The 72,089-nt window shown below is 45.6% G+C and overlaps 2 protein-coding genes across 2 annotated transcripts; one reads left to right on the top strand and one right to left on the bottom strand.

The window, feature by feature from the left end:
• Positions 1 to 40,592: 40,592 nt before the first annotated feature.
• On the top strand, positions 40,593 to 52,159 carry LOC123115264 (uncharacterized). Its single transcript, XM_044536466.1, has 13 exons — positions 40,593 to 40,649; positions 40,739 to 41,013; positions 44,460 to 45,588; positions 46,588 to 46,723; positions 47,595 to 47,813; positions 47,911 to 48,134; positions 49,224 to 49,295; positions 49,748 to 49,827; positions 49,949 to 50,024; positions 50,109 to 50,350; positions 50,525 to 51,326; positions 51,422 to 51,656; positions 51,746 to 52,159. The coding sequence occupies exons 1-10, from the start codon at positions 40,593 to 40,595 to the stop codon at positions 50,232 to 50,234; spliced, it is 2,394 nt and encodes a 797-aa protein (XP_044392401.1). The 3' UTR covers positions 50,235 to 50,350; positions 50,525 to 51,326; positions 51,422 to 51,656; positions 51,746 to 52,159.
• LOC123115263 (uncharacterized) lies at positions 51,880 to 57,794 on the bottom strand. Its single transcript, XM_044536465.1, has 3 exons — positions 56,085 to 57,794; positions 55,598 to 55,911; positions 51,880 to 51,966 (listed from the first exon to the last, which is right to left on the bottom strand). Exons 1-3 carry the CDS (start codon positions 56,980 to 56,982, stop codon positions 51,880 to 51,882), a joined length of 1,299 nt encoding a protein of 432 aa, XP_044392400.1. The 5' UTR covers positions 56,983 to 57,794.
• Between the last annotated feature and the right edge of the window lie 14,295 nt (positions 57,795 to 72,089).

The following is a 72,089-nucleotide window of genomic DNA, read 5'->3' as shown; positions in this document are numbered from 1 at the left end:
ATCCTAGAGGGCATACGACCTTCTTTGTTGCGTACGTACTGTCGGGCAATTCGTTATCCTTTGGAAGCTTCTTCTTCAATATGTTCAGTAGCTTCTCAAATCCTTTGTCAGGCACAGCATTCTCTGCCTTCCACTGCAGCAATTCCAGTACTCTACCGAGCTTTGTGTTGCCATCTTCGCAATTGGGGTACAACCCTTTTTTGTGATCCTCTAACATGCGATCGAACTTCAGCTTCTCCTTTTGACTTTTGCACTGTCTCTTTGCATCAACAATGACCCGGAAGAGATCATCATCGGGCACAATATCCTCTAGTTCCTCTTGATCTTCAGCAGCTTCCCCCGTTGCAGCATCACCGTATTCCGGGGGCACATAGTTGTTATCGTCCTCTTCTTCTTCGCTGTCTTCCATCATAACCCCTATTTCTCCGTGCCTGGTCCAAACATTATAGTGTGGCATGAAACCCTTATAAAGCAGGTGGGTGTGAAGGATTTTCCGGTCATAGTAAGACTTCGTATTCCCACATATAGGGCATGGACAGCACATAAAACCATTCTGCTTGTTTGCCTCAGCCACTTTGAGAAAATTATGCACGCCATTAACTGTCACCGTACATCGATTGTCGATTCATCTGCGTGCATTATATATAATTAAGTGTGTCAAAAACCATTACAACACATCATGGATAGATAAGTGACGAAATTAATAGAAGTTCATCATCACATTAAAACCAAAGTACATACATAGTTCTCATTGAACAACATATAGCTCTCCAGAGCATCTAATTAAACCATACATTGAAACTATGTAAAACATTTCGATGCAACAACAAATGTGATCATAATCACAACCAAGGTAACAATTGATCCAACGGCATAATGATACCAAGCCTCGGTATGAATGGCATATTTTCTAATCTTTCTAATCTTCAAACGCATTGCGTCCATCTTGATCTTGTGATCATCGACGACATCCGCAACATGCAACTCCAATATCATCTTCTCCTCCTCAATTTTTTCCTTCAAGTAATTGTTTTCTTCTTCAACTAAATTTAACCTCTCGACAATAGGGTTGGTTAGAATTTCTGGTTCACATACCTCCTAGATAAATAAAATCTATGTCACGTTGGTCGGCATAATTGTCATAAACAATAAATGAACCGAATAGTTATAAAAGATAATATATACCACATCCGAATCATAGACAGGACGAGAGTCGACGGGGGCGGATACCAAAACCATAGCACTATATAATAACAAGCAATAGTAAAAGTAAGGAAATTAGACAAGTATCTATCTAATCATACAAGAAAGAATTTTTTTCCTTTCAGAAAGAAGATAAGAACAAAAGGCTCACCACGGTGGTGCCAGCAACGAGATCTGCGCGGGCGATCGACGGCGGTGAAGACGGGGACGGGACGTGACGGATCGCTCAACCTAGACAAATCTTGAGGAAAATGAAGCTTGGAGGTCGAGTTTGGAGAGGAGAAAGCTTAACTAGTGTGGCTCGGGCATTTCATCGAACACCTCATGTGCATAGAAGGTGAGCTAAAGCACCAAAATGCCCTCCCCTCGCCGGCCAGAAAACAGAGCAGTGGAGTGCTCTGCTGGGCGAGGGGGTATATATAGGCACCTCATTGGTCCCGGTTCATGGCAGGAACCGGGACTAAAGGCCCCCCTTCTGTCCCGGTTCCAGCCACGAACCGGGACCAATGGTTGTGGGCCAGGAGAGAGGCCCATTGGTACCGGTTCGTGCCTGAAACCGGGACAAATGGGTCCATATGAACCGGGAACAATGCCCCATGAGGCCCGGCCGGCCCCCCGGGCTCATGAACCGGGACGTATGCCTCCTTCGGTGGCCGCTTCGGTGGTGTCGGAGGAGAGGAACAGGCGCTGGTATTTTGCATAGGATTATCCTATCTTTTCAGTCTTGTAATGTCGGTGCTTACGTGCCTTGTAACCGGATCTTTATTTTATATAAATGAGACACATATTACCATGAAAAATAATAATAATAATCCGCGTCGCCCACATCCAATTAATCCCCATCGGCCATCTTCCGCAAAGAAAGCCTAACCTCTGTCGTAGATCCACTAACCTAACCGCCATGTCGGGCAGTGGTTCCAGCTTGCCGCTCGGCTGCCTGTTGCACCGCCGCATGCGCACCGACTTCGACGACAATGACCAGACAGACCTAATCACCCTGTAGCCATTCAAGATCCTGAGATGCGTCAAGAAGGCGGCGTCCAGGTTTCCACCCCAGCTGCAGTCCCATGCCGACGAGGCGGTCCGGCGCATGGACATCGGGGTGCACCTCGCCGACGCACCGCCGGGGATCTCTTGCCTGGGCCTACGAGGCGGCAGCCCGCTGACCAACATCGAAGCCTGCTGTGGCGCCCCGCCTCCTCGTCCTTGCCACCATGGTCTGAGGTCAAGAAGGCTACATTCCCAAACAAGTCTTGCATCGACATGCGCGTGTTCCAACCCGACGTGGTGTTTTCATTCAACGACATCGGCTACTAGGTGGACCTCCTGCGTGGCGTCACGTACTGCCTCTTGGACACCCTATTCAACAACGACGGTGATGACGACCCTGTGCTGGAGTTTGGCTTCTTTCCATTGCCCCCAGAGTTGCCCGGAGCAGATCACCGACGCAGCAACTCCCGGGTGGCGCACCTGGAAGCCTACCGCACCATGCACGTCGTCCAGGACTCCATCATCAAGTTGGTCTCCATCGACGGCTTCCTCGAGCACGTCGAGCTCAAGGACCACACTGTGATGGTGTGGAGATTGTTGGACCCTGACATGGGGTGGGAGAAATAGTATGAGCTCCACCTCGAGACCCTCTGGGGACTCGATAGATTTCGCAACCTCCCAAAGGACTTAACCCCCATGTACCCTCTTTTGAGTATAGACAATCATGACATTGTCTACGTCGCGCTCGGCGAGTGCCGCGAGAGCCGGAGAATATGGAAGTTCATCCCGACATGTGTACACTATTTGCTCATGATCAACATGCGGAATAACACCATCCAGACCCTCACTTGCCTTGCGGACTATTTTTTTTGCAGCCTTGACATCAACCACCTCATCTCTTGTCATTTCAGCCGGTATATTTCCGTCGTGGGCCTTGATCTCTATATAATGATGACAGAGACGATGAGACAGATGTCCTTGACATCTTTGGACCCCTTTGACTATGACGAAGCGGAGGCTACAAAGATGATGAAGGAGGGGCCAAGGAGCTGGAAAGAGACCTTGAAGGATGAAGATAAAGTTGCCCTGCCACTTCCAGCTCGTTACTACGTGCAGCCATTTATGGTACGACTAGCCCAACAAGTTCTTCCTGACTTGGTTTGAACTTCTATGAATGATGATCATCATGATCAGGATTCAGGTCCATTTATTACCAGGAACAAGAATCATTTTATCCATTCCCCTCAATCTTCTGAGAAATGAATTGGATTTACTTATCCATTCAACTTAATGTTTGAGAAATTTGTATGCTTTAGTAGGTTTTTGCCCCAATTTGCTTTATGTTCTATATTCAATGCACAATCTTCGGTAATTTTACTCTCATTCTAGGAATCCAATGATACCTTCTTCCCTAGTTCATACCTCCATTTGAACCTCTAGTGCATGTAGTTTTTTGTTAGGATTGCTTGTGTGTGATTCAACAAGTATAATGATTTGCAACGGATGCTATGAAGGTATATGTTACATACATAGATGACATTCTCAATCAAGAATGGCTGCTTTTGTGTATTGACTTGCTCTGTACATGTTGAGCTCGCTACCGGAATCGACACATTTGCCGAGTACCCTAATTTTGTCGAGTATTTTTTGCCAGACAATAAGCGAAGGCTCTCCTAAACCGAGTGCAAGAAAAAAAAACACTCGGCAAACTACCGGCACTCTACAAAGCCATGTTTGCGCCAAATGGCAGTCAAAAAACACTTGGCAAATGAAGCACTACATGTTTCTAATCACCACGGTTGATGGCGTGTTCTCATTTGTCGAGTGTTTTTAGGCAATATTTGGAAAGCGTTAATCCGTTAGTACGGTTCACCTATGCCCAAGTGTCAACCAGATCGCACTAGCTAAATGTTTTTGGTTGTTTATTAATGAATTATAAACTTTGTCGAGTGCCCATTGGAAAATACTTGACAAAGATAAGACACTTGACAAACAATTTGAAAGGACATCGACCCCTAATTAGGGTTTTGGTGTTAATGGCAATAGTGAGTAGACGACTAACTATGTTTCGAGTATGCTTTGAGTATATACATCATTGGAAATGGAACATAAAGTTCGTCTGCGATCCCCTAAGCTAAAAGGATAAAAGAAGACGGCACGCCCATTTCCTACCGACGATTTCTCATTTGTGAGTCATAGGTACACCGTACTATTAAGAGGGATACGCCATGAATCGTGTGTGAAATAAATGAAAACGATAAGCCAAAAATACCACCCACATCCCATAAGAAAAGAGCCCCGGTTTCACTTGTTATTTGACTTTGGGACAAGTTGGACTATCTGTCTAATATCTGGCCATTATCTGACATGGTAACAGAATTGCCTGTAAAGTCAGATAATCGTTGGATATTGCCCAGTTAATCCGACTAGTGGGACTATCTGACTAATATCTGGCCATTATCTGACTTGATGATAGTAGCTTCTCTAAAGTCAGATAATCATTATGTATTGCCTAGATATTCCAACTTTTTCCAGATGCACATCTTGGCAGATGGGAGACATAAAGATGGGAGACATGAATAACCCCTTCTTTCCTACGGGGAAGGGATGACTCCATTACTCTGTTCTCCCTTGATTCAAAGATTCAACCTTCGATTCCTCACACTCTAGCGAATCAATCCACACCATATGAACATCTGATCAACCAATCCATCCAAGAAAACTTGAGTCCATTGATTCCTCGTGAGATCCTAGCAAATCTTGTTACTTTTGGGTTTGTGGGGAACCCTAGACGGTTGGTGTTACCTGGGAGCTTCTAAGTCGTGTGATTGTGACCCGGGCTCGTTTGTGAGGGTTTGGAGCTCGCCCGAAGAGCTACTCCTAGTGGAAGGAAGCCAAAGCATTTGTTGGTTGTGGTTCTCAGAAAAGAAGGTGAGACATTCGTTGTTGTGGGAGCATTCATTGTTTCCCCCTCTCCAACGAAGATTAGCACACCCCCAAGTGTGTGAACTTCATATTACATCATCATCTCCGCCATTTTTGGTTGTCTCTTTACTCTAGTTTTACTTGTTGTTTCTACTTGCTTGTGTGTTGCCTTGTGTAGCTTACTAGCTTGTTTGTAACACATCGTATAGGGTCGTATCATCTAGTTGTATTTATCTGAAATCAACTAAACAATAATTTAATTTGGTAGCCGCCTATTCACCCCCACTAGGCGTAATTATCGGTATCTTTGATCCATCAATTGGTGTTAGAGCTTGGTATCTCTTGTTTTTCACGCTCTGTTGAGTTTTGTTAGGGTTTGTGTCCTCCTCAGAGAGGCGAGGCGGCGGCCGCTCTCTGAAGATGGAATGTGGTTGTCCTCGTCCCGGTGGTGTTTCTAGCATAGTCGGAGGGCGTGTGGAGGTTTTTCTTCGGCGGATCTCGCGGGATTCGGTCGGTGTTTTTCTTCGGTGGATTCACGTGGATCAGAGCAGTACCCGTATGAAATTGAGGGCCTTCCCATGCGCTTCTACCTTAGAATTTGGCGCAATTTTTACTCTTAATTACAGCTCAGTTGGTTGTATGTTGTCCAGCCAAAAGCCTTCACACCACCACACATATCACGGAACACTATGCTAAAAAAACATGTCATGGCCTGGCCACTCGCCGGCTCTATATCACCCCCAATCCGCCACCGCCACCCCCAACTACCTCATGTAGTCGACCCTGTCGCTGCACGAGCATGACCCCATCTCCACCTGCAGAGTAGGATTCGCCCACTTCCGCTGGAGCACGCGCCCACTGCATGGAGGAAGAAAAATCATGGCCAGGTGCTGGCGGCGCCACCGCTGTCGACACCGTAGCCTGATGGCGGTTGCGCAAACTCAGGTGAAGCTAGACGCTCGCCATGTTTCACACCTCCGTCTCTATGGTTTGCTTGCCTCCTACTCTCTCCGTCTCTAAATATAAGTCTTTTTAAAGATTTCAATGTAGACTAGATATGGATGTATATAGATTGATTTTAGAGTGAGAATCACCCATGTTCCTCTATACGTAGTCATATGAAATATGGAAATCTTCTAAAAAGAGTTATATTTAGGAACGGAGGGAGTAGAGCATATAGGTACATGCATGCTAGATGTTTGATACTTTTCCTAACTCAGATGAGATACAGATGAGATATTTAGGAACGGAGGACTTTTCATGCTGCTACATTCTCTGTCATTAGTCTCAGATGAGATACTCGGGTGCACCTAACTAATATACTACATTTGTATTTGTACTAACACAACTAGGTGGGGGAGAAGATGGTGTGATGAGAAAGAATAAATTGGACTGACAAACGAGCATGAGTACCTTCTTCCTTGGCATCGACGATGACCATAAGAAAGAGATGAAGTGTACAAATATACTCATTCCTTAATTGATAGTGTTATTTTCCCATCATGCTACAACCAAAATTTTAATGCCTCCCCTTTTAATATTTCATCTGATTGGTCTGATATATTTCATAAAACTACTGTTTTTGGGTCTGTAGGTATCCCGATCTGCAAGAAGATTAATTTTGTGTGAACTGACAATATTGTCGCAAGAACTGTAATTAAAAGGGATGATTACCAATGAGAGGAGTTGAAGACGTTGGCACTTGGCACCTTCGCTCCACTTCACAGTATTTGTCTCATGTTCATTTTGTTTTTATTCAAATCATTTGTTTCTACAATTTTCCCTTAATAATTATTCCAGTTTTAATGAACCAGCCTCCAAAATAGGGAATTCTGAAGAAACTATATTTTTTATGCTTGTCATATTATGAGCTTGTTCTTCCTTGTCTTAGAGAAGTGCAACAGAAGCAGATGGAGAAGAAATTAGAGGGTTCGCTACTATACGAGTTATGGTAGTACACGGGAGAATTGGTTTCCTATAAATGTTCAGCTGGTTTTGTTTACAGGAGTTTCGATGGTCGAAAATGAAGTTGGAACAAATTAACCATGATCCTGATGAACGTGTCTACTGGTTAGGATATTATCATATTTACTTTATTCACATATGTAACTGTAGCAAGTAGCAAGTATCAGATCCTGTTTCATTCCTCTACTGCAAAAGCAACAAGTGTTAAACATCGATCTATACTTGATTTTCATCGAAGCTGTAAGCATTGTCTCTATGACTTGTGCTTTATGGGCCACCCGGAGGTTCGGGAAGTTGAGATCCCTAAAGGAGAAGAGGTGGAGAGTATGCAATATTACGATTTGGGCTCCTAATCCTAATATTGCATACTATCCACCTCTTCTCCAGGAATGTCAACTTCACTAAGGTACAGTCAGCAGATAAGGCACAAGTCATAGAAAAAAATGCTTACGGCTTCGGTGAAAATGAAATATAGAAATTCTACACTTGTTGCAGTAGAGGAATGAAACAGGATCAGATACTTGCTACAGTTACATATATGAATAAATTAATTATATGGAAATACGGTAACCAGCAGACAAGTTCATCGGGATCACAGTTAATCTGTTCCAACTGTGCGAGCGGTGAACGTCTTACCCTGATGGGGGCGACGTGTGCATGTTATATAGGAGGGAGCCAAAACCCTAGATGGCTTTACATGATGCGGTTACAAGAGGAGATAAGAGAGAATCAAGATACAACTTGAGAGAGAAGAAAAGGAGGAGATGGTTACAAGAATATCTCATACAAACTACCTCCTAGCCATATCTCTATATCTCAACCATATGCCGCATATGTGATGTTTAACACCCCCCCCCCCCTTAATCACAACTTCATCAAGTTGAGATTATGTTTAAACTCTTCAAAGCTTTTGATAGGCAGGGCTTTAGTAAACCCATCTGCAACTTGATCCTTGGAGTGAATGAACCGAATATCAAATTGTTTCCTTGCAACTCTTTCGCTGACAAAGTGAAAATCTATCTCTATGTGCTTTGTTCTGGCATGAAAAACTGGATTTGCAGATAAGTAGGTAGCACCAAGATTATCACACCATAAGCATGGAGCTTGAGAACTTTTTATACCAAGTTCTCTTAACATTGATTGAACCCATATGATTTCAGCTGTAGCATTTGCCAATGCCGTGTACTCTGCCTCTGTGCTGGACCGAGACAATGTGGCCTGTTTTCTTGCACACCATGAAATCAAGTTTGGTCCAAAAAATATTGCAAACCCACCAGTAGAGCGTCTGTCATCCAGACAGCCTGCCCAATCAGAATCAGAGAACGCACTAACAAGAGTTGAGGATGACTTGCTGAAACTAAGACCAATGCTCAAAGTATGTTTTACATATCTGACAATGCGTTTTGCAGCAGTCCAATGCACAGTGGTAGGAGCATGCAGAAACTGGCATACCTTGTTGACAGCAAAAGAGATATCAGGCCTTGTTAGAGTCAAGTATTGTAGTGCACCAACCAAACTCCTGTACTTTGTACTGTCTACTTGATTCAAAAGTTGCCCTTCTGTGAGGGATAGCTTTTCTGAGCTAGATAATGGAGTGAAGGAGGGTTTACAACCTTGCAAGCCTGCCTTTCTTACCAAATCGGTTGCATACTTCTCTTGAGAGGGATGAAGTCCATCTTTGTGTTTCTTCACCTCAATTCCAAGGAAAATATGCAAATCTCCAAGATCCTTGAGAGCAAATTCTGCACTTAAGTCCTTTAATAATGATGCAATGGCCTCACTAGATGAACTTGTAACAATAATATCATCAACATAAATGAGAACAAATATGCATGTATTGAGTCTATTGTAGATGAACAGTGAGGTCACTGACTTGGAAGGGACAAAACCAAGTGATTGCATCTTATGACTCAGACGGGAGTACCACGCCCGTGGAGCTTGCTTCAAGCCATAAAGTGCTTTATCAAGTTTGCAAACAAATGAAGGATTAGATTTGCTCTCAAACCCAGGAGGCCGTTTCATGTACACCTCTTCTTTCAGAACACCATGGAGAAACGCGTTCTGGACGTCTAGCTGTCTTAGACTCCATCCTCTAGACACAGCAATAGAGAGAACAAGTCTAATAGTGGCAGCTTTCACAACAGGGCTAAACGTATCCTCATAATCAATACCATATCTTTGTTTAAACCCTTTTGCAACAAGCCTAGCTTTGTATCTATCAACAGTTCCATCAGATTTTCTTTTAACTCTGAACACCCACTTGCAATCTATAAGACTTTTACCTTGCCGTGGGGGAACCAAATGCCATGTTTTATTCTTCTTAAGTGCCACATATTCTTCCATCATTGCTTTTCTCCATCTTTCATCTCCGAATGCCTCATCCAGAGTCCTTGGTTCAACTTGTTCATATGTAGAACAGACTAGGCCATATTTACTCATGTGTTTGTAATTAAGAGGTTGAGTTACACCTTTTTGCAGTCGTGTGAGTCGCCGAGATTGCGCCACAGATCAGCCAGTGCAGAGGATCCAGCGTCATGCACAGGAGTTGCTGAAGCACGCGATCCCGAGGTAGATCCGCTCGGTACCCGCGCCGGATCTTCTATGACTCCAGCATGCAACAGTGGGGCTGTTTCTGCCACAGAGGATCCCGGGTGGCAAGCCGACTCGCATGATTGCATGGGGCCACGCGGATCAGCACCGAAGCCCGCGCCCACCTGGCTGGATGGCTCAGCGCTGGGCCCCGCGTCGGTCGACTGCACGGGGGCGGCGCGCCGCTTGTAGCAGCGTGGTTCGGCGAGAAACCGCGGACCGCCCGAGCCACCAGGATGTCGCCGCGTGGAGCCGGGCGATTGGAGCGGGGCCGACGAGGGACTACCGCCATCCGGGAGTTGGCGTGTGGCGCGCGCGGAGCCACGGGAGTCCGCGTGGGCGGCAGGCTCTGCTGCTGTCGGGTCTGCACAGCTGCTGGCGCTGATCCCGGCGCAGATCTGCTGCCCTGCTGCTGATCAGGCGACGATCCCAAGGAGGATCTGCTCCCCGATTCTGGACACAGCAAATATGGCACTTGGGGGCCAATTTCTTCATCGTTCTGCGTGATTTCTTCATCATTTTTCCCACTGTTTGTTCTTGCAACATCACCAGAAGGCTCATGTGCACCATTAGGAGGGTTAGTCAGCATTGATTCATCACAAGTGTTTCCCCCGTGATCAAGACCAAGAAGATGGGATGGCAGGAGAAGGATTTCTTGGCGAAGCAATGCACCAGCATTGGGATGAAGATCAGCAAAGGGAAACTTTGTTTCGTCAAAGACAACATCACGTGATATATAAACGCGCCATGTGGACACGTCTAAGCATTTTACACCTTTGTGTTGAGCACTATACCCAATAAAAACACATTGTTTGGAACGAAACATAAGTTTGCGTTGATTATATGGACGAAGATTTGGCCAACATGCACACCCAAAAACACGAAGAGTCGTGTAGTCAGGTTTGGTGTGGAGTAGTGGTTCTACCGGAGTTTCGTTATTGATAACACGACTAGGAAGCATGTTAATGATGTGAATGGCTGTAAGAAAAGCTTTATACCAGAATTTGAGAGGCATGAATGCGCCAGCTAAAAGAGCTAAGCCAACCTCAACAATGTGCCGGTGCTTGCGTTCGGCAGAACGGTTTTGTTGGTGGGCGTGGGGGCATGACACATGGTGAGAGATGCCAAGAGTTTGAAAAAAGGAATTTAATTTCTCATACTCTCCGCCCAAGTCTGATTGGACAGCAAGTATCTTGCAGTCAAACTGGCGTTCAACGAGTGCTTGAAAGTTTTTAAAAACTTGAAACGCATTGGATCGTTTCTTGAGAAGATAAATCCAAGAGAATTTACTATAGTCATCAATGAAGCTCACATAGTACGTATGTCTACCAACTGAGTTGGGGGCAGGACCCCACACATCTGAAAAGATTAATTGCAATGGTTTGGTAGAAACACTCGTAGAAATAGGATAAGGTAGCTGATGAATTTTAGCTCATTGACAAGAATCACAAATAGTGCGCTCACCAACAAACGGGAGCTTATTCTTTCTAAGCAATTTTAAACTAAAGAAAAAGAAGCATGTCCTAGACGATCATGCCATCGTGTGGATGAAAGCTTGATAGCACCACAAGCTTGTTTATTCAGTCTCCTAAGCTCCAGAATCAACGGATAGAGTCCACGAACACATCTACCTCGATAGAGAATTCTCTTCGTCGCCTGATCCTTGATCAAATAGAAATAAGGGTGAAATTCAAGGAAAACATGATTATCAAGGGCAATTCTATGGACAGAATGGAGATTCTTGTCGGCGTTGGGAACATGCAAAATTTTCCTAAGATGGATTTTACGAGAAGGGGTACTAAAACTTGAATGACCAATGTGACGGATCTCCATACCTTCACCACTAGCTGTGTGGATTTGGTCCTTGCCGCGGTATTTCTCCTTCATGGTCACCTTCTCGAGCTTGTTGGTGATGTGGTTGGTGGCGCCGCTGTCGACATACCAGTTGGTGTCGATGCCGTGGGAGCCATCTGCAGCCGCCGCCACCTTGTCATCATCTTGAGAGGAGTCGTCGTCCTCTTCATAGCGGTACCAGCAGTCCTTTGTTGTGTGCCCCAGCTTGCCACATATCTGGCAGCGAGGAGCATCGGGGCGTGCGCGAGGATTGCCACCACCGCGGCGAGTTCGGTTGTTGGAGGGAGCACGCCCGCCGCCATTGCGGAAGTTGGAGCCGCCGCCATTGCCGCCTCCACTGGACCTCCCCCTGCCACGGGAGAAGCCGCCGCGCCGAGAGGATCCGCCACGACCGCGAGAGGCCGAGTTCGCGGAGGATTTGAAGCCGCCGCCGCTGCACCCGTGGTAGTGCACCATCCTCTGATCAAAGTTGGAGAGCATAGCGAACAGCTCGTCGATGGTGACAGGGGTCACGCGAGCGTCCAGAGCAGAGATCAGAGGCTGGTAGTCAGCATCGAGCCCGTGGATGATGTAGGAGATGAGCTCATCGTCGAGGATCGCCTTGCCCGCTGCGGCGAGTTCGTCGGCGTAGCCACGCATGGTGGCGAAGTAGGAGGTGACGGAGAGGTTGCCCTTCTGCACATTGATGAGAGAAGTGCGAATATTGTTGATGCGACTCACCGATTGCGACGAGTACATGCCGGTGAGCGTCGTCCAGAGCGCGCCCGCGGTGGTGACCGTGGTCACCGTGAGGAGCACCTCCTTTGTGAGGTTGCTCAGCAGGTAGCCAAGGACCTGCTGGTCCTCCCAGACCCAGATTGGGTGGAGAGGGTTGGGCGTTGAAGTCTGCTTGCCTTCCTTGTCGGTGGTGACGAGCAGCTTTGTCGGCTCCGGCTGGGTGCCGTCGACGTAGCCGAAGACCCCGGCGCCACGCAGTTGGGGGATCATCTGTGTGCGCCACATCACGTAGTTCATGCGGGATAGCTTCTCGGTGACCTGGCCATTGAGACTAGCCGGGAGGGAAGCGCCGGAGGAGGAAGACATGATGGCTTTGGCACAGATGGTTTTTGGTAGCTAGATGAGTTGAAGAAGAGGGGCTCTGATTACCATGTGCGAGCGGTGAACGTCTTACCCTGATGGGGGCGACGTGTGCATGTTATATAGGAGGGAGCTAAAACCCTAGATGGCTTTACATGATGCGGTTACAAGAGGAGATAAGAGAGAATAAAGATACAACTTGAGAGAGAAGAAAAGGAGGAGATGGTTACAAGAATCTCTCATACAAACTACCTCCTAGCCATATCTCTATATCTCAACCATATGCCGCATATGTGATGTTTAACACCAACTTCATTTTCGTCAAAACCAGATGAACATTTAATATAAACATCAATTCCTCCGAGGTCCTAGAACACCATATCTTGTATATTAGCCTCTAATTTCTTCTGCTCCATCTGCTCCTGTTGCAGTTCTCTAAGCCAAGGAAGCAAGAAGCTCACAATATGGCAAGCATAAAGAATTTGATTTCCTTCAGATATCTCTTTTTGGAGGCAGGTTCATGAAGAATGGAACAAATCATTAAGGGAACATGGGAGAAGAGAACTATTTGAACAGAAGCAAAATGAAAATTTGACCGCTCTGGCATTCATGTTGGAATGCTTGTAAACAAGGTTTTGCGAGCCTCCAGTTTATGTGCACGTGTTTATGTGCACGTGCAGGTGCCAACAACTGGTCCATGTTCTAGCAGCATTTTTAGGGGAAACCACACTAACCTTATTTGGTCCAAAAACGTTCAAATGTACACAGCCGCTGGGTGCAGGAACTAGAAATGACAAAAGTTCAAAGATAAGGAAATTTTAACAACACTCTGAGCATGGTGGTTTAAGGTCCCTTTTTCGTGGATGACATCAATATCTCCAAACTAGCATAACCGATCTGTATGAGCATCTGCTATTTGTGGTGATGTTTCTGAACTACAGTGTGCCAATCTGACAAGGCATTATATTCCAGTTGTAAATGACACATTACGACCAATCAGACATTCCCAAACCAATTAAGTAGGAATACAACAATCATTACATCTTTTTTGTTTCCCGAGGCCCAAGGAGAACACATTGAAACTGAGAGAGTATCCATATGTTTTTTATTTTTGCCAAATTCACAACAGGACCAACTTCTGAAACTAGAGTGGACAATGGCCATACCTGATTCAGCTTGCACACTGCTGCAAACTTTGCCGCAACCGTGTCGATGTTTATCTGGCTATTAATTCGAAAGAAATAGAGCTGAGGATTCTGAACTCTGCCTTTTCATAGAAGAAATAGTTCCTAATACAACACTTTTACAACCATATGCCTGCTTGAGATCTGTTTCCGACCTGTTACAGCTGCAACCATTAACTAATAAGCACTGCTCCTGACCATGCAGTTGTTATTTCCAAGTAAAAGCTTTACTGATGCCACACATAAATTCACTGAAAACTGATGGACTGTTTGTAGCTGCAAGAAAAAACACAGTTTAGCGACCGATGCAAACATGCAATTCAAATACTCTAGAAGATGTACTGCTATGGTAAAAACAACCAGTTCTTACCTAGATACAGCATTCAGTGGCCAATTATGGCGGAGTGCACAACCTGGAGATCTTAAGAGAACTATCAGCACTGAGCTCTGCTAAGAAGACAGCACTTAGATCTGGAAACTGAATAAGCTAAGCTCAGCAACGAGGTCTTCCTGGGTCTTCATTTTTAATATCACTCACAGAATAAAGGTGGTTCTGTTTCCAAGAACAGAATAAGGGCTGTTCCAGTGGCTCTCAACACACACAAACTTTCTTTAAAAAAATTAAAATAAATTATATTAGTCATTTAAATAAAGTTACAGCACTAGGAACAAAAATCACTTTGCCTAATCTGGCAGTATAATGGCACAGACTCCATTTACCAAGTCAAACTACTACCTAAAAGTCTTGTCAAATGGGATCATGGTGGTAACATAATCAAGTGTGTCATGAACGAATTGTCGGAATTGATTCACTGTGTAAAACTATGATGAAGCGTCTCAACCCTCCAGAGGAGAGCCCGCGGGATTATATTGATGATCGAGAGAGAGATCCTCTCGTACGTGCGTTACAGAGTCGGTTTACTGAAAGACAGACATAATTGATTTACAGAAGAAGAGATAGAAACTTAAAAGGACTCCAACTCTATCTATTGACTTGTAGATGAAGAGAAGAGAGGGGCGCACGTTACCATCTAACGTGCACAGTTATTACAATGTTTAACACCCTCCCTTAATCACAACTGCGTAAGTTGAGATTACGCCTAAATTCATCTAAGCTTCTGACGGACAATGCTTTTGTAAACCCATCCGCAAGCTGATCCTTGGAGGGAATAAATCTGATCTCTAACTGTTTACTCGCAACTCTTTCTCTGACAAAATGAAAATCTATCTCAATGTGTTTAGTCCTGGCATGAAACACTGGATTAGCAGATAGATATGTAGCACTAAGATTATCACACCAAAGGCATGGTCGTTGATCTTGCGAAACACCAAGCTCCTTCAACATAGATTGTACGCAAATGACCTCAGCTGTAGCATTGGCTAACACTTTATATTCCGCTTCAGTACTCGACCTAGAAACAGTTGCTTGCTTCTTTGCACACCATGAAATTAAAATTTGGACCATAGAAGATAGCAAACCCACCAGTTGATCTCCTATCATCAAGGCAGCCAACCCAATCCGCATCAGAGAAAGCACTGATGCGTGTAGAAGAAGACTTGCTAAAAATCAAACCAAGATTCATTTTATTCTTCACATACCTCAGAATACGTTTTGCTGATGTCCAATGAGCAGTGGTAGGTGCATGCAGAAACTGACAAACTTTATTCACTGCAAAGGAAATATCAGTTCGAGTCAAAGTTAAGTACTGAAGTGCACCAACTATGCTTCTGTAGCTAGTACTATCTTCCTGATTAAGAAGTTCTCCTCCGGTCAAGGTCAATGACTCAGAGCTGGATAAAGGTGTTGGTGATGGCTTGCAATCTTTCATACCAACTCTGCTTAACAAATCATTAACATACTTTCCTTGTGACAACTGAATACCATCCCTGATTTTCTTGACTTCAATTCCCAAGAAGAAATGTAGGTCTCCTAAATCCTTTAGAGCAAACTCTAAAATTAAATCTTTCAACAATCCTGTGATTGCCTCATTAGATGAACTTGTCATGATAATATCATCAACATATATGAGAACAAAGATGGCAGTTTTGAACTTATTGTAAATGAACAATAAAGTGTCAGACTTTGATGGTACAAACCCTAGTGCTTGCAACTTTGCACTTAACCGAGAGTACCATGCTCTAGGGGCTTGTTTCAGTCCATATAAAGCCTTATCAAACTTACAGACATGAAAGGGTGCATTTTTATCCTCAAAACCAGGAGGTTGTTTCATATATACTTCCTCTTCCAGAACACCATGAAGAAACGCATTCTGCACATCTAGCTGTCGAAGGCTCCATCCCCTGGAAACAGCAATGGATAACACAAGGCGAATGGATGCAGCTTTAACAACTGGACTGAAAGTATCCTCATAGTCAATGCCATAGTGTTGCTTGAATCCCTTTGCTACTAGTCGTGCTTTATAATGATCAACAATGCCATCTGATTTTCTTTTAATCCTATAGACCCATTTGCAGTCAATCAGATTTTTACCTCGCGGTCGAGGAACCAAATGCCAAGTCTTGTTTTTCTGCAATGCTAAATATTCCTCCTCTATTGCTTGTTTCCATCGAGGATGACCAAAAGCTTCAGGCAAAGTGCGAGGTTCACCTGATAGACATGCTAGACCAAACTTAGAAATATTCTTGTAATTTATATGGTTGATAACTCCCTGTTGAAGACGTGTACGAGGCAGTGTAGTCGCAGCAGGAGGAGGATTTGGCGCATCAAATCCAGGGGGAGCCATATGATATGTTGGTGTAGCAGAAGGTGCCGCGGAAGATCCATCACGAGCAGCTGAAGGCGATCCTGAGGTGGATTCGCAGGGCACCACACGAGCGTGAGGAGTCGAGACCGCACCAGCGCCAGCATGCGGCAAAATTTTGTGTTTTGACCCTTTTTGCAAAGAAATTCGAGATCTGACCCCTGTCTGAAACTATTTCGGGATCTGACCCTTTTGACTACCGCCAGGAGGGCCGGCGGTAGGTTTGCACGTTCTACCGCCATCAGCAGTGAAGGTAGGCCCTCTAACGGCGACTGACGGCCGTCGGCGCGTACTGACGGGGAAAAGGGCCTGCCGCCACAATCTGAGGCGGTAGGGTTCGGTGGCCTACCGCCCGAGGTGGTGGCGGTAGGTACCGAAGAGGCAAGTGATGCTGCGGGCGGGCCCTACCCCACCCACCAGCCCATTCTTCCTCCTCCCCTCCACTTGAACAGAGTCGAGCGCCGCCTCTCTCCTCTTCCCGATCCCCTCCCTCGATCTCCCCCTTCCCTCCACCATTTTCGTGGATCTTTGGGGCAAATCGAAGAGGACGGTAAGCTCCTCCATTCCCTCCAATCAGTTTTCGCAATGGTTTTTTATTTTTGAAGTTTTTTTTGGCACTAGGTGCAACCTAGGTTTTGGTGTTGATTTTTTTATGATGTTTTAGTTGTTTAGGAGTATATGATTTAGTAGTAGGCCTATGTGAGGGTGTGTGGGTGAAACAATTGCAAGATATGTGAGGATATGTTGGTGAATGCATATATGTTGGTCCATTTTGTTTTGTTATGTATATAGGAATTTTATAAGAAATCTTTCTGTATGTTGAATGCAAGATTTTGAGGATAAAGGCATAACAAAATTCGTAGATGGTTAATGTATTGCAAATTTGTGAAGATGGATGTTTTGCAAAATTGGTAGGTGGTTAATGCATAGTGTGAAAATGTGTGTATTTCTATTTCATATAGTTGCAAATGTATGAACCCTAGGTTTAGTCTTTCTTATAGCCATACGAGGAACCCTCTCTAGTTGATATGATGAACCCTAGAACCTAGATGAACCCTAGGTTTAGTCTTTCTTATAGCCATATGTGATGATTTCTTGTGTGAATATTGTAGATATTTGTTTTGCTATATATCTCCATATGTGATATTTGCTTAATTAACTTTATCCAATCAATGCTTATGTAAGGAACATGGAGCCACCACCACCACTTGATGAGGATGATGACTATGAAGACCCACTTGAGGAAACCATCTGTGCTCAAAGAGTGAGGCTGAGCGAATAGGAGGTGTGCAACCTATGGGACAACTTTCTGCCACGTGCTGAGTTGATCGGGGCGCCATTCGTGACCCGTCTGACAACTACCATGATCGATCGACATGACATGGTATGTTATTAGTGTAGAATCCAAGGAATTGTTAATAGTTTAGATAATCCATGCTTATTAATTGATATATTTTTCTTATTCAGAAATTGCCAAAGAGCCTATCTGAGAGTTGTGGCATCGAGGCTGATGAAGAAGGCTATGCTGGAATACGCCTTACCGCAAGGGGCCCCGTCACTACTTGTGCGTACGGCGTGGACACAGACGGTCGCACAAATTTAAGCACAGATGGGTGGAAGAGCTTCCTCGTTGACAAGAATCTTCATGTTGGACAGGCCATCCTTATTACTATCAGGAAGACCAATCGTCAAGGCTTGAAGATGATGATCGTCATCGATATCATCTAAACTATATATGCGTGTGGCTGCTGATGATCATCATGTTTGATTGCTACCTATGTTGGCTTCGTGAAACTATTTGGATGTGATCAAACTATGTTATGTTTATGTCTATGAAATTGTGATCAAACTATGTTATGTTTATGTCTATGAAATTGTGATCAAACTATGTTATTTGGTACTTGTTTCTTAATCCGTAATGCAAAACTAATTATGCTTATGTCTATGAAATTGTGCTTATTGGTTCTTATGTTCAGGGCCCTTGCATATTTCTATGAAATTGTGATCAAACTATTTGGATGTCTATGAAATTGTGATCACACTATTTGGATGTGATCAAACTTCTTATGTCTACAAAACTTTACACGAAACACAGGACCCTACCGCCAGGCTCCCTGGCGGTAGGGTCAGACAGCCTACCGCCGTGCCTACTGCCAGGACGCTTGCATATCTCGTTACAGAAGGCATGCACGGCAAAACCCTGTCACACCTTACCGCCAGAGCCGTTGGCGGTAGGGTTAGACAGCTTACCGCCAGGTTGTCTGGTGGTAAGGTACTTATCCACGTCAGCGCGCGGTGACGGTCCCGTCTCCCTCCGTCACACCCTACCGCCAGGGAATCTGGCGGTAGCCTGTCTAACCCTACCGCCAGGGGCTCTGGCAGTAACAAAAGGGTCAAATCCCGAAAAAAATTCGAACGGGGGTCAGATCTTGATTTTGTTTGCAAAAAGGGTCAAAAAACGAAATTCGGCCCCAGCATGCGCACACGGGAGGCCCGAGGCCCGAGGCCGCCACGTGCTCTGTGGGCCGACTGGCGGACGGCTCTACGCGCGATGAAGGGCCAGCGGTAGGCAGCATGGGGCCCGAAGGAGAACGCCCTGGAGACCTTGTCGCACCTGACGCGCCTGGCGATGCAGATCCCGATGGAGATAGCTCGTCAGACTGGCACGTCATAGATCCCGAGCCAGACTCGCATAGGTTTTGGTTGGCAGCTTGTGGACGCATGAAATAAGGTCCATCTGGCACAAAATTGACACAACTTTCTCCTCTGTTTGAACCTGCATCATCACACTCAGCCAAGGGATTAGGAGGATTAGTCAAAGATGAATCATTACAGTCATTAGCACCCCCATAATGGACACCAGAGAGATTGGAAGGTAGTAACAAAATTTCTTTGCGAAGGAGAGCTCCGGCATTTGGGTGGAGTTTGGCAAAGGGGAATTGAGTCTCATCAAAAACAACGTCGCGAGAGATATAAACGCGTCCACTAGACACATCAAGACACTGAGTAGAACGAAACATAAGTTTACGTTTGTTGTAGGGAAACAAATTTGGCCAACGGGCACACCCAAAAACACGGAGAGATCTGTAGACAGGTTTAGTATGCAAGAGACGTTCTGTGGGCGTTTCATTGTTGATAACACGACTAGGAAGAATATTGATGAGATGCACAGCAGTAAGAAAATCTTCATCCCAAAATTTGAGAGGCGTAGATGCAGTAGCAAGTAAAGCAAGGCCAACTTCAACAATATGCTGATGCTTACGTTCTGCGGAACCATTCTATTGATGGGCATGTGGAGAGGAGACATAATGGGAGATTCCTATTTGTTGGAAAAAATAGTCTAATTTTTCATACTCACCACCCCAATCAGATTGTATAGCAATAATCTTACTATTAAATTGGCGTTCAACAAGAGCTTGAAAGTTGTGAAAGACTTAAATAACATCAGATCTTTTCTTGAGAAGATAAATCCGAGTATATTTGCTATAATCATCAATAAAACTAACATAATAGGTATGTCTCCCAACGGAGGAGGGAGCAGGACCCCATACGTCAGAAAAAATGAGTTCCAAAGGTTTGACAGAAACAATAGTGGAAATGGGATATTGTAATTGATGACTTTTAGCTCTCTGACATGAATCACAAATAGTGTCTAAACTATGCTCACCAACAGCCGGGAGCTTATTTTTACTAAGAACTTGATGAACAATAGAAAAAGCAGGGTGGCCTAAACGATGATGCCATCTATCTAAGGAAAGTTTGATGACACCGAGCACTTGTTTATTGAGTCTCCTAAACTTCGGAATCAACGGGTAGAGTCCATCCACGCATCTACCTCGATAAATTATTCTCCTCGTGGCTTGATCCTTGATCAAAAAGAAGAATGGGTGAAACTCTAGAAATACATGATTGTCAAGAGCAATACGATGAGCAGAAAGGAGACTTTTTGAAGTACTAGGAACATGAAGAACATTATTTAGATGAATGTCTTTATGTGGGGTTTTAATAACTGAATGACCAACATGACTTATCTCCATACCTGTCCCATCGGCGTTATGGATTTGATCATGGCCATGGTATCTCTCATGCATGGTGATCTTCTCAAGTTCACCTATTATGTGTTCTGTGGCACCCGTGTCGGCGTACCAGTTTGTGTTAACTCCGTAGGAAGTGTCAATGGCAGCTGCTACCTTCTTCTTCCTGGAGTTATCCTCTGCATAGCGCCACTTGCAATCTTTTGCAATGTGTTTAGGTTTCTTACAGATTTGACAAATAACATCACCACCACCACAATTTTGATAGTTGTTGTTGTAGCCTCCATTGTAGTCGTTGTTGTTGTAGCCTCCATGGCCATTGTCATGACCGCCACCATAGCCTGCGTTCTGGCCACGGTAGCCATTGCCGCCTCCTTGGTGAGGGTGACCCATCCCATAGCCGTCGGATTGCCCACCACCATCGTAACTGTTGGGGTCGTGGTAGCTGCCACCTCCTTGGCCAGGATATCTGCTGCCCTGGCTAGGGTAGGTGCCACCGCTGCTGCTGTTGTCCTTGCGCGATCGCCCCTTGGAAAAGCTGCCACCACCACCGCGGCCGCGTCCAGCCAGGTTGGCTGAAGAGTTGAAGCCGCCAGCACCACTGCCATGAAAAAGTTCAACACGCTGGTCGAAGTTGCTCACCATAGAGAAGAGATCGTCGACGAAGGCTTGATCGGTGCAAACCTCCAGGGCCGAAAAAATAGGTTGATAGTCCATATCTAGGCTGGCGATGATGAAGGAGAGTAGCTGCCCATCGGTGATGGGTTCTCCGGCCATGGCGAGCTCGTCCGCAAGGGACCTCATGTGGCCGAAGTAGGTGGCTGCAGATTGATTTCCCTTATGTGTGTTCGTCAGATTGAGACGAAGATTGTTGATGCGAGACCTTGACGTAGAAGCAAACATGCTGGTCAAGGCTGTCCAGATCGCATGTGTTCTCTTATGCGAAGCAACCTGAATCAACACCTCTTTTGAGAGATTGTTGAGCAGGTAGGCGAGCACCTGCCGGTCCTCCCTTGCCCAGACCGTGTACTCAGGGTTGACGATGATCTAATCCTTGCCTGCAGAGTCTTTGGTGGTGATTGTTTTGGAAGGTTCAGGGGAGGATTTGTCTAGGTAGCCATACATGCCCGCAGCTCGAATCTGCGATAGCACTTGGGCGCGCCATAGGATGAAGTTTGTTCTAGTAAGTTTCTCCGAGACTTGGGAGTTGAGGGAGAAGGTTGATGCAGAGCTTGAGGAGGACGCCATGGGAGGAGGTTGAGGGAGGTAGCTAGATGTGATGGAAGGGAAGGGCTCTGTATACCATGTAAAAACTATGATGAAGCGTCTCAACCCTCCAGAGGAGAGCCCGCGGGATTATATTGATGATCGAGGGAGAGAGATCCTCTCGTACGTACGTTATAGAGTCGGTTTACTGAAGACAGACATAATTGATTTACAGAAGAAGAGATAGAAACTTAAAAGGACTCCAACTCTATCTATCTCTATGACTTGTAGATGAAGAGAAGAGAGGGGCGCACGTTACCATCTAACGTGCATAGATATTACAATGTTTAACACACTGCAATAAGTTTTGTTCCCAGAAGCACTGGGCTACATGTATGAACAAATAATTTAAAAGACAGACACCTTAGCACATCCAAAAATACTTTTCACTGGCTCCTTGTTTATCATTGGGAGCCAAAGGGGGAACGACGCCCTGAAATGCCCGGGAAATAACCCTGCTAGACTATCAAAACTTATCATCAGGGTTTGCCTTTCATGTTCAGCAGAGAAGAAACAAAAGCACAAGTAATGAGAGAAAAAACTTACAGATATTCATGCCGCAGATGGGAAGGTTAAAACTAACTGTCTGTCCTTCTCGCACTAGCCACAAAAATGTACTGATTCTATCATAACTAACAAAAATGATGCATGTATCACGATGCAAGTCGCCCAAAAACAATTCCCCAGAATACCAGAGCTAACCACTTGTTTGACAAAAGTCTGCGGAGTAGAAATGAAACACAATGAGTTTAAGCACTTCATAAGCAGTCTAACAAACCAACGAACACACCATCTGTTTTAAATCTCCATGATCTCGATGTAAAGAAACATACTTCCTGTTGCAGTCTGCGCGGTCAGACAAGTCGACGGTTGAAATCTGCCATGCCAACTGTGCAGCTGCGGCTGTCAGAAGAGGGTAGTAGGGCCATGCTATCGAACATGTTTTAAGTAAGCAGTCAATATATATTATATAAAAACAATGTAATTTTCATAGAACATGACATTCTTATAACGAGGAGAACATGGTATTGAGAATCAAAGAGAGAGAAGAAGCCATCTAGCTAATAACTATGGATCCGAAAGTCTGTGGTAAACTACTCACGCTTCATCGGAGAAGTAATGGTGTTGATGTAGAAGCCCTACGTGATCGAATCCCCCTCCGGCAGGACGCCGGAAAAGGTCCCTAGATGGGATCTCACTGGTACAGAAGGTTGTGGCGGTGGAAAAGTGGTTTCGTGGCTCTCCTGGATGTTTTCAGGGTATAAGAGTATATATAGGCGAAGGAACTAGGTCAGGGGAGCTACGAGGGGCCCGCGAGGGTGGGGGCGCGCCCTACCCACCTGGGCGTGCCCTCCTGCCTCATGGCTTCCTCGTTGCGTCTCCGACTTCATCTCCAAGTCTCCTTCCTTCCATGTTTTTCTTTCCCAGGTTCCTTGTCCACATCAACATCATGTTCACTAGCTTCCTCATGTGATGGTTGTGATGCTTTTGCATGTGAAGACTGTTATGTTGATGGTTGGGAACCAGAGCAAAACTCATTTGATCATTGTGAACTGTCAAAATCCATTGTCACAATTTCATTGCCCACTTCACTAGGTGCATTCATCTGTAACACAAGTAGATAGCAAAATTTGGTCAAACAGATTGCAATAGAGAACAAAGAAAGCTACAACAGCTGATATAATAAAACATTTACAAGAGCAGCTCAGACATGTATAATACATATATAGAGAACAAAGAAAGCTATAGCTCACACTATACTATCACACATTATGTCATTATCTATAAAAAAACATTTGGTACATGAGCTCACGCATTGATAATCCATATATGAAGATGCCACTGTCACTTAAATCATTCAATTTGTCATTGCACAAATACACTGTCAAAATTCACCAATATGGCAAACTAAAAGTAATACAACAACATCACACGGTTCACTTAAATCGCTCAAATTTGCCATCTAAAAGTACTACAACATTAGCAGCAGTACACAACTGACGGCAACTGCACAACTCAAAATTTTCATCAATATAGGATATAGTAGTAGCATGCAACACATAGTTCTATTCTGCAACAGCAGCTCAAATTTGTCACGTTCACTAACTAAAATTACAACAACATCAACACATACAATTTATCACTGCGCACACATCACCGATCACACTGCCACAGATCAACACATCTAATTTATCACTGCACAAACAAAAAAATGCTCACAGTTCGGTAGCATTTCAATAGAAGGATGAAAGGAGGGAGGAAGAGGCATGCTTCACATTGCTTGATGATGGTTGTTCGGTGGCTGGCGTTGGCGGACATCGGTGCAGCGAGCGAGAAGGAGGACGCCGTCTCGGCTGGCAGGGAAGTGGAGTCGCGTCTCAGGTTGGCAATGGGGATTACCCAGGCGGGTATTGGACTCTCATCCCCGTCCTCGCAACAACCTTCCCATGCATGTTCCCATCCCCATACCCGTCTGTGGGGATAAAAAATATTCCCATCCCCACCCCCATCGGACTTTTATCCCTGTGAAACCCATACACGCAATCAACAGCAACATTCGATAACATTTCAGTATAAAAGATAGCATTTCAACACAATAAATAATATGTTGCAGCTAGGTTAGGATTTTCTTAGGGCTTTTTGGCCAAAGGGGTGGGATGGGTGAAAATTTGGATAGGTAAGGGCGGGAATTACCTGGGGTCTACTAATTTTAGAGCCCACATGTAAGGCCTTCACGGTAAGGCGGGTAGCAGGCACGGGTAATGCTATCACGTCCCCATCCCCGTCTTGCACACTGGGTAAGGTATTTGACCCACGAGCTTCCCCGTGGACACTAAAGTTGACATATCCCCGTCCCCTGACAGAGTAATCACCCACGGGGACACGGGTAACGGTTAACCATTGCCAGCTTGAATCGCGTCCGGGAGGCGGCGTCGTCGAGTCGCGTTGGTCGTCGAGTAGGATGAGGACCAACATCAGCGGAGTCACCACTCACCAGCAGTCCAACATGTCGTGTGAGATGGAGACGATGGCAAGCGGCCTAGCACCGTCGCGGCGCAGATGCAGACCGGCTTCGAACCACAGTGCCGGTATGGGGTGGGGTGACAACGGGGGTGGGGGTGGCTATAAAAACTCTCTCTCTCTCTCTCTCTCTGATTGGCTATAAAAAAACACTACCAAATTGTTGTTGCCTACGTCCTGAAAACTATGCGGTGTGTTTAGAAGCTGATGCAGTGTGTTCAGATTTTCACATCGCTAATAGCTAAACCTCCTCCGGGATCCTCTCGTGGAATCCAGCTACCCTGAATTTAAACCAAAACCTACGAACTGAAAATCCCCAGGGACACCAATTTGGTGTGCGTAGGCACCCCTTGTTCGATGCGCTCCTGACTTCGGCGCGTCGCTTATCTTCGGCGTAGTGCCCACTGGCACTCGCCACTAGGTGGCTTTTTTGTTATTTCTCTTATATTTACTTGGGCATGATTGTGCTATGGCCCCAGCCGTCTCTGTACGGTGATGTTTGGATTTGGATTGTCTGGATCGTTGCTTTATTTATAAAGTGAGGCAAAAGCCTATTTCGAGAGTACACACCCCTTGTGAAATATATCTACCCCCGAAATGATTCGCTTGTGATCTACATCCACCACGGTCCACCCCCCTCCCCCCACGCGCTAGTGGACGTTTATAATGACGACTCGTCAAGGTGTCGACGACCACCCACGCGATGTGCTAGCCAAAAACGTCGGAGAAACTGACCTTGGGTCGTAGATATAGCAGGATCTCCCGTCTCCAGCCGTACGCCGCCTCGTGCAAACCACCAGCTCCCCCACTTCCTTTTCCTCCGTCATCTCCCGTCACGCTGCGACCCAATCCCATAAAATTGTTGGAATCCTCCCGCCTTGTGCTCGGTTCGCTGGTTCGTCACCCCTCTGCCACTTAACTCGTTGTCAGTCGCCAGGCGGAGAGGGAAGGGGACGGGGAGGGTTGGAAAAAGGGATGGGGCGCCGAAAGGGAAGCGGCAAAAACCACCGTCGTGTTTTTGTTCCTTTGGTCGGTCCATCCCCACATGTCGCGATCTCAAGCAAGATGGACGGTTCCTGGGGGGCCGCTCTAGCGCGCTTGATAGCGCGTGCGCCGCCGAGCATTTGGGTAGTTTAAATATACTAGGACGACTTGACTTGTACTCTAAGTCTCACCCCACAATGTACTTTGTATGTATACCCCTACGATGGCAGATCAATAAAAACAATAGAAATAGTCATCTTAAAATTTCTACATGGTATTAGATCGGTTGTCCAATGAAGCCAATCCTAAGACCTTATGCCATTCTTCTTTTCCCTGAAGGGGCACCACCCGATCGATCAAAGATCAGATTGAAACAGTGCGTCACCCCAGGGAGATTAATCTTCTCTTTCGGGGGGCGCGGCACCCGATCCGATCGATCAAAGATCAGATTGGTTCCATAGTTTAGACCATCAGTGTTCTATAGATTAGATCAATTTCCAAATTCGATCCGATGGATTATCCTTTTATAGCCATGAAACAAATTTTAGGACCCTCGTATTCCGGTGAAAATCAGCTGAAGATTCGTCGGACGCGTATGATGGCGACGACGCTATACGGCGATCTCAACCATGCAGTCACGGAGGCAGACGACCTCATGCGGGGGTCGCTGCGCGTCGTCTACATCGACAGCAAAGAAACATCTTGACGGCCTCGGCAATACGTGTACGGCACCACGGCTCCGACAGCATCTACATCACGCCGGGACGCAGCAGCATGAACTTGGTCGACCTGCGGCGACCAGGCCCAGCCGCAACTGACGCGCACCCCCCGATCACGGCGGGAGGGCGAAACCTCCGTGTCTTGGATCTCCCGGCGAGCACAAAGCTCCACGCGCGGAAACTGCGTCGCGAATTCCCGCAGTGCGTGCGCTCCGGACGCGCGTACGAACGGATTGGAAGGGAGGCGCTACCCTACCTCGATCCCCTCTACATCGACCCTCTAGCGCACGACGCGCCTTCGAACGATTCCAGGCTGCAGCTCCAAGCCTACGGCCGGGCACGGTGCAAGGAGTGCAGCCGGCAGGCCGCGCACACAGGCCCTGGCGGAGCTAGCATGGTATGTGCGCTTGCAGGCACGAAGGACATGGGGTCAAAACGAGAAAAATTCATCATAGGTCACAAAACTTGAGCTGGCTGACACTTTAGTACCACTATTTTAAAATACTCAAACTACAGTCCCTGTACTTGCGCAGAGGGTTCACTTTAGTCCGTATCTACATTTTCGTGTACGTATTCACTGACTTGGCTGAGTCAGCGGGCGCCAACTAGGCTTTGACCGCCACCTGGTCGAGCGTGGGTTAATACTACTGCATGGGGGGGGGGGGGGGGGGGGGGCTGCGAAAAGTTACGCCTCTCCTTTCGCGCTCCTACCCCGAGTATGCATCCGCCACCAGCAGTTGTTGGGTAACGTAGTAATTTCAAAAAAATTCCTACGCACACGCAAGATCGTGGTGATGCATAGCAACGAGAGGGGAGAGTGTTGTCTACGTACCCTCGTAGACCGAAGCGGAAGCGTTGACGCAACGTAGAGGAAGTAGTCGTACGTCTTCCCGATCTGACCGATCCAAGCGCCGTTACTCCGGCGCCTCCGAGTTCTTAGCACACGTTCAGCTCGATGACGCTCCCCGGGCTCCGATCCAGCAAAGCTTCGGGGAGGAGTTCCATCAGCACGACGGCGTGGTGACGATCTTGATGTTCTACTGTTGCAGGGCTTCGCCCAAGCACCGCTACAATATGATCGAGGTGGAATATGGTGGAGGGGGACACCGCACACGGCTAAGAAACGATCACGAAGATCAACTTGTGTGTCCTGGGGTGCCCCCCTGCCCCCGTATATAAAGGAGCAAGGGGGAGGGGGCGGCCGGCCTAGAAGGGGCGCGCCAAGGGGAGTCCTACTCCCACCGGGAGTAGGATTCCCCCTTTCCTAGTCCAACTAGGAGTCCTTCCATGTAGTGGGAGTAGGAGAGAAGGAAAGGGAAGAGAAAAGGAGAAGGAAGGAAGGGGGCGCCCCCCCTCCCTAGTCCAATTCGGACTAGTCCAAGGGGAGGGGTGCGGCCACCCTTTTGGCCCTTTCTCTCCTTTCCCGTATGGCCCAATGAGGCCCAATACGAATTCCCGTAACTCTCCGGTACTCCGAAAAATACCCAAATCATTCGGAACCTTTCCGAACTCTGAATATAGTCGTCCAATATATCGATCTTTATGTCTCGACCATTTCGAGACTCCTCGTCAAGTCCCCGATCTCATCCGGGACTCCGAACTCCTTCGGTACATCAAAACTCATAAACTCATAATATAACTGTCATCGGAACCTTAAGCGTGCGGACCCTACGGTTCGAGAACAATGTAGACATGACCGAGACATGTCTCTGATCAATAACCAATAGCGGGACCTGGATGCCCATATTGGCTCCTACATATTCTACGAGGATCTTTATCGGTCAGACCGCATAACAACATACGTTGTTCCCTTTGTCATCGGTATGTTACTTGCCCGAGATTCGATCGTCGGTATCCAATACCTAGTTCAATCTCGTTACCGGCAAGTCTCTTTACTCGTTCCGTAATACATCATCTCGCAACTAACTTATTAGTTGCAATGCTTGCAAGGCTTATGTGATGTGCATTATCGAGAGGGCCCAGAGATACCTCTCCGACAATCGGAGTGACAAATCCTAATCTCGAAATACGCCAACCCAACATCTACCTTTGGAGACACCTGTAGAGCTCCTTTATAATCACCCAGTTATGTTGTGACGTTTGGTAGCACACAAAATGTTCCTCCGCCAAACGGGAGTTGCATAATCTCATAGTCATAGGAACATGTATAAGTCATGAAGAAAGCAATAGCAACAAACAACACAATCAAGTGCTAAGCTAACGGAATGGGTCAAGTCAATCAGATCATTCACCTAATGATGTGATCCCATTAATCAAATAACAACTCCTTGTCTATGGTTAGGAAACATAACCATCTTTGATTAATGAGCTAGTCAAGTAGAGGCATACTAGTGACACTCTGTTTTGTCTATGTATTCACACATGTATTATGTTTCCAGTTAATACAATTCTAGCATGAATAATAAACATTTATCATGAAATAAGGAAATAAATAATAACTTTATTATTGCCTCTAGGGCATATTTCCTTCAGTCTCCCACTTGCACTAAAGTCAATAATCTAGTTCACATCGCCATGTGATTTAACAGCAATAGTTCACATCACCATGTGATTAACACCCATAGTTCACATCGATATGTGATCAACACCCAAAGGGTTTACTAGAGTCAGTAATCTAGTTCACATTGTTATGTGATTAACACCCAAAGAGTACTAAGGTGTGATTATGTTTTGCTTGTGAGAGAAGTTTAGTCAACAGGTCTGCCAAATTCAGATCCGTATGTATTTTGCAAATATCTATGTCAACAATGCTCCGCGCAGAGCTATTCTAGCTAATTGCTCCCACTTTCAATATGTATCTAGATCGAGACTTAGAGTCATCCAGATCTGTGTCAAAGCTTGCATCGACGTAACTCTTTTACGACGAACCTTTTTGTCACGTCCATAATCGAGAAACATATCCTTATTCCACTAAGGATAATTCTGACCACTGTCCAGTGATCTACTCCTAGATCACCATTGTACTCCCTTGCTTAACTCAGTGTAGGGTATACAATAGATCTAGTACACAGCATGGCATACTTTATAGAACCTATGGCTGAGGCATAGGGAATGACTTTCATTCTCTTTCTATCTTCTGTCGTGGTTGGGTTTTGAGTCTTACTCAATTTCACACCTTGTAACACAGGCAAGAACTCTTTCTTTGACTGTTCTATTTTGAACTACTTCAAAATCTTGTCAAGGTATGTACTCATTGAAAAAACTTATCAAGCGTCTTGAACTATCTCTATAGATCTTGATGCTCAATATGTAAGCAGCTTCTCCGAGGTCTTTCTTTGAAGAACTCCTTTCAAATACTCCTTTATGCTTTGCAGAATAATTCTACATTATCTCTGATCAACAATATGTCATTTACATATACTTATCAGAAATGTTGTAGTGCTCCCACTCACTTTCTTGTAAATACAGGCTTCACCGCAAGTCTGTATAAAACTATATGCTTTGATCAACTTATCAAAGCGTATATTCCAACTCCGAGATGCTTGCACCAGTCCATAGAAGGATCGCTGGAGCTTGCATATTTTGTTAGCACCTTTAGGATTGACAAAACCTTCTGGTTGCATCATATGCAACTCTTCTTTAATAACTCCATTAGGGAATGCAGTTTTGTTTATCCATTTGCCAGATTTCATAAAATGCGGCAATTGCTAACATGATTCGGACAGACTTAAGCATAGATACGAGTGAGAATCTCTCATCGTAGTCAACACTTTGAACTTGTCGAAAACCTTTTGCGACAATTCTAGCTTTGTAGGTAGTAACACTACTATCAGCGTCCGTCTTCCTCTTGAAGATCCATTTAATCTCAATGGCTTCCCGATTATCGGGCAAGTCAACCAAAGTCCATACTTTGTTCTCATATATGGATCCCATCTCAGATTTCATGGCCTCAAACCATTTCGCGGAATCTAGGCTCACCATCGCTTCTTCATAGTTCGCAAGTTCGTCATGGTCTAGTAACATGACTTCCAGAATAGGATTACCGTACCACCCTGGTGCGGATCTCACTCTGGTTTACCTACGAGATTCGGTAGTTACTTGATCTGAAGTTACATGATCATCATCATTAGCTTCCTCACTAATTGGTGTAGTAGTCACAAGAACAGATTTCTGTGATGAACTACTTTCCAATAAGGGAGAAGGTACAATTACCTTATCAAGTTTTCTACTTTCCTCCCACTCACTTCTTTCGAGAGAAACTTCTTCTCTAGAAAGTATCCATTTACAGCAACGAATTTCTTGCCTTTGGATCTATGATAGAAGGTGTACCCAACAGTCTCCTTTGGGTATCCTATGAAGACATATTTCTCCGATTTAGGTTTGAGCTTATTAGGATGAAACCTTTTCATATAAGCATCACAATCCCAAACTTTAAGAAACGACAACTTTGGTTTCTTGCCAAACCACAGTTCATATTGTGTCGTCTCAACGGACTTTAGATGGTGCCCCTTTTTAACGTGAATGCAGTTGTCTCTAATGCATAACCCCAAAACTATAGTGGTAAATCAGTAAGAAACATCATAGATTGCACTATATCCAATAAAGTGCGGTTATGACGTTCGGACACACCATTATGCTGTGGTGTTCCAGGTGGCATGAATTTGTGAAACTATTCCACATTGTTTTAATTGAAGACCAAACTCGTAACTCAAATATTTGTCTCCGCGATCAGATCGTAGAAACTTTATTTTCTTGTCACGATGATTTTTCACTTCACTCTGAAATCCTTTTGAACTTTTCAAATGTTTCAGGCTTATATTTCATCAAGTAGATATACCCATATCTGCTCAAATCATCTGTGAAGGTCAGAAAATAATGATACCCGCTGCAAGCCTTAATATTTATCGGACCACATACATCAGTATGTATGATTTCCAACAAATCTGTTGCTTGCTCCATTGTTCCGGAGAACGGCATTTTAGTCATCTTGCCCATGAGGCATGGTTCGCAAGCATCAAGTGATTCATAATCAAGTGATTCCAAAATCCCATCAGCATGGAGTTTCTTCATACGCTTTACACCGATATGACCTAAACGGCAGTGCCACAAATAAGTTGCACTATCATTATCAACTTTGCATCTTTTGGTTTCAATATTATGAATATGTGTATCACTACGATTGAGATCCAACAAACCATTTTCGTTGGTGTGTATGACCATAGAAGGTTTTATTCATATAAACAGAACAACAATTTATTCTGTTATTTAAATGAATAACCGTATTGCACTAAACATGATCATATCATATTCATGCTCAACGCAAACACCAAATAACACTTATTTAGTTTCAACACTAATCCCGAAAGTATAGGGAGTGTGCGATGATGATCATATCAATCTTGGAACCACTTCCAACACACATCGTCATTTCACCCTTAACTAGTCTCTGTTCATTCTGCAACTCCCGTTTCGAGTTACTACTCTTAGCAACTGAACCAGTATCAAATACCGTGGGGTTGCTACGAACACTAGTAAAATACACATCAATAATCTGTATATCCAATATACCTTTGTTCACTTTGCCATCCTTCTTATCCGCCAAATACTTGGGGTAGTTCCGCTTCCAGTGACCAGTCCCTTTGCAGTAGAAGCACTTAGTCTCAGGCTTAGGACCAGACTTAGGCCTCTTCACTTGAGTAGAAACTTGCTTGCCGTTCTTCTTGAAGTTCCCCTTCTTCCCTTTGCCCTTTTCTTAAAACTAGTCGTCTTGTTAACCATCAACACTTGATTTTTTTTCTTGATTTCTACCTTCGTTGATTTTAGCATCACGAAGAGCTTGGGAATCGTTTCCGTTATCCCTTGCATATTATAGTTCATCACGAAGTTCTACTAACTTGATGATGGTGACTAGAGAATTCTGTCAATCACTATTTTATCTAGAAGATTAACTCCCACTTGATTCAAGTGATTGTAGTACCCAGACAATCTGAGCACATGCTCACTAGTTCAGCGATTCTCCTCCATCTTTTAGCTATAGAACTTGTTGGAGACTTCATATCTCTCAACTCGGGTATTTGCTTGAAATATTAACTTCAACTCCTGGAACATCTTATATGGTCCGTGACGTTCAAAACGTCTTTGAAGTCCCGATTCTAAGCCGTTAAGCATGGTGCACTAAACTATCAAGTAGTCATCATATTGAGCTAGCCAAACGTTCATAACGTCTGCATCTGCTCCTGCTATAGGTCCGCCACCTAGCGGTGCATCAAGAACATAATTCTTCTGTGCAGCAATGAGGATAAACCTCAGATCACGGATCCAATCCGCATCATTGCTACTAACATCTTTCAACACAATTTTCTCTAGGAACATATCAAAATAAACACAGGGAAGCAGCAACGCGAGCTATTGATCTACAACATGATTTTGCAAAATACTACCAGGACTAAGTTCATGATAAATTTAAGTTCAATTAATCATATTACTTAAGAACTCCCACTTAGATAGACATCCCTCTAATCCTCTAAGTGATCACGTGATCCAAATTCAACTAAACCATAACCGATCATCACGTGAAATGGATTAGTCTTCAATGGTGAACATCATTATGTTGATCATATCTACTATATGATTCACGCTCGACCTTTCGGTCTCCGTGTTCCGAGGCCATATCTGCATATGCTAGGCTCGTCAAGTATAACTCGAGTATTCTGCGTGCGCAAAACTGGCTTGCACCCATTGTAGATGGACGTAGAGCTTATCACACCCGATCATCATGTGGTGTCTGGGCACGACGAACTTTGGCAACGGTGCATACTCAGGGAGAACACTTCTTGATAATTAGTGAGAGATCATCTTATAATGCTATCGTCAATCAAAGCAAGATAAGATGCATAAAAGATAAACATCATATGCAATCAAAATATGTGACATGATATGGCCATCATCATCTTGCGCCTTTGATCTCCATCTCCAAAGTACTATCATGATCTCTATCGTTACCGGTATGACACCATGATCTCCATCATCTTGATCTATATCAATGTGTCGTCACATGGTTGTCTCGCCAACAATTGCTCTTGCAACTATTGCTATCGCATAGCGATAAAGTAAAGCAATTATTGGGTGCTTGCATCTTATGCAATAAAGAGACAACCATAAGGCTTCTGCCAGTTGCCGATAACTTTAACAAAACATGATCAATTCATACAACAACTTATATCTCATCACGTCTTGACCATATCACATCACAACATGCCCTGCAAAAACAAGTTAGACGTCCTCTACTTTGTTTGTTGCAAGTTTTACGTGGCTGCTACGGGCTTAAGCAAGAACCAATCTCACCTACGCATCAAAACCACAACGATAGTTTGTCAAATAGACTCCGTTTTAACCTTCGCAAGGACCGGGCGTAGCCATACTCGGTTCAACTAAAGTGGGAGAAACTGACACCCGCCAGCCACCTGTGTGCAAAGCACGGCGGTAGAAACAGTCTCGCGTAAGCGTACGCGTAATGTCGGTCCGGGCCGCTTCATCCAATAATACCGCCGAACCAAAGTATGACATGCTGGTAGGCAGTATGACTTATATCGTCCACAACTCACTTGTGTTCTACTCGTGCATAACATCAAACCATAAAAACCTAGGCTCGGATGCCACTGTTGGGGAACGTAGTAATTTCAAAAAAATTCCTACGCACACGCAAGATCATGGTGATGCATAGCAACGAGAGGGGAAAGTGTTGTCTACATACCCTCGTAGACCGAAGCGGAAGCGTTGACGCAACGTAGAGGAAGTAGTCGTACGTCTTCCCGATCTGACCGATCCGAGCGTCGTTACTCCGGCGCCTCCGAGTTCTTAGCACACGTTCAGCTCGATGACGCTCCCCGGGCTCCGATCCAGCAAAGCTTCGGGGAGGAGTTCCATCAGCACGACGGCGTGGTGACGATCTTTATGTTCTACTGTCGCAGGGCTTCGCCTAAGCACCGCTACAATATGACCGAGGTGGAATATGGTGGAGGGGGGCACCGCACACGGCTAAGGAACGATCACGAAGATCAACTTGTGTGTCCTGGGGTGCCCCCCTGCCCCCGTATATAAAGGAGCAAGGGGGAGGGGGCGGCCGGCCTAGAAGGGGCGCGCCAAGGGGAGTCCGACTCCCACCGAGAGTAGGATTCCCCCTTTCCTAGTCCAACTAGGAGTCTTTCCATGTAGTGGGAGTAGGAGAGAAGGAAAGGGAAGAGAGAAGGAGAAGGAAGGAAGGGGGCGCCCCCCCTCCCTAGTCCAATTCGGACTAGTCCAAGGGGAGGGGTGCGGCCACCCTTTTGGCCCTTTCTCTCCTTTCCGTTGCCCAAGGCCAACGAATTCCCGTAACTCTCCGGTACTTCGAAAAATACCCGAATCACTCGGAACCTTTCCGAACTCCGAATATAGTCGTCCAATATATCGATCTTTACGTCTCGACCATTTCGAGACTCCTCGTCATGTCCCCGATCTCATCCGGGACTCCGAACTCCTTCGGTACATCAAAACTCATAAACTCATAATATAACTGTCATCGAAACCTTAAGCGTGCGGACCCTACGGTTCGAGAACAATGTAGACATGACCGAGACATGTCTCTGATCAATAACCAATAGCGAGACCTGGATGCCCATATTGGCTCCTACATATTCTACGAAGATCTTTATCGGTCAGACCGCATAACAACATACGTTGTTCCTTTGTCATCGGTATGTTACTTGCCCGAGATTCGATCGTCGGTATCCAATACCTAGTTCAATCTCGTTACCGGCAAGTCTCTTTACTCGTTCCGTAATACATCATCCCGCAACTAACTCGTTAGTTGCAATTCTTGCAAGGCTTAAGTGATGTGCATTACCGAGAGGGCCCAGAGATACCTCTCCGACAATCGGAGTGACAAATCCTAATCTCGAAATACGCCAACCCAACATCTACCTTTGAAGACACCTGTAGAGCTCCTTTATAATCACCCAGTTACGTTGTGACGTTTGGTAGCACACAAAGTGTTCCTCCGGCAAACGGGAGTTGCATAATCTCATAGTCATAGGAACATGTATAAGTCATGAAGAAAGCAATAGCAACAAACAACACGATCAAGTGCTAAGCTAACGGAATGGGTCAAGTCAATCAGATCATTCACCTAATGATGTGATCTCATTAATCAAATAACAACTCCTTGTCTATGGTTAGGAAACATAACCATCTTTGATTAATGAGCTAGTCAAGTAGAGGCATACTAGTGACACTCTGTTTTGTCTATGTATTCACACATGTATTATGTTTCCGGTTAATACAATTCTAGCATGAATAATAAACATTTATCATGAAATAAGGAAATAAATAATAACTTTATTATTGCCTCTAGGGCATATTTCCTTCAGCAGCTGCCCGCCCGCCCGCTCCCACGCACACAGAGAGACAGACACACCGTCCTTCTCCGTCCACCCCGACCCCGTCCCCATGGGAGGCGTCTCCTCGGCGGCGCGCGGGGCCTGGTTGAGCAGGACGACGTGGATGGGGAGGGGGGGATGGCGAGGAGGCCGGCGGCAAGGCGGCGGGGGAGGAGGCGACGACGAGGGCGCGCTTGCGCAGCTTCTTGGCGGCGACCTCGTCGGGGCTGCGGTGCATGAGGGCCTCGACGTCGGCGGGGACGTCGGGGCAGCAGCAGGCGTTGCCGGGGCGGCGCGCGAGGTGCTCCTTGAAACGGTGGATGCCGCCGCTGAGGAAGTGCTTGCCGCAGTAGACGCACTTGAGGCGGTCCCGGCCGGCGAGGCGCACCATGAGGCAGTGCTTCCACGTCGGGTCGTGCTTCTGCGCCCCGATTGGCACCACCACCTCCAGCCCCCCTTCCCCCTCCCCCGCCGCCGTCGCGGCCTCGTCGTCCTCCTCCTCCAACTCCGCCGCCTCGTCCCTCGCCACCGCGTCCGCCGCCGCCTCTGGGGTCGCACTGCACGGTGCACATCCCGCCCACGCCGGACAGGACCACGGCGTCCGCGTCCACGGACGCGCCCGCAGCTGAGGAGGAGGGGGAGGTGCTACCGGAGAGGAGCTACGTCTCCGGCACCATCTTCACCGGCAGCCTCAACTGCGCGACGCGCGCCCACGTGCTCAGCAACTCCGCCGACGGCGCTCGGCCGGCCGCCTCCGTCAAACATGTCCTGCAAGATGCGCGGCTGCGACATGCCGGCGTTGGCGGCCACCTGCCCTGTGACTGCAGCTTCATGATCTGCGAGGATGTGCTCAAGCATGTAGCACATCCCTTCGCGAAGCGCCGCCGAGTTCTGCACGTAGTGGTCGCAGTCCATGTTTACTGGGGCGCCGACGAGAAGCTCCTCATCCATGACTACGCGGCAGTCTCAACAACATCGCCTTCACCAGTAAGTCCTACTTGACTCCATTGCTACAAGCACAAGCTTTTTTCTTCTCTTTCTGATGATGATGATGGAATTCCATTGTTTCGAACTGAATTTCCATGGGATTTTTTAGTATGTAGCTGCTCATCTTACTGCAATTTGGTCAACAGCCTGTAATACTAGTGGTTAGTACGGAGTACTCCGTCAACGGACAAAAGCACTTTCGATTTTTCATGTGTTTGGTATGTAGCTGCTCATCTTAGTGCAATTTAGTATGTACTCAGCTGCTCATCTTACTACAATTTGGTCAACAGCCTGAATGTTCATGTGTTTGATTGAAGCAAAATTAAGATGGAGATTTCAGGCAGCAAAATTAAGATGGAGATTTCAGGCAGCCGTAAGAACCTCACGTCTCTGTCCGAGCAGCAGCTCGTGGAATGCGACACGAAATCCAACAGTGAGTCAGGTAAGCGGAGTCATCTGGCGAGGAGCCGGCTTGTAGCGGACGGACGCACTTGAACGACGAGGTTGACGGCGAGAGCGTCGAGGCCGTGTCGCCGCAACACTTCCTCGTCGGAGAGCCGGAAGGCGGCGCGGATCCACCAGAACGAAGGGGTAAACCGTCCCGTGCCGAGCAGCAGGCAGCAGCACGCCGCCGCAGGCACCGCCGACCCCTGCCATCCGCGCCACCAGCTCCGTCCCCATGTTGATCGCTGCCGACGCCAACAATCCCTCCGCGTCCATGCTGCCGGCGCACGCCGCTGCCCAGCCTGATCCAGACCTCCGCCAGCGCCAGCGCGCTCCCCGTACCACTATAGGGGATAGCGCAGCCACGCGTGCATGTCGCTGTCCTTTTGTTTCGGGCCCGCAGGCGTGCGGTGGCTCGTTACCGACATGGAGCCGCCGGTGGGCGACCAGGAGCTGGACTGTTTGGCGTCCGGCGAGAGCGCCGCCCACCGGGGCGGCGGCGGCGCGTCGGTGCGGCTGTTCGATAGCCGACGGCGCCATACTCTACCCTGTTCCACCCAGATGCACGCCGGGGGAGGGGGACGGGGGGCAGGAAGAAGACGGACAGGGAGCTGGTCATGGCATTTTTGCAAAAAAAACCTCGGATCGAGTAGTATTCACCCTAGGATCGACTGCGTGGCGGTCAAAGTCTAGCTGGCGGCCGCTGACTCGGCCAAGTCAGCGAATACGTAGACGAAATCGTACATACGGACCAAAATAAACTCTGTGCGCAAATACATGGACCGTAGTTCGGGTATTTTGAAGTAGTGGTATCAAAGTGTCATCCGGCTCAAGTTTTGTGACCTAAAGTGATTTTTTCTAGGTCAAAACGGACAGAATAACTAGATACGTGCAACATGCCTCGATACTGACGACACCGACACCAATGCCCTGTTCGGTATGTAGGAAAAGCAAAGGAAAACCCACAGGAAACACATTACTGTGTAATCGCTGTGTTTTGTCCGTTCGGTATGAAGGAATAGGCTTGTTCCAATCCGATGGAAAGTTTTGATCCCAAGCATTTTTACGGGAAAGAAGACATCCATCCACAGCTCTTGTTTTTGCGGCCCGAGGCAATCAGGGGAAAGGCTGCTGCGAACCATGCACAATTTGAACCCACATGCACGTGAACTGCAGCTGGTGCTCATCTTTCTAGCATTTAAAAAATACAAGATGGGACCCACATGATTTGATTTCCTCTGTCCCGAACGACAATTCTGTATGCAGCACACCGATTTTATTTCCTGTGTTTTGTACCTCTGTTCCTTTCCAGTTTCTGGGTTTTTCCCCTATCCTATGCTATTCTTTCCTTTGTTCCGAACAGAGCCCAAGCGTCTCCCACATCCTCTTCCTCTGGCTCATCCTCCTCCAGATCCACTGCATCTGGACGTAGCCTCGCGGCGATCCAGGCTTCGTACCTTGCCCGGATCTACTCGAGGAGCTCGAGCCGGCGCTCCGGAGTCAAAAAGGGCTCACTCCTCACCCAGCGGCGTGGGGCATGGCTACTAGGTGGAGGGTGGATTGGAAGTGGCGGCGGCGGCGGACAGGTGGATGAAAATGTGGATGGATTGTAGGTTTTTGGTGCCGCCGGTTGACTTAAATAGTTGGGCAATGCACTACGCGGCCCGTCGGAGCTGCGCCATGCGACGCCACCGGTCCGACGAAGAAGACGAGTTTCGGACCGCCGGGTTTGAGGGCTTTTCCAGCTGGGACCCTTTTGTCAGTCTGACGTGGCGGGCGCGCCCGAATGCCAGTGGCGGTGCCAGAAATATTGTCTTGTGTAGTCAATATGAAGTTGTGTAGTCAAATATATGAATTTACACAAATTTATTCCAATATTTCTACACCTATAAGCTAGTTTCACCAAAAAGCTTGGTAGTCAATTGGCTACCCAGCTTGTACGTGGCTTTGCCACTGCCAAATGCCTCTATATTCGCCTCATATTTGGACTGGATATGGCGGGTGCCGGTCAGGCCGAGCGTTTGAGGACTGTTTAAGAGGTCCGACTGTAGATGCTCTCAAACATCCGGACCGAGCGGCACCCCTCAAATCCATCTCAAATCCGAGGACGATTTGAGGCTGCCCGCTCGCCGGACGCTGCCGCCGCGCGGGCGCCACGGGAGTGCTTGCCGCAGCCTCGCTGGCGTCACGGGCAAGCTGGCCACAGTCTGGCGGGTGTGTTGGCCGGCGGCCGCAGCCTCGCGGGCGTGGCGGGCAAGCTGGCCGCAGCCGCGCGGGCGCACGGACGTGCTGGCCGTTCGCCACACCGGGGCCGGAGCTCGCGCACCAACATCCCGCATGGCCTGTTGCGTGCTCAGAGCTCGCTTGCATGCGCAGCCGGAGCCGCGCGCGTGCCCGGACCTCCAGCGCTGGCCGCCGCACGCGTGCATGCCCGACGTGCTAGCCGTCGAGTGGGTGCCCGGCGTGCTAGCCGCCGCATGCACACCCGCGTTCATGCGCAGCAGCAGCCGCATGCATGCACCCTGAGGCGATAGCGTGCGTGCTTGCTTTGGCTGCTAGCCGCCTTGTGTGTGCCCGCGTGCGTGCGTACTGGCTGCCGCAGCCGCCGTGCTCATGCCCGTTTGATTGCGTACTAGCCGCAGCGCTGGCCTGCGTGCCGTTGGCTTCCGCGTGCCGCCTACTCGCCGATGAACATGCACACAACCTGTTCGATAAAATGTTGCATCCAGGGAGAGAGAGAAAGTGAGGGCTGAAAATGAGGGCTCCGGTTGTTTTGGAGAGAGAAAATGAGAGTCAAAACACACGCGCCTGCGGGCATTTGAGGGACCGAATTAGGTGGACATGGTTGTAGATGCTCTAAAGCGACTGTAGTACATCATACCTTATTAGAAAGAGAAAAAAATCTTCGTCACGCATGTCTATGAGAAGCGACTCCAACGTACAACTTACATGGCATCCACACATCGTCGCCGCGAGGGACGCCTTCAAGCGACATCATCGTCGACACGACATTGCAACGTCATTTCATCGTCAAGGTCTTCATCAACATGGTCTTCACCAACATCTTCATCAACACACTGACACCGCCTCGTTCACAAAATGGACACCTAGCGTTCTCTGATGGACTTTTCTGCAAGACGCGACCTCGTCGACCGCGTCATCCACGACAACACGACTGCATCGACATGACGTCACTATAGTGGCAACCCCTAACATGGCCACACGGTTCTGGCAAAACCGACGTGTGCTCAATGAGTTTCCTTTGGTCCTGGTAAAACTGGTGGACTCATCGCCGACGGCACCCTCTGACATCCGCAAGGTGCATCGTCCACAACTGCAACTCTGTCATCTACAACATAGCGCTTTGTTTTTGCGCCTTCGGCTTTGTGCGGCTTCATCATCCACGACGACTACATCATCGACCATGACTACCTCGACCATGACTACATCATGATTGGCTACATCGACATCGACATCGACATACAGGGCCAGGTCTACCGTTACTCATTAACAACAACTCCAGTCAACAGCGTCCGCGTCGTCACTAGCATCCACGCCACCCTCGTCGTGACTGCGGGAGGGAATAGAGGAGATACAAGAAAGGCACCAGAAGGGGATGCAGTCACCGCACCTAGGTGCCAACCATCAAAGACGCAATGATGAAGGCGAAGCGAAGAGCACGACGGAGGCGCAGGGCTAAGAATTTAGTCGCAATCGTCCACTTCACTCTTGCTACGACTGAGGGGGAATGGTAGAAGTATAAATGTGTAGAGATAAAGAGTAGAGATAGGATAGTTTAAATATACTATAACTTGACTTGTACTCCAAGTCTCACCCCATAATGTACTATATACTAGAAGAACGCCCGTGCGTTGCAACGGGGCCACATTAACTTTAAGAGTTCAATATTAATCATGTTAATAATATATTTAATATTCTCATACATATCAAGTGACACTGGCGACCTTTTTTGTCAATTTAGCAACGGGCTCAGTTGCAACGGGCTCTTTATACATATCAGACAACTCGCTACTACTTAAACTACAACTATGGCTACCAATATTTTTTTGTCAATTTAGGTCAGCAATAGTGCCTGGCTTAATAGACTGCTTTGCATTCACCCCCTCAGAAGACAGAGAGAACCAACTCAACATGTCAGAAGATTAACAGAAATTTCATTTGTATGGCATGAACATGTAGCAGAAGCACCAACACATAGATCAGCAGAGAGCAGAGCACAACATGCACACACTCGGGCCATCTATATCATACACACACAGCAACGCACACACGCATCACGCTGGCATACACATACAGAAAAGTAGGCACACACGCATCATGCGCATTGGCCGGTGCGACGCACGCAGAGCAAGTACGTACGCACGGAGAGCAAGCTAGCAAGTACGCACGCGTCCAACCCCGCCGCTGCATGCGCTGGCATAAGGTGAGACAGCAAGGGAGACTGCACATTGAAGCTGTCCATGCAAGGCTGGAGGTGCTGGGCCGGCGACGGCGGTGTCGGGACGGCGCTTGATTCGTTCCCGGTGGCGTGGAGCTTGGGGCGGCAACGCGGCAATAGCTAGTGCTCGGGGATGGGGGTTTGGGGCGGGGGCAGTCGACCCGATGGCTGGCGAAGTTAACGGGCTCGGGCGGTTGGAAATTCGGTGGGTGGCGGCGGCACAACGCGAGAATGGGACAGGCGGAAAACCTGGCGGGCATTCAACTACCAATACCCACGCCTTTTTTAGGGGAATTGCTTGTGAAAATAACGTGCGATGATGACTTAGCGAGCGGATCCCCTTAAAAAAGACATAGCGAGCAGATTCCCTTAAAAACTGGTGAATGGATACGATTGATGACGTTGATAAATAGTGGTGAATGTTGGCCTAATTTACTATCATCATGCATGAAAACGAATCATCAAGAAAAAGAATACTTCCTATTACTACACTCATAGGAAGCTTCCTAATCTCTGCTACCAACAGTTTCTCTGCCCAAACAAGGAAGGAAAGTTATGGACGTGATTCGGAGGAAACAACGTTATAAGATTAATTAATTTAGATTTGATCTTTAGAGATTGATTGTGATTGATTCTTTACATAAAGACATTACTAAAATAATTTGCGTCAGTATGGAAAGTTCTGATCCGAGTTTTTTTCGTTGTGTGAGAGGGTGAAGTGAAAATAAACCGATGAAGTGGGGGAGGCGACGAAAAAATCTACGACGGTTAACCTACGAAAAACCGAACGAAAGTGGTGGACGAAAAAAAACCTGAAGCGAGACTACCAACTGCTCCATTGGAGTAGAGATATATCCCTACGAGGGTCAGATTAATAAAAACAACAGAAATAGTCATCCAACAATTTCCACAGCTCCCAACGCGTATGTGGTAGTGGGCCGGAAGCCCACAAAGCCCCTTTGATTTGCGGAAAAATGGACAATTGGACTGGTCGGCGGACCAATGGGGTGCCGTATTGAATGACAAATTGTGTCCGAATCGCTCGGGCCAGATGATTGCAGGCGGTTTTAGGGTTCGCGTTGGAGATGCCTTAAGCTTTGTTCGTGATGGAGTAGCCAGTTTGAAAACCGTCTTGCGTGTGAAGTCTATTAACTAGATGGGCATGTGTATAAATTGCACTTGACACCAACAAGATGGAGGAGAGATGAAACAACTTGAAGGCTAAGCTCTAATCTGAACTGGAGTTATCACACGTACTTGTTAAATGTCGTAAGACTCAGAACAAAGTGTGTTACAAATCAAGATTGATCTTATGAAGGAAACGTTGAAATAATGAGCTACAACTAGGTAGTACAATATTTCGTACTGCCTCTTTGGTTCACATGAAAAATGCAGGAATATGAAATTTCCTGATGATGATAGTGTTATTCACGCCTTTGGTTCAAAGAATTAATGGGGAAAAGGGAAAATAGAGGGAATTTTCCTATTCCTATAATGGTATTATTCATGCATTTGATTCAAATAACTGAGGCAAAGAAAATTCGAGGGAATTTTCCTTTGATCTCAATTTCAAAGGAAAAGACATGAATTCTCACATCAATTTGTTGCTCAACTTTAATTTCCTATGCATGAAGAATGAGATTAAGATCTTTAGTGGCATAATAAAATTCTAACAATATATTTTATGGGAGTTGACTTTATTTAAGCATTTGTATTGGCATTATTGTGTAGCAAACACCTAGATTGACATAACTTGTATGTTTACTAATCTTATGTTTTCCACATGCATTTTTATTTTATCTATGTGTTGTTACTATTTCTGCGTTTTCAAAATCCTGCGAACCGAACATCCCTTATTTGTTGGAATTGTGAACCGAACATTGCTTGATGATGGACGTTAGGTGACTGGCGTCGGGCCATCAGCGGTTCAGTTGGTGGCTGGCATCGGCGGACAGCGTTGTAGCGGGAGAGAAGGAGGACGTCGTCTCAGCCTATGGAGAAGTGGAGTCGTGTGCAGGAGGCGTCGTCGTCGAGTCACATCGGTTGTTGGGTAGGATGAGGACCAGCGTCGGTAGAGTCACCACTCACCAGCAGTCCAACACATCGGGTGAGATAGAGACGATGGCAAGCGACCTAGCGTCGTCGTAATGCAGATGTGGACTGTCGGCGAACCGCGGTGTCGACATGGGGTGGGGTGGCGACGGTGGCGGGGCGTGCCGGCGTGGGGTGGGGTGACGGCGGGGGCAGCTATGCTAGGGCAGGGAGGCGGCCATGTGCAGCGGGGGATTTGGGGTCACGCGAGTCCTCGAGGGGAGAGGGGGGCGTGGTTTTGTTTGGGAGGGTGGGGGAGGGGAATTTTGGGCTAGGCCTTCTCTCTCTGTGCAGGATATTTGCTGGGTTGGCAACTTATTTCGGGCTATTCGGATACAATGGTCTTTTACTCGAATTAACTTCGGGCGATATGGTGTTCTGGTTATGCGGGTTTCGTTTTTTTGAGTATCGGGTTTTATGCGCGGCGTGAACCTAATCGGACGGCTGGCTGGGGCCCGACCGGCCCAAACTTGGGCCGGCCGGCCGGCCCCTAGTAGTGGCCTTTTTGAAACCGGGCATCGCACCATCCAGGCAGAACCTGAGCGAAACGCACTCACACCGTCACACCCCTCTCCGCCTCCGCCTCCGCCTCCGCCGCGCTAGGGTTTTGTCTCCACCTAACCACACTCACAGCCGCCTCCGCCTCCGCCTCCGCCGCATTTCGGCCGCGCTCTCGCCTCCTCGCCAAAATCGCCTCCCCGCATCACCTGTTCCTTCTTCCTCCCTCCTTCGCCCTCTCATCATCATGCTCTGCCTCGGGAGCGGCGGCGGAGACCGGAGCCAGGCGTACGGCGGCGGGCGGGGGGCGCCGACGGGAGGACGCCGAGGCGGGCGGAAGCGCACCGCCTTCGTGCGGCCGTCGGCATCACCGTGGCCTCACACGGGCGCGGACCAGCATGGGGTCGTCTTCCCCCGGCCCGCGCCGATTTGGCCGCCCCTGGCGTACCCCTGCGGGCCTGCATTCCCCGCGCCCTCACCGGCCCGCCCACCCCCCGCTTCCGCAACACCAACTCCGGTGCCGTCGTCCGCGACTATCGGTAAGGACCTCGAGGAGAGACCGTTCCCCTTCGTCTTGCCTGCGGCGGAGAAGGCGCCCGCGGTCGCGCCGGTTTCCAGGAAGCAGCTCGCCCGACCTGCCCGTCTCGGGGCCGGAACCGTCGCGATGATCCGCCCGAATCGCAGGCGCCGGGCGGGAGGGCGCGGCGCGCCCACCGGCTTCCCGTCGGCACCGCCATGGCCTCACGAGGGCGTGCACCAGCACGGCATCGTCTTATCCGGGACCGCCGCGACGATGTGCGCGAACCACCGGCGCCGGGCGAGAGGACGCGGAGGTGGCCGCGTGCCCACCGACTTCCTGTGGCCGCCTCCAGGCGAGTCGGCACCGCCGTGGACACACGAGGGCGCGTGCCAGCATGGTGTCGTCTTCACCGGGCCCGCGCTGACTCCGTCGGCCCGGGCGTACGCCTACGCGCCCTCTTCTACGCCCTCGCCAGCGGTCACGTCGTCGCAAGCGGGCCTGCCCGCGGCGGAGAAGACGCCCAAGGTTGACACCGCGCTGGTCTCCAACAAGGGCCCTGCCCACCTCTCGCGTCCCGGGGCCAGGAACGTCGGCGCGAACCGCTTGCTCATCAACGTCGGCTACAACATTTTACCCTGCTATGTAAGCTACCTCCCGAAACCATCACACCCATTAATCTGTTATCACTGCATACTCTACTTGTATTGTTCAGGTCTGATGCTTCCTGGACCTGGAGAATTTCTTGCTATTAATTTCTGCCCTCTGCGCTCAATCATCTACTAGGACGACTGTGATACTGTTGTTTTAGCAATTTCTCCCGTTTTCATTTCACTGCTTCGTTGTTACCATGCGATCTGTTGTTTTGTCAGCGCGTTAATTTTGGGGTCTTCGATGATGGATCTCTCTAGTTATCATGTACAGGGGAGTTTCGTTAGAGCGAAACAGAAAGCAGTAGACAATGGCATCATTTCGTTTTGGTTCGTGTGAATTAAGCGGTTTTGTTGCTGTTTGATTGGATAGTAGTGGTATTCGTCGGCCTACACACGATGTATTTTTTTTTTGTCGCAGCATTAATGTCATGCAATTTTATGGGGTGTCAAGTTTTGGAACTTGCTTGCTCCACAGCCTGGTGGCTACCAACTTAGGGAGGAGAGTAGCTTAGCTAGCTAGAAGCACATAAGTTTCCACGGCGTCACTGCTACGCTAGGAATTGGGAGCAACTGAGGTTTGTGATGCAGATTTTGAGCTATGAATTGGGTCAGCAGCTATGCTGCTGTCATCCTAACCGAGATTTAGAACAATGCTCAGCTTAGTTATCTTTGTACCTCCCACATTTCTTTGGAGAAGCTTGAGCTGTGATTTGGTCAATATCTGCTGCTCAAGTGCTAACCGGAAGAAATGGATGTGGGTCAATGATTTTAGATGTGCAATGGGTAGCAGCTTTGAGAACCTAGTCACAACTACCTACAGCAGGAAATAGTATGGTTTGATTATTAGAAAGTTGAGCCACACGTCGCAAAGTATATCTTCTCCATCATGGTTCTTGTTAGCATTTCAAATACTGTACTTGCAGAACTTACATCTCAATATTGGGTGAATAGACTGATCTAAAGCAATGCATTCAATCAAAAACATTTTCAGGCCCCATGGCCCAAGATCACTCAAGCAGATGTCAGGAAATATATGATTGTGTTTATTAAGGTCGACAGAGATGGAGATGAGAAGATTACTCGTGAAGAGGCAAGGAATTTGTTTTTAAGTTGGCAGTTGCCAAGAGGTAGTGATTCTCTCTTCCATGTATACTTACCATATTTCCTTCCAGATACTGTGAATGATGGCCTGCGTGCTCTTTTTGTGTGCCTGTGAACTTGGTACATTGCAGTAATTTAAGCAAATAACTAGGTGGTAGTTATATGCAGGGTGCAACATGCAAAAAAGTAAATCTGTTTATGTAAGTTCAAATTCAAATTTTAGTTCGAAAAGGCATCCTGCTTTTGCAGTTATTGCTCTTTACTTTTTTTGGCCATGAAAATTGCCTTTTAGATGACTAGTTATTTTGTTACATTTTTCATTAGTTTGTCTGCATTCCAAATTCAGTGGCTGCTGGTGCCATGCTACTGGGGGTCATGTTACTGCTCGTTATCATTAGACCTCTTTTTGCATGTACCTATACCTACAAATATGCATTTATTTTATTAACTTGCTCAGTTATTTTATTTTGCTAGATGCAATTTAAATTGACATATTTGATCATGTTTTATCCTGTCATCAGTATCCTATTGTTTCTCGATAGTCAAAGATGCGTTCTTATGTTTGCCTGCGATTGTATTATTGGAGTTTAGTGCCTCAGAGGGCTACCACAATCTTGTACTCCCTCCGTCCCAAAATAAGTGACTCAACTTTGTACTAGAGCTAGTATATACAAAGTTGAGTCACTTATTTTGGGACGGAGGGAGTATATTGTTAGTTATTTCTATTTGCTACGTTTGGTACGGTTGATGAACAAACTGCATCAGATAAATACTGTCTGTGTTTGTTAGCTTGTTTTCCCACTGAAATTTACCTCTGATGCCCAATTCTCTCTGGACAGTGGTTCTTTTTGTTCCCTGCCAATAAGTTTCTAAAATTCTGCCCCTCTCCACTTGTAGATATCTTAAGGAAGGTGTGGGATTTATCCGACCAGGATAAGGATGGGATGCTGTCCTTCAAGGAATTTTGTTTTGCTGTGTACTTAATGGAGAGGTTCCGAGAGCAGCGACCACTTCCTGATGTATTACCAGATGGTATTTGGGCGGAGGGAATTTCACTACCCTCTACTGGCCAGTTTGCAGAAAACCCTAGTGGCCTGGCTCCCCATCCAAGTGCTGGTACTTATCTAAGGAAGCTGTTCTGTTCATTCTTTTGAGCACTAATAATGAGAAAACCCCTTGTCACTGATCTGGTTTTGTTGCATACTTGCTGTAGGGGTTACAAGTAGAGCAATGCAAGGACCACATCCTGAAATGCCTCCTTCATCTGTGAAGCGACAACATCGAAGGCCTCTTCATTTTGATGATGACACTACGCAAACTGAACCACAAAAACCTAAGGTCCCAGCATTGGAGAAACATTTGGTTGTCCAGCTTAGCAAAGAGGAACCAAATGCACTTGAAGCGAAGTTCAAGGAAGCTTCAGATGCCGATAAAAAGGTATTTACTCATCATGCTTAATTAATGAAAATATTTTTGGAGTTTTCACATTTAAAATACTAGAAAAACAAAAGTAAATCCAAATTTGTTCTGATTTGGCTCTCAGCAACTTGGTTCTTGTTCAATATTTTCCATTCCATAGTTCACGAGAAATTAAACTTCTGTAGAATAGGGAGCATCTTTTTTCTCGAACAGCTCAAGCATCACATACTTTTTGAATCTTATCATGGTAGTCTATGTTTTTAAGGCGACGCCTTACCGCCTTAGGGAGGGGGGGAGGGGGGGGGGGGGGGCGCTTTGACGCCTAGGCGGGCGCTTTGGATGCCTAGGCGCCCAAAGCGGAGGGGGAGCGCTTCGACGCCTAGGCGTCGCCTTAGGGACGCTTTAAAAACATAGATGGTAGTACAGGTAATAACTAATATGTTAAACCAGAATATATATATGAACACTATAGTAATTAAATCATGCTCGGGTAAGTGTTTCACAGGTTTGAATTCATATTCTCATAGAATCATGGAAATGGTGATGCCATTAGATTTCTAGCTAAATTATCGTGGGGCAAAAATGCAATGTGGATTTGCAACATCATACATGCATTTAGGCTGTCCTGATGTGTAACATGAACATGTTTTAAATCTTTATCAAGGTTCATTGGCAAAGGAAATACTGGATTCCAGGGATAAGACTGATTACCATCGCACCAAGATGCAGGAGCTGCTATGTACTCTATAGCAATATGCCATTATGCCTTGCTATGTAAATGCAAACATATATTCTGAGTGCAAGAATTAGGTCCATCCATATTGAGAAGCATAACTATTTGTATGTTTAGGAATCTTAGCGAGGTCTTTGTTGATTCAATTCTACTTGCATTTCTCATCCTACTCGTTTAGCTGTTGGTACAACATTTCCATTAAATGATGTGATGTTTTACAACTATAAGCTGCAGCGTACTGTTCTATACCAATTGGACATATTCATCTCTATCACTTAGCTACAATACTTGACACCTAATATCAGCTATTCAGATTTGCAAATTGTATGTGTTCATGTGATCATGTCTGACTTGATTTCTTTATTTTGCCCTAGATTCTCTACAAGAGTAGGTGTGACAACAGGTTTAACGAAGTCTCAGAAAGTATGTCTGCTGATAAGTGTAAGGTAATGTTTTCTGTAATCTTGATTAAGAAAATGAGCTATGATATTCATTCTTCTGCCCTTTCGGGTAATTTCTGAAAGTGTGTACTGAAGCAAAAAGATAACTACAATGGTGTACTGTACTTCTGTACTGTTGTATATTGTGATGCATTGACTGAATTCTTTGGAATGTTACTTCAACATGCACTTCTCTACGCTTTTGAATGGATCTGTGAAATGCTTTGAGTAGCTAGGTTTGTTTCACTTTGCTATGCTTCTGAATGCATTATGGTGCAAATGCAGTGAATCGAAGTATTTGAGTATGTTTGTTTAACATAGCTGTACAATTCAGAGGGCCAATTGTCTTTAATCTGTGTACTAAATCTAGAACAACTTGTCACTTTTGTTTTCATACATAAGGATGTTGAAATGTGTTGATTGCACTGAAATGTTATTTATCTTTGCTTTGGCTGTAGGTTTCTACTAACACAGCGTCAAAATCAAGGCCTGTAGACATGCAAGAGGTTCAGTCAATTACCAACAACCATTGCTACACGTAATCCTCTCTCTCTCTCTCTCTCTCTCTCTCTCTGAGTGTGTATATGTTCTTTATTGTGTCATAATTCTTAACATGGTTTAACTCTAATTCATATCTTAACTCCTACAATTCCCAACAGCAGCCAGCCTGTTAGAGAGGTGACAATATCGTCATCATCATCCTCTAACAGGATGATTGGGATCTCAAAAATTCAGGTCGGTGTTGATTTACCTTTTCTGTTTGGGTTGCATATTTTGATTACAAGTACTTCACTCATATTACTATCAATTAAATTATAGGTTATTTTCCGCATTGGAAATTTCCGCTCGTTCCCGATGCAATTTGAAGACAACTGTACAATTGAACAGATCGTGTATGCGGCTTTTCAAAAACAGAACGTCAAAATATCTGATGCAGTTATCTGATTCAATAATCGCAATGCATACCTTGAAGATAAACTGTGTTTTCTGAACCGGAACAATGCTAAAGAATGTAGTGTTTATATCGGTCCTCGGCTGCGAGGTGGTCAACCACCTTCAAGGTACTATACAAATTCTTAACTTGTTTACTTCAATTACATAGATTTTATTTTAGTACTGCAGCTCTAAATGATAATGTGGGATATTAAGGATACAAATTCTTGACTTTGTTTACTTAAGTTCCATAGATCTTATATTGGTACTGCAACTCAAATTTCAGTTCACTTTCGCTGCAGCTCAATTCCTCCAACTACTATGTCATTTGAACGATATATGTCCACGTTGGGTGATGAGTTGTTTGACGTGGTGACTTTCCCCCAAGATCCTGCTCTATACTTCGTTGGTATGGATCAGTACTTCATCTCTTTAGGGTTAAAAGCTATTAAGATTGTTAAAATGTTCTTTGGCCTGTTGGAGACCTATCATGAAAAACAAGAGTGCCTTTTATACTTCACATTAGCGGATCTTGAGTATGATACTACTTCAAATAAGCTAATGTTCAGAAATCCAGTGCGTACAGCCGCATTTCATCCTAGTCGCTACTACCAGAATATGTCAAATGCTGGTACAGTTTTATCATCCATATTGAAGTTCGATGAAATGAGAGTCCTTGCTGGCCATTCTGGCATATATCTACCGGCTGGGACTGCAATTGACAACACCACACTTCCCAAGCTACCACCGTTGGTTGAACTTCTGATACATGATTTACAAACTCGTGTGAGAGTATTGCCGAATGTAAGCATCAACAAGCGGAAAAGAGCATACTTTTGCAACCATGTAGCTGTGATGACTCCAGCTGAGCGCCTTTCCTTTTGGCTGACGGGTGAATTACATTTTGAGTACATTGGTGGTGAGCATACTTTAAATACCTATATTGGTCAAAAGTATGTTCCTAACTGGACCACTGCAGCAAAACGGTCAACTGCACTCAAAGCAGTATATTCATGGCGTTCATACGTCAAAACCTCATTAGGGTCTCAATGGTCGTTTGGACGTAATTGGCTATCCCATGCTCCGTCGAAACTAACTCTGAAGGTAACTTCAAACCAGTGCTGACTATATAAATGTGTAGCGTAACTAACATGCGTCAATATTAACTAACAGTTTTCATCTTCTTTTATTCCTCTCAGTTTACAGAAAAGCAGTCTGAGGCGTATCTGAATATTACGTTCAAGTGGTTGCTGTACTATGTTATCCTTAAACATACATTTCGAGGAGCATCGATTCGTTGGAACAGTAGTCCCCTGCCACCGGCGCAGCCACTGCCCATGCCGCAAATTTTGGCCCCGGCACCTTTTGGTCCTCCTCCAAGACCACTGACGCTCTCAAACCATTTTACGGTTGATCAGCTACTTAATACGAGTGGTATGTAGTTGTTTCCTTATGCTAATGTGGTGCTGGCTAAAAGCGCTTAAGGTTTCCTAACTAATGATGACCATTCTTTTCATTTGTAGGATCTCTTTAGAACCGGTGGAATACTGGAATGATTTTGCAAGCATTGACTGCAGCTACTTGGTTATTCTTTTTAACTTGTGGGATACTGAGTTACACACAAGTATTTTTGCCATCATCGTTTGTAGGGATCTCTTTAGAACTGTGGAATGCTGTGTTGCACGTTTGAGCATATTGTAACTGATCCATCCTCTTTTTCTTTTAACTTTGTAACTGATCCATCCTACATTGGAGCACCGAAACATTGTAATAAAAAGTTGAATTGATTGAACCCTGTCTCTTAGCTTCTCTGCACATGTGTTCGGTTGATATTTTATTATTTCTAGGCTTTTCTAGGAGTGGCAAAAGTTCTTGGTTCTGTAGCCACAATTTCATGAAGTTTCAGATTTTTCCCTTTTATTTTTATATATACTTTTAACAGAAGTTTAGTACATGTTTCATTTGATTTCAAAATAAAATTTGTTGGCGTCATTTAGTTAAATTTCAGAAATTCAGGTTCATACAGTTGGAGGTTTTTCTTATCATAAATGTTTATCAGCCGGCTTGATGGCTGTTGGATGCCGAAGTGTAGTCATTGGATCTTTTTCTAGAACTGGATGAATGCTTGCCCCGGGATAAACTTGTGAAACTTATTACACAACATACTTATTATTGAGATGAATGATAGTGAAGAATGTTATGCACATGTAGAAGTGGTACCTCAAGTCAATGTTCAGTGATTTCTTCTTGGCATTCCTTTGCAACGTGTTGTTATTGACAGGCCATATCGGTAATGAAGGTTATATCTGAAGCTGGCAAATCTACACAATTCTTCTTTGTATCACCCAGGAACATTTGGATAGATGTCATAAAAACAAGACAAATGCTGCAAGCAATTTTGCAATGGAAAAAAGGCGAAGCCTGCATACCTGATTTATATCCATAGTATTTTTTATGAGTGATTCATATCCACATTTTCTTTTCTTTTATGCGAATCCTTAAGGCATTATACTGTCATTTGGCTTGCAGCTTGATAATCACCGGTCTAGAATGCAAATAATCTACCAATAGGAGGACATTTGCCAAGTGATGGCGAATCAAATTTAACCTGTCTTGTTGTACCACGACTTAATAAGAGAAATGTGGTCATGAGGGTGACCAAAGTAATCCTATCTCACCCGGGGTTAACTGTGTATCTATACAAAGACAAATAGTTTTTTTTTTGAGGAGTTACAAAGGCAAATAGTTGTATTATTCAATCTTGGCCGGCCCGTTTCCCCTTTTTTGTTGTTATATTTCTATTTTCTTTTTCTGTTCCTTTCTCTTTCTCTTTTATATTATTTTTTCCTTCTTTATTTACATTTTTTCTGTGAATTAAAAATTTACGGAAACATTCAGAATTTTATTTTTTGTTCAAATATTAAAAAAACGTCAGAATTCAAAAAAAATGTTCCTGCTTTGAAAAATGTTTGATTTTTTTTAAAAAAATCCTGTTTCTAAATTACCTCAACATTAAAAAAATGTTTTACTCTTTTGTTAAAAATGTTTGTGTTTTTAAAAAATTCTTCAATTTTTTTTGTAAAACTTACATTTATAAAATGTTCCATATTTTAAAATATCACTTTTAGTGAAATGTTCGCAAATCCAAAATAATATTTGCGTCTAAGAAAACATTTTCTGTAATTGTTTTGAATGTCCCCCCTTAAAAAATAAAAAAATAAAAAATATTTGTGTTTTTATAAAATTTTCATGTTTCCGAAATATTATTTGTGAATTTTAAAAACTTTTAATGTTTCTAATTTTGTTTGTGTTTTTTCCAAAAATACTGGAATTTTCAAAAACAAATGTACGCATTTTTTTTGAAAACTATACGGGATTTAAAAAATTCTTCGCGTTTCCAAGAATATTCGCCAGTTCATTTTTTTAAATTTTCAAAAAATAAAAATATATTTCTAATCTGACGCTATAGTATTTTCTTAAGTATTTGCGATGGCAATTGGTTAGCGATGCGTGCTCGTTCTATGCTGGTTAACTATAAATGAAAGAAATTGTGGGTTTGATAGTTCAGATCGCCATTTGAGTGTTCAGTTTGTTGTTCTTTAAGCTTGCCAATTTTCATCACTTGTCTTGGAAAATTGTCAACTTATCCCATGGGAAAAGCATCAGCATTAAATTTCATTAATTCCAATTTAAAATAATAGAAAATGGTAGCATTTAATAAAGTGAAGTGGCAACATGTAACTATGGATGACAACGGATGCCGATCATATGCTGGAATGTTAGAGGACTGAAAATGCCACCCGCGATCTGTGAGGTAGCCGACGTCAATCGACTAGTGATTCTATCCCTTGAGGAAACCAAGATCAATATCTGGTCGGCGACCATATATAGCTAGGGAGGCAGGAGGCAGGCGACTGAGGGAGTGCATGGTGCTACCGGCGATTGGCACGTGCGGCGTTGCGACAATCTTCTCGGACGCAAATGTGGCTTCCCTCTCCATGGAGTCTGACAGTCTGTAGCTAGGTTCTCCATCGCAGCCAAGGTCCACCTGATCCAAACCAGCACGTCCTTCTAGCTAACTAGTACTCCCTCATTTCCAAATTACTCGTTGAACTAAAACCACGACGAGTAATTTGGAACGGAGGGAGTGAGCCGACGACACGCTCAAGGACGATTTCCTTGCTGAGCTTCCCTCCATTGCGCCACCCAGAGGAGAAGCGTGGTTGATTAATGGGGACTTCAACTTCATTTACAAAGCCAAGGGCACATTTCCGCTTCGGTAAACCCTCTCCAACACAAAGATGGCTAAAATTGTTCCATACCCCTTCATAACGGAGGGCACGATGGGCATAATTAGGAAAAGAGGCCGCCCGCCCACGGTCCCGCCCGAAATCGTGTATGTATACGAATACGGTTTTTTCCCGGTCCGGTCGTCCCGCCAGCCTGCACCCGTCGTCTCGACACGCCCCCACCCCCACCATCCCCCACGACCCGAGTCAAACCGCATGCTGATTACGCTGTGGAGATGCATGCATGCATGCCGCGGTTATCGCCTCGGCCGCCGCACATCGCCTACCTCCCCCCCTGCTGCCGCCTGCCGCGTTGCCCTCTGATACGTCTCCAACGTATCTATAATTTTTGATTGCTCCATGCTATGTTATCTACTGTTTTAGGCAATATTGGGCTTTATTATCCACTTTTATATTATTTTTGGGACTAACCTATTAACCGGAGTCCCAGCCCAGATTTGCTGTTTTATGCCTATTTCAGTGTTTCGAAGAAAAGGAATATCAAACGGAGTCAAAACGGAACGAAATCAACTGGAGAAGTTATTTTTGAAAGGAAACCTACCGTATAGACTTGGACCCTACGTCAGAAGATGAAGGAGGTGCTCACGAAGGTAGGGGGCACGCCCCCTGCCTCGTGGCCCCCCCCTTCGGTCCACCGACGTACTTCTTTCACCCATATATACCGACGTACCCTAAAACTTCCAGAACATAAGATAGATCGGGAGTTCCGCCGCCGCAAGCTTCAGATGCAGCAACAAGTAAAGCAAGGCCAACTTCAACAATATGCCGATGCTTACGTTCTACGGAACCATTCTATTGATGGGCATGTGGAGAGGAGACATAATGGGAGATTCCTATTTGTTGGAAAAAATAGTCTAATTTTTCATACTCACCACCCCAATCAGATTGTATAGCAATAATCTTACTATTAAATTGGCGTTCAACAAGAGCTTGAAAGTTGTGAAAGACTTGAATAACATCAGATCTTTTCTTGAGAAGATAAATCCAAGTATATTTGCTATAATCATCAATAAAACTAACATAATAGGTATGTCTCCCAACAGAGGAGGGAGCAGGACCCCATACGTCAGAAAAAATGAGTTCCAAAGGTTTGACAGAAACAATAGTGGAAACGGGATATGGTAATTGATGACTTTTAGCTCTCTGACATGAATCACAAATAGTGTCTAAACTATGCTCACCAACAGCCGGGAGCTTATTTTTACTAAGAACTTGATGAACAATAGAAAAAGCAGGGTGGCCTAAACGATGATGCCATCTATCTAAGGAAAGTTTGATGACACCGAGCACTTGTTTATTGAGTCTCCTAAACTTCGGAATCAACGGTAGAGTCCATCCACGCATGTACCTCGATAAATTATTCTCCTCGTGGCTTGATCCTTGATCAAAAAGAAGAATGGGTGAAACTCTAGAAATACATGATTGTCAAGAGCAATACGATGAGCAGAAAGGAGACTTTTTGAAGTACTAGGAACATGAAGAACATTATTTAGATGAATGTCTTTATGTGGGGTTTTAATAACTGAATGACCAACATGACTTATCTCCATACCTGTCCCATCGGCGTTATGGATTTGATCATGGGCATGGTATCTCTCATGCATGGTGATCTTCTCAAGTTCACCTATTATGTGTTCTGTGGCACCCGTGTCGGCGTACCAGTTTGTGTCAACTCCGTAGGAAGTGTCAATGGCAGCTGCTACCTTCTTCTTCCTGGAGTTATCCTCTGCATAGCGCCACTTGCAATCTTTTGCAATGTGTTTAGGTTTCTTATAGATTTGACAAATAACATCACCACCACCACAATTTTGATAGTTGTTGTTGTAGCCTCCATTGTAGCCGTAGTTGTTGTAGCCTCCATGGCCATTGTCATGACTGCCACCATAGCCTGCGTTCTGGCCACGGTAGCCATTGCCGCCTCCTTGGTGAGGGTGACCCATCCCATAGCCGCCGGATTGCCCACCACCACCGTAACTGTTGGGGTCGTGGTAGCCGCCACCTCCTTGGCCAGGATATCTGCTGCCCTGGCTAGGGTAGGTGCCACCGCTGCTGCTGTTGTCCTTGCGCGATCGCCCCTTGGAAAAGCCGCCACCACCACCGCGGCCGCGTCCAGCCAGGTTGGCTGAAGACTTGAAGCCGCCAGCACCACTGCCATGAAAAAGTTCAACACGCTGGTCGAAGTTGCTCACCATAGAGAAGAGATCGTCGACGGAGGCTTGATCGGTGCGAACCTCCAGGGCCGAAATAATAGGTTGATAGTCCATATCTAGGCCGGCGATGATGAAGGAGAGTAGCTGCCCATCGGTGATGGGTTCTCCGGCCATGGCGAGCTCGTCCGCAAGGGACCTCATGTGGCCAAAGTAGGTGGTCGCAGATTGATTTCCCTTCTGTGCGTTCGTCAGATTGAGACGAAGATTGTTGATGCGAGACCTTGACGTAGAAGCAAACATGCTGGTCAAGGCTGTCTAGATCGCATGTGATCTCTCATGCGAAGCAACCTGAATCAACACCTCTTTTGAGAGATTGTTGAGCAGGTAGGCGAGCACCTGCCGGTCCTCCCTTACCCAGACCGTGTACTCAGGGTTGACGATGATCTAATCCTTGCCTGCAGAGTCTTTGGTGGTGATTGTTTTGGAAGGTTCAGGGGAGGATTTGTCTAGGTAGCCATACATGCCCGCAGCTCGAATCTGCGATAGCACTTGGGCGCGCCATAGGATGAAGTTTGTTCTAGTAAGTTTCTCCGAGACTTGGGAGTTGAGGGAGAAGGTTGATGCAGAGCTTGAGGAGGATGCCATGGCAGGAGGTTGAGGGAGGTAGCTAGATGTGATGGAAGGGAAGGGCTCTGTATACCATGTAAAAACTATGATGAAGCGTCTCAACCCTCCAGAGGAGAGCCCGCGGGATTATATTGATGACCGAGAAAGAGAGATCCTCTCGTACGTACGTTACAGAGTCGGTTTACTGAAGACAGACATAATTGATTTACAGAAGAAGAGATAGAAACTTAAAAGGACTCCAACTCTATCTATCTCTATGACTTGTAGATGAAGAGAAGAGAGGGGCACACGTTACCATCTAACGTGCATAGATATTACAATGTTTAACACACTGCAGTAAGTTTTGTTCCCAGAAGCACTGGGCTACATGTATGAACAAATAATTTAAAAGACAGACACCTTAGCACATCCAAAAATACTTTTCACTGGCTCCTTGTTTATCATTGGGAGCCAAAGGGGGAACGACACCCTGAAATGCCCGGGAAATAACCCTGCTAGACCATCAAAACTTATCATCAGGGTTTGCCTTTCATGTTCAGCAGAGAAGAAACAAAAGCACAAGTAATGAGAGAAAAAACTTACAGATATTCATGCCGCAGTATACTGCATTTAGCAGATGGGAAGGTTAAAACTAACTGTCTGTCCTTCTCGCACTAGCCACAAAAATGTACTGATTCTATCAGAACTAACAAAAATGATGCATGTATCACGATGCAAGTCGCCCAAAAACAATTCCCCAGAATACCAGAGCTAACCACTTGTTTGACAAAAGTCCGCGGAGTAGAAATGAAACACAATGAGTTTAAGCACTTCATAAGCAGTCTAACAAACCAACGAACACACCATCTGTTTTAAATCTCCATGATCTCGATGTAAAGAAACATACTTCCTGTTGCAGTCTGCGCGGTCAGACAAGTCGACGGTTGAAATCTGCCATGCCAACTGTGCAGCTGCGGCTGTCAGAAGAGGGTAGTAGGGCCATGCTATTGAACATGTTTTAAGTAAGCAGTCAATATATATTATATAAAAACAATGTAATTTTCATAGAACATGACATTCTTATAACGAGGAGAACATGGTATTGAGAATCAAAGAGAGAGAAGAAGCCATCTAGCTAATAACTATGGATCCGAAAGTCGGTGGTAAACTACTCACGCTTCATCGGAGAAGTAATGGTGTTGATGTAGAAGCCCTCCGTGATCGAATCCCCCTCCGGCAGGACGCCGGAAAAGGTCCCTAGATGGAATCTCACGGGTACAGAAGGTTGTGGCGGTGGAAAAGTGGTTTCGTGGCTCTCCTGGATGTTTTCAGGGTATAAGAGTATATATAGGCGAAGGAACTAGGTCAGGGGAGCTACGAGGGGCCCACGAGGGTGGGGGCGCGCCCTACCCACCTGGGCGTGCCCTCCTGCCTCATGGCTTCCTCGTTGCGTCTCCGACTTCATCTCCAAGTCTCCTTCCTTCCATCTTTTTCTTTCCCAGGTTCCTTGTCCACATCAACATCATGTTCACTAGCTTCCTCATGTGATGGTTGTGATGCTTTTGCATGTGAAGACTGTTATGTTGATGGTTGGGAACCAGAGCAAAACTCATGTGATCATTGTGAACTGTCAAAATCCATTGTCACAATTTCATTGCCCACTTCACTAGGTGCATTCATCTGTAACACAAGTAGATAGCAAAATTTGGTCAAACAGATTGCAATAGAGAACAAAGAAAGCCACAACAGCTGATATAATAAAACATTTACAAGAGCAGCTCAGACATGTATAATACATATATAGAGAACAAAGAAAGCTATAGCTCACACTATACTATCACACATTATGTCATTATCTATAAAAAAAACATTTGGTACATGAGCTCACGCATCGATAATCCATATATGAAGATGCCACTGTCACTTAGATCATTCAATTTGTCATTGCACAAATACACTGTCAAAATTCACCAATATGGCAAACTAAAAGTAATACAACAACATCACACGGTTCACTTAAATCGCTCAAATTTGCCATCTAAAAGTAGTACAACATTAGCAGCAGTACACAACTGACGGCAACTGCACAACTCAAAATTTTCATCAATATAGGATATAGTAGTAGCATGCAACACATAGTTCTATTCTGCAACAGCAGCTCAAATTTGTCACGTTCACTAACTAAAATTACAACAACATCAACACATACAATTTATCACTGCTCACACACCACCGATCACACTGCCACAGATCAACACATCTAATTTATCACTGCACAAACAAAAAAATGCTCACAGTTCGGTAGCATTTCAATAGAAGGATGAAAGGAGGGAGGAAGAGGCATGCTTCACATTGCTCAGTTATTTTATTAACTTGCTCAGTTATTTTCTTTTGCTAGATGCAATTTGAATTGACATATTTGATCATGTTTTATCCTGTCATCAGTGTCCTATTGTTTCTCGATAGTCAAAGATGCGTTCTTATGTTTGCCTGCGATTGTATTATTGGAGTTTAGTGCCTCAGAGGGCTACCACAATCTTGTACTATATTGTCAGTTATTTCTATTTGCTACGTTTGGTACGGTTGATGAACAAACTGCATCAGATAAATACTGTCTGTGTTTGTTAGCTTGTTTTCCCACTGAAATTTACCTCTGATGCCCAATTCTCTCTGGACAGTGGTTCTTTTTGTTCCCTGCCAATAAGTTTCTAAAATTCTGCCCCTCTCCACTTGTAGAGATCTTAAGGAAGGTGTGGGATTTATCCGACCAGGATAAGGATGGGATGCTATCCTTCAAGGAATTTTGTTTTGCTGTGTACTTAATGGAGAGGTTCCGAGAGCAGCGACCACTTCCTGATGTATTACCAGATGGTATTTGGGCGGAGGGAATTTCACTACCCTCTACTGGCCAGTTTGCAGAAAACCCTAGTGGCCTGGCTCCCCACTCAAGTGCTGGTATTTATCTAAGGAAGCTGTTCTGTTCATTCTTTTGAGCACTAACTAATGAGAAAACCCCTTGTCACTGATCTGGTTTTGTTGCATACTTGCTGTAGGGGTTACAAGTAGAGCAATGCAAGGACCACATCCTGGAATGCCTCCTTCATCTGTGAAGCGACAACATCGAAGGCCTCTTCATTTTGATGATGATACTACGCAAACTGAACCACAAAAACCTAAGGTCCCAGCATTGGAGATACATTTGGTTGGCCAGCTTAGCAAAGAGGAACAACATGCACTTGAAGCGAAGTTCAAGGAAGCTTCAGATGCCGATAAAAAGGTATTTACTCATCATGCTTAATTAGTGAAAATATTTTTGGAGTTTTCACATTTAAAATACTAGAAAAACAAAAGTAAATCCAAATTTATTCTGATTTGGCTCTCAGCAACTCGGTTCTTGTTCAATATTTTCCATTCCATAGTTCACGAGAAATTAAACGTCTGTAGCATAGGGAGCATCTTTTTCTCGAACAGCTCAAGCATCACATACTTTTTGAATCTTATCATGGTAGTACAGGTAATAACTAAGATGTTAAACCAGAATATATATATATATATATATATATATATGAAGACTATAGTAATTAAATCATGTTCGGGTAAGTGTTTCACAGGTTCAAATTCATATTCTCATAGAATCATGGAAATGGTGATGCCATTAGATTTCTAGCTAAATTATCGCGGGGCAAAAATGCAATGTGGATTTGGAACATCATACATGCATTTAGGCTGTCCTGATGTGTAACATGAGCATGTTTTAAATCTTTATCAAGGTTCAAGAGTTGGAAAAGGAAATATTGGATTCCTGGGATAAGACTGATTACCATCGCACCAAGATGCAGGAGCTTGTAAGTACTCTATAGCAGTATGCCAATATGCCTTGCTATGTAAATGCAAACATATATTCTGAGTGCAAGAATTAGGTCCATCTATATTGAGAAGCATAACTATTTGTATGTTTAGGAATCTTAGCAAGGTCTTCGTTGATTCAATTCTACTTGCATTTCTCAGTCTACTCGTTTAGCTGTTGGTACAACATTTCCATTAAATGATGTGATGTTTTACAACTATAAGCTGCAGCGTACTGTTCTATACCAATTGGACATATTTATCTCTATCATTTAGCTATAATACTTGACACCTAATATCAGCCATTCATATTTGCAAGTTGTATGTGTTCATGTGATTATGTCTGACTTGATTTCTTTATTTTGCCTAGATTCTCTACAAGAGTAGGTGTGATAACAGGTTTAATGAAGTCTCAGAAAGTATGTCTGCTGATAAGCGTGAGGTAATGTTTTCTGTAATCTTTATTAAAAAAATGAGCTATGATATTCATTCTTCTGCCCTTTCGGGTAATTTCTGAAAGTGTGTACTGAAGCAAAAAGATAACTACTCCCTCCGTTCCAAATTACTCGTCGCTGAAATGGATGTATCTAGAACTAAAATACATCTAGATACATCCATATGTGCGGCAAGTAATTCGGAACGGAGGGAGTACAATGTTGTACTGTACTTCTGTACTGTTTTATATTGTGATGCATAACGTTGTACATATGCAAGCCTCCAGTTATTGCATGCTCTTGGAACAACTCAGAGTATCCAGTTTGTAGTTTTGGGGGAACTACACCTCCATGGAAGCAGTCTGCCTGTTTCATTGCAAAGACAATCATCTGACCTTTTTCTGTGGTTTCCGTACTTTCTCCGGCAATTCCACCGGGTTTTCGTTTCGTTTGCTTGCTTGTACGTGGCTTCCATTTTAATCAAAGCAGAAGGTACTTGTGCCAATGTTGTTTTTGTTGCCTGGTCAGTTTTGTTTGCAGCCCATGGACTCTGGCTTGTGCACCGTAGCTGTCTAGCTGCACGTTTCATTGGAGATTTTCTTGTCTCTCTCTGGAGTCTGGATGATGTCCGGAGTTAATTTGAAAATTTTGAGCTCGGTTTTCAGATGGATTTGAATGATCGATGCATTGTGGGATTTCAATGAAGTGCGTTATGCCTAAAACTGATTCACTGCTCCCATACTTCGAAAATCTAGCTCGGGGAAAATGTATGCTTTGAGATTTTTGTATGAATGATTTCGATACACAGTTTTTTTTAGAAGCTATTTAGAGTCTTTGTTCTGAAAGCTTTGATACACAGTGTTCTTTCCCACATGGTTTTAAATGTGATTCAAGAACGCCCATTCCAAGTGAAGATTTTCCTGGAGTCGAAATCAAGATTGTATCTGTTTGCTATTTACTTGCTAAATTTGCATTCGAGCTTATCCAATAGTTGTTGATTCCGTTTAATTTTTAATATTTACTTTTGCTTTAGTGGTTTCTAGGATCTGGTTGTTTTCCATCATGCATTGACTGAATTCTTTGGAATGTTACTTCAACATGCACTTCTCTACGCTTTTGAATAGATCAGTGAAATGCTTGAGTACAAAGGCTGCGTACTATAGACCCAAAGTGGTCGGACCCTTCCCCGACCCTGCGCAAGCGGGAGCTACATGCACCGGGCTGCCCTTTTTAGTGAAATGCTTGAGTAGCTAGGTTTGTTTCACTTTGCTACGCTTTTGAATGGATTATGGTGCAAATGCAGTGAATCGAAGTATTTGAGTATGTTTAACATAGCTGTACAATTCAGAGGGCCAATTGTCTTTAATCTGTGTACTGAATCTAGAACAAATTGTCACTTTTGTTTCCGTACACAAGGATGTTGAAATGTGTTGATTGCACTGAAATGTTATTTATCTTTGCTTTGGCTGTAGGTTTGTATTAACAGAGAATCAAAATCAAGGCCTGTAGACATGCAAGAGTTTCAGTCCATTACCAACAATCATTGCTACACGTAATCCTCTCTCTCTCTCTCTCTCTCTCTCTCTCTGTGTGTGTGTGTGTGTGTGTGTGTAATTCTTAACATGGTTTAACTCTGATTCATATTAACTCCTGCAATTCCCAACAGCAGCCAGCCTGTTAGAGAGGTGTCAATATCGTCATCACCATCCTCTAGCAGGATGATTGGGATCTCAAAAATTCAGGTCGGTGTTGATTTACGTTTTCTGTTTGGTATGCATATTTTGATTATATAAGTACTTCACTCATATTACTGTTAATTACTTGAAGGTTATTGTATATATTGGCAACTTTAGCCCGTTCCCGATGCAATTTGAAGACAATTCTTCAATTGAGCACATTGTGTGTGCAGCTTTTCAAAAACAAAATATCAACAAATTTGATGCAATCATCCGAGTGAATGGCCGCAATGCTTATCTTGAGGATACATTGTCTTATTTGAACATTAATAATGACAAAGAGTGCAGTCTCTATATCGGTCCTCGGCTAACGGGAGGTCAACCTCCTTCAAGGTAAGATATCGGTCCTCAGCCATGATGTTTCCTTTTGTGCTTGTGCTTGCGGGGTCTGTTTTTTTTTCTTCCTGCTTTGTTTCTATGCATTAAATAGATCTTTTCCTGCAGCTCTAAATGCCCCGTCCCTCCAAGTACTGAGTTATTCATCAAGTATTTATCAAGGCTTGGGGATGAACTATTCGACGTGGTACTTCTTCCATCAGATCCAGCCATAGACTTTATGGGTATGGCTCCGTATTTTGTTTCTCTGGGATTACAAGGTATTGAGATAGCTAATATGCTTTTTGAGCTTCTTGAAAGCTACCATGAGAGACAGGAGTGCGTTTCACATTTCATCTTGGCAAACCTTGAATATGATAGTACCTCCAAAAAGTTACTGTTTAGAGGTGGTGTACGGATACTGGATTTTGATCACAATAACTACTGCGACAATATGTCTGATGCTGGCACGGTTTTATCTGAAATATTCCGGTTCGATGAGTTGAAGCTCCTGGCCGGTTATTCTGGAATACGGATACCACCTGGGACTGCTAACAATAATGGCAAGATCCCCAAGCTTGTACAGCTTTTGATTCATGACCTGCAAACTGAAATAAGAGTATTCCCTGGTGCTGGCATGACCAAGCGTGCAAGAGCTTATTTCCGCTGCCATGTCGGCGTGATGACCTCGGCTGCACGCCTAGCCTTTTGGTTAACATCGGAGTTACACTTTGAATACATGGGCGGTGAGCAATCTCTGGACACTTTTATCGGTGAACTCCATGTTCCTGATTGATCAACATATGCAGTCCTTTCACCTGCAATGATGACAGTATATCTTTGGCGGCACTACAACGTCTTCTCCATGGGATGCCAATTGTCCTGTTCGCGTAATTTTTTAAGTCATGCTCGACAAAATTTAGGTGCCCTGGTAATTACTGAACCAGAACTTGATTATATTATATAAATATGAAGTCTAACATCTGCTTTCTAACTGAATTTCTTCTTGCATCTTTTTGTTTTTTTCTTCAGATTTCAGAAAAACAGGCTGAGGCGTACCTGAACATGGTGTTCGAGTGGCTGTTGTACTACTTGCTTTTGAAGTCTTCATTTGCAAGAGCAGTGATCGATTGGAACAAACGTCCTCTACCCCCGGCACTGCCGCCGCCGCCGCCACCTTATCCTGTGCCTGCTGGTCCATCGCCAAGGCAACTCGAGTTCTCCAACGACTTCACATTTGACCAATTGATTGATACGACTGGTATGTATAACGTGGTGCGTGCTCAATATGCTTAAGGTTTGGTGTCTGATGATGATTACGTTTTTGGTCTGTTTGTAGGATACTTGGGTGACTGTTAGGATTGATCCTCCTCAGAAAATCTTATTGGCGTAGCTGTTACAGCTTGTTTTGTTCTTCTACCAAGTGGATTGGATTCAAACTTGTCCAGACGTTGTTACACTTGTTGTCTATCATCTTGTATCATGTAAACGGCCAAATGTTGCAGTCCTAAACAAACTTTGTAATATAAACTTGAAAAACCGGAGCCTTATCTTGTGTGTGCAACAGTGTATACAGTTGTGGTAAGTCTGATGATCTCTAGGAGTAACTGATTCTGGTAATTAATTGAGCTATTACTTGAATAACTGGAACCTGCGTCTTGGTTGCTCTAGCAGTGTGCTATTACTTGCCTTTTCTGAAAGAACTATGTGAACTTTGTAATAAAACGTTGGGAGTATATTGTATTTTCCTATTTCTTGCCTTTTCTGAAAGAGGTATGCAATTTTTCTGGTTATGTAGCCATAAATTTGTAGAGTGTCAGTTTTTTTTAATGATTTTATTAACCCCTACTCCCTCCGTCTGGAAATACTTGTCATCAAAATGGATAAAAGGGGATGTATCTAGACGTATTTTAGTTTGAGATACATCTTCTTTTATTCATTTTGATGACAAGTATTTTCGGACGAAGGGAGCAATTTTCAAAAAAATCAGAGATTACTCACAGAAGTTTCTGTTGATTTCAAAATAATAATTATATTGTAGTCAAATAAATTACAGAAATTTGGTTTCTTGACATTTGAGGTCCCATTTTCATTAAATGTTGGGGGCATCTGCAGACTCATCACGGTGGCTGCCGGATGACAAAGCATAGCATTGGATCATATCCCTATCTCCTCACATGGAAATAGCTTCAAATTTGAAGGATTAAACTTTTGTGCACCTAGCTCTTTCCCTAAACTTAATCCCTTGAGCAAACTCGACCTTTACATGGATACGTTTGTTCCACTTCTTCCTTAAAAGTGGCCAACAACAATTTGTTGCTGCTAGAATATAGATGCTCACCGAGCATGATGCAAGGAATGAATCGAGATAGTAGGTGAAATTCATCCATCACGGATCACACTTTTGGACACTTCTTCGTTTGCACGGGTTCTTCTCCTCTTTCTTCTAGACGACGGGGAAGACAAAAAGGTGAAAACAAAGTTTACTGGAATCTCGTTGGAGATGGCATGTGAGCTAGGCTGGGCTACGGGGATGCCGTGGCTGACGACGAGGTGGGCAACGTATGGCTTCTCGCTTTTGGGCGGGTGGAGGAAACTTTCGAGGAAAAAACTATTTTTAGGGCGGGTTGGAGCTTGGAGGGAAAGACTAGGTGGGTGGGTGTTTGGTTGCCTGTATATGGCCCAGCCTGGCCCGTGCGAGAAAGATTGAGCCCGTTTGGTAGCCCGCGTTCACTGTGCGGCTCGCATCGCACGGGACTTAAAGCACGTCCAGGCCAGGCCCAGCCGCCCAGGGGAAACGCCCGAATCGGCAGTAGCTCGCGAGCCTGGCTCGGGCGAGGCAGGGGAGGGCGACGCGCTTCTCCCCTCTTGCGAGCAGGGAGATGGCGCGAGCTCGCCCGCGTCGCCGAAAAACCGGCGGGAGGATTTCGGCTCACCTCCCGCCGAGTCCACCCCTATTTAGCCCCTCCCTCACCGCCCCAACTCCTGCCACCATTCTCCCTCCGTTCGAGCTTTCCCGCCGATGCGCATCGGCACCGACGAGCAGGTAAGCAGCACATCTTCATCGTCCGGCGGTCCACGGTGTCCGCGCTCCTTCACCGGCCGGCGTTGATCTTCCACGACCGTCCCCCCTCGTCCTCGAGCTGCAGCCATGGCCTCTGTGAGTTCAATCCCCCTTTCTCTCAGTTCCTTCTAGCTAGATCTGAGTTGCAGCTAGGGTTTGATCTAGATGCATGGTTGATTAGTGGTCTGATCTGTGAGCTGATATGGTTGATTGCTATGCTGCGGTTGCAATTTGTGGTAGGGCTAGATGTTCAAGCATGTGGTAGGCTAGATTAGTAGTAGAGTTTGAAGTTGAACCTTGTGCTTGTGTTCATTCGTGCTTAGATATGTGATTTGTAGTTATTGGTGGTCCATCTGTAGCATGCTGTTTGTTGTAGATGCATGTTCCTGCTAATAGATCGTCTGGTATGCTTAGTATGATAGCGATGAAGCATGTGCTCGCTATGATAGTGATGAACCATGTACATGTATGCTCCTGCTTTCATGGGTTGTTCGATATGTTGTGTGCTATGCTTACTGTCAATGCGTGCTACGATTGTAGGACATGACCACGCAGACGCAAGATCTTAGTCAGGCCCTTGTCCTATCCGATAGTCAGTTTGCTCCATCGTTTGTCGAGGACTCGCAGCCTATGTCCGAGATGGCACCTGATTCAGAGGTGTTCGCGTTTGATTCCCTCTATGTGCCAGTAGTGCTCATTGAGCCAACTCCTCCTGCTGCTGCTGCCGCTGCACTCAAGGTAGCAGCAACAAAGGCAAAGAAGGATGGTAGGTCAAACAACATGAAGTGGTAGCCGTTCATGTCCACGTTCGTGCTGAACAAGATGTGTGAGCTCATCTCTAGTGAATTTAGGACTGACAAGGGCTTCAAGGAGGTGCACTTGAACACCGTTGCGAAGCAGATGTTCGAGTTCTGTGGGCAGGAGGTGTCTGCCACCTAGGTGTACAACCACTTGAGGAAGTGGAGAAGTCGATGGATCCAAGTGTCCAAGTTGAGAGACCTTAGCGGCGCCTCATGGGATGAGAACACTTGCTCCATAGTTCTGGAGGCAGAGCACTACACCGGCCATGTCGCGGTTAGCTCATAGCCCTCTTCCTTTTCATACCCTCCACCATTGCCTACTGATAATTACAACTAACAACACTTTTGTTTCATTCTTTGGACCATCCAAAGGACGTTGAGTTCCTCAACACACCCATACAGAACTACAACCAGATGCAGCACATCTTCTCCTTCGGGCTGGCAACTGGGAAGCATGCCATGGGCTCGGGGGAGCCTCTTGGTTCTCCCATGCCAGACTTCCCTAGGACCCCGGACATCGAGGTCCTTGATGGCCCTGACAAGCCCTTCGTGAAGCCCTTCGATAAGCCATTTGACCCCGTCAATGATAGGAAGAGGAAGAGAGGAGGCCTGATGGAGGAGGAGATCAATGTCTTTTGTAGCATGACTGAGGCGGTGAAGGAGGTGGCAACAACCATCAGGGAGTGCAAGCCCCTCGACGTCCACCCTGACCTGTATGACGCTGTCATGACTCAGGGTGGCTTCAGCGACGAGGCTCTCATGGCAGCTCTCAGCCACCTGCTTGACAACAAGGCCTAGGGTGTTGGGTTGGTTGCCATGGGCGGCACTCACAGGGTGCTGTGGCTCAGGAGCTGGCTGAGCAAGCACTACTACTAGAGTAGTGTTGCCTGTGAGCGTGCATGATCCCCGACGGCGGTGGCGACGACGACGACGATGACGACGTACATTTTGTGTAGCTAGGGCTCAAAAACTATTTGATGGTATGTATATTTTGGTGAGGTGGTATATACTAACACCTTACGCTGATGGTGAACTTGCGGTGGTAGGACGACACCCTCTTTTGGATGTGGTGGTAGGTTAACACCAAGGTAGTGCTAGGTAGAACTTGCTATGCCGCATGATCATGCATGCTTTACTTCTTCTCTTCTGCTCCATTGTTATTTGTGTGCTACTTTGCTTGCTACTTGTGTGCTCCATTGATTTGCTGCTTCAACTCTTGCTCTTGTGCATTGCTAGGGCAAGTGGTACGCCGTGTTCATCGGTAAGGTTCCAGGGGTTTATAGTTCATGGGAAGAAGTCAGTGCACAAGTGACATCGTATAGCAACAACAACCATAGAGGGTTCAAGACTAGGCAGGCAGCAGAACAAGCTTACTCCGACTGGGTGCGAAAGCACGGAGGAAGCAATGTTGACAGTGGCAAGGTTGGAGGTGTCAAGGTGGATCGTCAGTTTGGGCTGAAGCCGAAGAACTTCATCATCTTCGCCCAGTTCATCATCATTGCTGTGTTGTGGTGTTGGTGTGCTAGGTGTGGGTAAGCTCACCAACTAGGGTACAAGGTAAGCACAACATGTATGCCGTATGCAACCAAACGCCGTGTTCATGTGCCGCTTGGGCCAATGCAGGCAACCAAACAAACTGCACTTGTGTATTACCTAATGCAGGGACACTAGATGCAGGCAACCAAACAAGTTGCAGATGACGTATTAGGGCCTGTTTTTGCTCAGCCAGGCTGAGTTGAGAAGTGTATGCGATGCAGGAACTATAGCAAACAGCAACCAAACACATCCTAGGTGGGTGTTACCCTACAACCAAACTTTTTTAGGGAATTAATGCTTCTCAGGGGAAAGGGTAGAGATGCTTCAAGGGCGAAAGGATAAAAACAGTTGCGAGGAGGGGAAGAGAGGCGCTAGCAGGGCACATGGCAAGCAAGTGAGACGGCTAAGAGCATCTTCAACCGCAGTTGCAACCCCCCCCCCCCCCCCCCCCCCTCTAATACATTCGCAGCTCTCAGTCACCTCTCAAATGTCCACGTCCACAACCACTTCCCTCATATGTGAACCACCAAATCCATACAATTTCATTCAGCGTTGGATAGCATCAGATAAGTTTATCACAACATAGCAACGGACATAAACAATTTCATTCAGCGTTGGATAGCATCAGGGTCTTTGGAGGGACGATAGTTCTCCTCGGCGTATGCATCCGCGGTCGAAGGGGATTCATCGTGGTTGGTCATGGTGCGGCCGTCGGATGAGGACGAGGACAACGAGGACGGGAGCACGACCATACATCGGGCGGCACGGCCGCACGGGCCTGCTCCTTGGCGAGCCGCTCGACCTTCATCGACTATGTTAGCAAATCGGCATGTAGAAGTCCCTTCCTGTTGTCCAGCCTGTGAGGAAAGAGTGCGAGAATATCCGACACGCTCTCTTTACCTGCTGGAGAGCTGAGAGTATGTGGAGGAAGTTGTGTTTGGATTAGCTATTTTAGGGGAATTACGCTGTGGTATTGGTGTTGAGTAGCTGCACCTTGATCGGACTCCCTAGGATGGCCTTCATCGTAGGCGGATAAATTTACACAATTCTTTTAGACTTTAATACATATTTAGGACATTGCTAACTTCCAGTTGACTCGAAGTTAAGCAACACATCCACACGGTTCCTTCCTTTCCTAACTTGCATGCATGCATTAACTTTTTCTTATTTCCTTTTTCTTTTTGTGTGTCCACTCTTCCTTAGCAGTTAATTAGCAGCTACTAATTATATACATGCAAAAAAAAAAAATTAATGATGTCATCAAAGATTCTTCCCAATGCGAAAATTCATAATATTTTGTAGCTCAAACCATTGGTCCATTTGAAAAAGCGTTTTCACATAAAAGATTCGCCGCGACGAGACCTTCGAAACTAGATCCTATGTTGGTATGTTTCGGATGACTTTTTTTTCGGGTCAAAAGTTATCAAACCTAGGCTAAATAAGTTATATCACCTATGTGATACGCCAGTTATCGTCCTGTTTACATGGAAATTACCGGGGCATACAAATGGCTCCTCCGACATTCCCTCCACATGCAAATGTAGTAGAGCACAGGAAACCTGTCATTGTAAATTCTCGCTATTTCGAAACTGTAAAATATTTTATAGCTCAAACTGTCGTTTTTATTGAAAAATTGTTCTCACATAAAAAATTCCATCGCGATGAGTACTTCGAAACTAGATCTCATGTTGACATGTTTTTGTTCACTTTATAGGTCAAAAGTTACCGTAAAATTATCAGTTATGTTATATGTATATTAACATATTATTTATGCGGAAGCGACCAGAGATGTGTTTTCAACAACTTCTTTCCCTTGGGTCAAATTAACCGTGGTATTTATACCTAAGTTATCAGCTTCGGATGCATACATTACCGTGCTATTTGCACAGAAATAACCGGGGTTGTTTCAATAACTTTGTATTCGGGTCTAAAGTTACCGTCTTGTTTATACCTAAGTTATCAGGTCTATGATGTGTGAGTTATCATTGCTATTGACAAAAAAGTTACCGGAGGTATATTTTACCAACAAACCCTCCCCCACCTCTCACCACCATCACCAAAGTTGCCAGGATTGGCGCACATAAGTTATCAGGTCTGCGATACATGAGTTATCATGTTATTCACACAAAAAGTTACCAAGGATATATTTCATCAACGACCCTCCCCCCATCCGATCATCAAATTTACCAAGACTGGGGTACATTAGTTATCAGGTCTACGATGTGTGAGTTACCGTGCTATTCACATAAAAGTTACGGGGGGTATATTTCATCACCCCTCCCTCACGAAAAGTACCAGGACTGGGGTGCATAACTTATCGGGTCCACCTGACAGCTGGGTCCACGGCAGCCGGAAGGAAGTGCCTCCTTATTACGCGGAAAATAATTATTCCTCCACCTGACAGCAGGGACCCATCGGACGGGCCACCAGTATTTCGCGAAAAAAAACGTTTCCCCCTGACTGCTGGACCCACCGGACGGGCCACCTTATTTCATGAAAAAAACGTTCCCCCCGCTGTCAGCTCGGATCCACCGGAAGTGCCTCCTTATTACGCACAAAAAAATGAATACTCCCCATGCTAGCTGGAACCCAGCATAGTGGGAGGCTGACTTGTGGGCCTACCAAGTTGAGGAGACGGAGGGCTTTGTCAACTTAGTCAATATGAACGATTCTAGCTCCTGTAACCGTACGATGTTCATCCAACGGCCGTAGTGCTTCTTCAACCTCTGGTCTTCTTGCTCCAGCCGCCCAAACCAGCGCCGGTCGTGCCGCGTGCTCCTGCCCCGTGGCCGGCTGTGATGCCGCGGAGACCTCACCGCCCCCTACTACTTCCACCGCTGGCCAGGCCATCCCTCTACTCACCCACACCCCCTGTTATTCTGCGGCGACAGCAGCCTCACACCGCAGCCGAACCAGTGAACCCTCGTACTCCTCTTCGCGTGGGCATCCACTGCTGCGTCTTCCCTGGCTCCGAGTCGTCCCCTTCCTAGGCCTCGCCGTCGTCCACCACCGTGGTGCTCTCGGCGCGGCGTGGTCAACGTGGTCAAGGAATGACTTTCATCGGACGTGG

The sequence above is a fragment of the Triticum aestivum genome, chromosome 5B, assembly GCF_018294505.1.
Source record: "Triticum aestivum cultivar Chinese Spring chromosome 5B, IWGSC CS RefSeq v2.1, whole genome shotgun sequence".
Lineage (NCBI taxonomy): Eukaryota > Viridiplantae > Streptophyta > Magnoliopsida > Poales > Poaceae > Triticum > Triticum aestivum.
This window is presented reverse-complemented; position numbering and strand designations above follow the sequence as displayed.

Coding starts and splice junctions, on each gene's coding strand:
- LOC123115264 (XM_044536466.1), top strand. CDS start 40,593: ATGGCCACACGGTTCTGGCAAAACCGACGTGTGCTCAATGAGTTTCCT. Junction 45,589..46,587: donor ACAACATTTTACCCTGCTAT/GTAAGCTACCTC, acceptor AAACATTTTCAG/GCCCCATGGCCCAAGATCAC. Junction 48,135..49,223: donor CTTCAGATGCCGATAAAAAG/GTATTTACTCAT, acceptor ATTTTGCCCTAG/ATTCTCTACAAGAGTAGGTG.
- LOC123115263 (XM_044536465.1), bottom strand. CDS start 56,982: ATGTTTGCTTCTACGTCAAGGTCTCGCATCAACAATCTTCGTCTCAAT. Junction 55,912..56,084: donor CCATAACGCCGATGGGACAG/GTATGGAGATAA, acceptor TTTTTGATCAAG/GATCAAGCCACGAGGAGAAT. Junction 51,967..55,597: donor TGGAACTCATTTTTTCTGAC/GTATGGGGTCCT, acceptor GCTCCAATGTAG/GATGGATCAGTTACAAAGTT.